Source organism: Mus musculus, chromosome 19 (assembly GCF_000001635.26).
Source record: "Mus musculus strain C57BL/6J chromosome 19, GRCm38.p6 C57BL/6J".
Classification (NCBI taxonomy): domain Eukaryota; kingdom Metazoa; phylum Chordata; class Mammalia; order Rodentia; family Muridae; genus Mus; species Mus musculus.
The window spans coordinates 9,258,002-9,330,090 of record NC_000085.6 but is presented as its reverse complement, the minus strand read 5'-3'; the positions used below and the strand labels follow the sequence as shown (position 1 = coordinate 9,330,090).

Below are 72,089 nucleotides of genomic sequence, written 5' to 3'. Positions count from 1 at the left end.
TTTCCTAGGTTTTCTAACTCCAGAGTTGTCTCCCTTTGTGCTTTTTTGTTGTTGTTTCTAGTTCCATTTTTAGATGCTGGATGGTTTTGTTCATTTCCTTTACCTGTTTGATTGTGCTTTCTTGTAACTTTTTAAGGGATTTTATGTTCCTCTTTAAGGGCTTCTAGCTATTCTGTATTTCTTTAAGCGAGTTATTTATGTCCTTCTTAATGTCCTCTATCATCATCACGCGAAGTTATTTTAGATCTGAATTCCGTTTTTCCAGTGTGTTGGGGTATCCAGGACTTGCTATGGTGGGAGAACTGGTGATGCCAAGTAACCTTGATTTTTGTTACTTCTGTTCTTACACTTGCCTCCCACCATATGGTTATTTCTTGTGCTACCTGTCCTGGCTATGTCTGACTGGAACCTGTCCTTCCTGTGATCCTGATTGTATCAGAACACCTCAGAGTCAAGCTGTCTCTGTGTTCCTGTGATTCTGTGATTCTGTGATTCTGTGATTCTGTTATCTTGAGGTCCTGGATGTGTCCGAGCTCCTGGGAGTTAAGCTGCCTTTGGGACCCTGAGATCCTGGTGTAATCAAGCTCCTGGGATCCTGGGCTTGTTAGAGTACCTGGGAGTGGAGCTGCCTCTGGGTGTTGTGGGACTGGCAGCAGAGTTTTTGCCCAAGGTCTGCACAAGGCACTGGCCATATAAAGCAGAAGGAACCTGTGCCACTGGTCTGGAGGAGATCCTGCATACATAGGTCCCACTAGTCCGAGTTACTCATGGTGTTGGGATAGATGATGTGTCCTCACCTCTGATCCTCTGAGCTATACTTTAATTTAAAAACCCAAATTTAAAAATCAATTTAGTTATCTGGGCAGTGGTAATGCACATCTTTAATTTCCCCCATGCAGAGGCAGAAGCAGAAGCAGAAGCAGGCATATCTTTGAGTTCAAGGCTAGACTTGTCTACAGAGTGTGTTCCAGGACAGCCAAGGCTACACAGAGAAACTTTGTCTCTAAAAAAAAACAAAAAATAATGTGATCATTATAAATGGCCCTCATGCAGTGTGGTGTGTAGAGTGTACATTGTTTTTATTGCCTATTTTGCCTGGTACAGATTGAAAAATGTGAAGGGCTCAATGAATTTTAAGTACAATTAAAGACTCATGACTAGAACTAGTTCAAGTGAATCAAAGTCCTGAGCTCCTTCCCTCCCCACTCCTAGTCTGGCTGCAGAGGCCACTTCAAGTACTAGGGCTTCTGTTTGTTGTTTTGTGATGCAGATGCTAGAGTTAACAGAGCAATGTGGATAATATTTTAAATGTGATATGTATAGTATGTTTGAACATATTTCATGATGTCCTCAAGATAGTAATGAAGGATGTTTACCATGCCTAGCAAAACAACCTGCCGTCTCTTCAGTTTCCTTGTTAGTGAAGATTGTGTGAGGTGTGGCCTAGTTGAGGTAGGATTTTAAGGTCATAGTTTTCTATTTCTTTTTTTTTCATTTTTATTAGGTATTTAGCTCATTTACATTTCCAATGCTATACCAAAAGTCCCCCATACCCACCCACCCCCACTCCCCTACCCACCCACTCCCCCTTTTTGGCCCTGGCATTCCCCTGTACTGGGGCATATAAAGTTTGCGTGTCCAATGAGCCTCTCTTTCCAGTGATGGCCGACTAGGCCATCTTTTGATACATATGCAGCTAGAATCAAGAGCTCCGGGATACTGGTTAGTTCATATTGATGTTCCACCTATAGGGTTGCAGTTCCCTTTAGCTCCTTGGGTACTTTCTCTAGCTCCTCCATTGGGAGCCCTGTGATCCATCCATTAGCTGACTGTGAGCATCCACTTCTGTGTTTGCTAGGCCCCGGCATAGTCTCACAAGAGACAGCTACATCTGGGTCCTTTCGATAAAATCTTGCTAGTATATGCAATGGTGTCAGCGTTTGGATGCTGATTATGGGGTGGATCCCTGGATATGGCAGTCTCTACATGGTCCATCCTTTCATCTCAGCTCCAAACGTTGTCTTTGTAACTCCTTCCATGGGAGTTTTGTTCCCAATTCTAAGGAGGGGCATAGTGTCCACACTTCAGTCTTCATTCTTCTTGAGTTTCATGTGTTTAGCAAATTGTATCTTATATCTTGGGTCTCCTAGGATTGGGGCTAATATCCACTTATCAGTGAGTACATATTGTGTGAGTTCCTTTGTGAATGTGTTACCTCACTCAGGATGATGCCCTCCAGGTCCATCCATTTGGCTAGGAATTTCATAAATTCATTCTTTTTAATAGCTGAGTAGTACTCCATTGTGTAGATGTACCACATTTTCTGTATCCATTCCTCTGTGGAGGGGCATCTGGGTTCTTTCCAGCTTCTGGCTATTATAAATAAGGCTGCTATGAACATAGTGGAGCATGTGTCCTTCTTACCAGTTGGGGCATCTTCTGGATATATGCCCAGGAGAGGTATTGCTGGATCCTCCGGTAGTACTATGTCCAATTTTCTGAGGAACCGCCAGACTGATTTCCAGAGTGGTTGTACAAGCCTGCACTCCCACCAACAATGGAGGAGTGTTCCTCTTTCTCCACATCCACGCCAGCATCTGCTGACACCTGAATTTTTGATCTTACCCATTTTGACTGGTGTGAGGTGGAATCTCAGGGTTGTTTTGATTTGCATTTCCCTGATGATTAAGGATGTTGAACATTTTTTCAGGTGCTTCTCTGCTATTCGGTATTCCTCAGGTGAGAATTCTTTGTTCAGTTCTGAGTCCCATTTTTTAATGGGGTTATTCGATTTTCTGAAGTCCACCTTCTTGAGTTCTTTATATATGTTGGATATTAGTCCCCTATCTGATTTAGGATAGGTAAAGATCCTTTCCCAATCTGTTGGTGGCCTTTTTGTCTTATTGACGGTGTCTTTTGCCTTGCAGAAACTTTGGAGTTTCATTAGGTCCCATTTGTCAATTCTCGATCTTACAGCACAAGCCATTGCTGTTCTGTTCAGGAATTTTTCCCCTGTGCCCATATCTTCAAGGCTTTTCCCCACTTTCTCCTCTATAAGTTTCAGTGTCTCTGGTTTTATGTGAAGTTCCTTGATCCACGTAGATTTGACCTTAGTACAAGGAGATAAGTATGGATCGATTCGCATTCTTCTACACGATAACAACCAGTTGTGCCAGCACCAATTGTTAAAAATGCTGTCTTTCTTCCACTGGATGGTTTTAGCTCCCTTGTCGAAGATCAAGTGACCATAGGTGTGTGGTTTCATTTCTGGATCTTCAATTCTATTCCATTGGTCTACTTGTCTGTCTCTATACCAGTACCATGCAGTTTTTATCACAATTGCTCTGTAGTAAAGCTTTAGGTCAGGCATGGTCATTCCACCAGAGGTTCTTTTATCCTTGAGAAGACTTTTTGCTATCCTAGGTTTTTTGTTATTCCAGATGAATTTGCAAATTGCTCCTTCTAATTCGTTGAAGAATTGAGTTGGAATTTTGATGGGGATTGCATTGAATCTGTAGATTGCTTTTGGCAAGATAGCCATTTTTACAATGTTGATCCTGACAATCCATGAGCATGGGAGATCTTTCCATCTTCTGAGATCTTCTTTAATTTCTTTCTTCAGAGATTTGAAGTTTTTATCATACAGATCTTTCACCTCCTTAGTTAGAGTCACGCCAAGATATTTTATATTATTTGTGACTATTGAGAAGGGTGTTTCCCTAATTTCTTTCTCAGCCTGTTTATTCTTTGTATAGAGAAAGGCCATTGACTTGTTTGAATTTATTTTATATCCAGCTACTTCACCGAAGCTGTTTATAAGGTTTAGGAGTTCTCTGGTAGAATTTTTAGGGTCACTTATATATACTATCATATCATCTGCAAAAAGTGATATTTTGACTTCCTCTTTTCCAATTTGTATCCCCTTGATCTCCTTTTGTTGTCGAATTGCTCTGGCTAATACTTCAAGTACTATGTTGAAAAGGTAGGGAGAAAGTGGGCAGCCTTGTCTAGTCCCTGATTTTAGTGGGATTGCTTCCAGCTTCTCTCCATTTACTTTCATGTTGGCTACTGGTTTGCTGTAGATTGCTTTTATCATGTTTAGGTATGGGCCTTGAATTCCTGATCTTTCCAAAACTTTTATCATGAATGGGTGTTGGATCTTGTCAAATGCTTTTTCTGCATCTAACGAGATGATCATGTGGTTTTTGTCTTTGAGTTCGTTTATATAATGGATTACATTGATGGATTTTTGTATATTAAACCATCCCTGCATCCCTGGAATAAAACCTACTTGGTCAGGATGGATGATTGCTTTAATGTGTTCTTGGATTCGGTTAGCGAGAATTTTATTGAGAATTTTTGCATCGATATTCATAAGAGAAATTGGTCTGAAGTTCTCTATCTTTGTTGGGTCTTTCTGTGGTTTAGGTATCAGAGTAATTGTGGCTTCATAAAATGAGTTGGGTAGAGTACCTTCTACTTCTATTTTGTGAAATAGTTTGTGCAGAACTGGAATTAGATCTTCTTTGAAGGTCTGATAGAACTCTGCACTAAACCCGTCTGGACCTTGGCTGTTTTTGGCTGGGAGACTATTAATAATTGCTTCTATTTCTTTAGGTGATATGGGACTATTTAGATGGTCAACTTGATCCTGATTCAACTTTGGTACCTGGTATCTGTCCAGAAATTTGTCCATTTCGTCCAGGTTTTCCAGTTTTGTTGAGTATAGCCTTCTGTAGAAGGATCTGATTGTGTTTTGGATTTCTTCAGGATCTGTTGTTATGTCTCCCTTTTCATTTCTGATTTTGTTAATTAGTATTTTGTCCCTGTGCCCTTTAGTGAGTCTAGCTAAGGGTTTATCTATCTTGTTGATTTTCTCAAAGAACCAACTCCTCGTTTGGTTAATTCTTTGAATAGTTCTTCTTGTTTCCACTTGGTTGATTTCACCCCTGAGTTTGATTATTTCCTGCTTTCTACTCCTCTTGGGTGAATTTGCTTCCTTTTTTTTCTAGAGCTTTTAGATGTGTTGTCAGGCTGCTAGTATGTGCTCTCTCCCGTTTCTTCTTGGAGGCACTTAGAGCTATGAGTTTCCCTCTTAGAAATGCTTTCATTGTGTCCCATAGGTTTGGGTACGTTGTGGCTTCATTTTCATTAAACTCTAAAAAGTCTTTAATTTCTTTCTTTATTCCTTCCTTGACCAAGGTATCATTGAGAAGAGTGTTGTTCAGTTTCCACGTGAATGTTGGCTTTCCATTATTTATGTTGTTATTGAAGATCAGTCTTAGGCCATGGTGGTCTGATAGGATACATGGGACAATTTCAATATTTTTGTATCTGTTGAGGCCTGTTTTGTGACCAATTATATGGTCAATTTTGGAGAAGATCCCGTGAGGTGCTGAGAAGAAGGTATATCCTTTTGTTTTAGGATAAAATGTTCTGTAGATATCTGTCAGTTTTCTATTTCTAAGTAGAATCTCACATCCTGCATCTTCTGTCCCTCATTTGGCAGTGCCCCATCACCATTACTAATCTGTGTTTCCACTTGTACTCAAGAAAATGACTGTCATGATAGGTAAGTGCTAATGAGTTCAAACCTCCATCAATGAATGTAATGTCTCTCCAGGTTCTGGCTGCATTATTCTAGATAATGTTTTCAAAAGTACAATTGACTCCTCTGTGTCTAAGAATGACTATCTGAAATTGGTTAGTCCAGATGAACATGGACCTTTTATTAAAAATGCTATGAAACAATTCAAGCAATGTCTTCTAGACCAGTCCAAGGAGACTCTGGCCAATGTTCAAGAGATGATGGTAACTTTTAATTTGTTTTCTTTTGTAAGCTGTAAAATCATTAATGTAGAGGCAGAAGGACAGAACTGGCTTCCAACAGTTTTTCCCTGACTTCCACACATGTGTGGGTATACATAAGCACCACACACAAATACACATACTAGTTATTATACAGTCTAAATGCATCTAAAAAAAACTGAACAAAAATACTAGCAAGAAAAATTGATTTTTTTTTAGCCTGTGACTTTTAAGGCACAACACTAAATTTAAGACATCTCCTTGTTTTGCTTCTCCAGGATGCAATATTTAACAGCGACAGTTGTCAGCAGACATCATAAACCTCCACAAGAGTTTTGGCTCACAAAACTGCAGAAAACTGACAATGGCTAAGCAATTGATACTGCAAATCATAACTTTCTTTCTTGATTCCTTATTTCTACCTGTAAAGTGCAAGAAAATTATTGAAACCTCACATTTATTTCTTTCAATTCTATTAAATGAACTGCATTGTGTTATTTCATAAAAATAACCTAAATGGGCTGTGCTGTCTCACATTTCGAGTTTTACACACACACACACATGCACACACAGAGATACCCATTAGGAAAAGCCTGGGTGAGGCTGTGAAGAAGGAAAAGCATGTTCCTCACCCATCCTGAGTCTCCCCTATGAAAAAGCACTCCATCTGCTCTCTTCCATCACCTCTGCACACACTGCATATAACCTTCCTGAGATCCTGAGGCTGGAAGATTGTATAACACACCTGCTACCACCACTATTTTCACATCTCCTCCCTCTAAACTCCCTCTACTAACTTATCATTTTCAAAAAAATCTTGATAACCCCTTGGGCATGCACATGAATACTGAGCCATAGAAATAGATTTCCTCCTTCTGTTCCCTGTATGGTGTTAGAATACTCTGCATTAGGAACTGAGGATGGCTGAATTTGAACAAAACAGTACATACCTAGGTAAACTCTTACTTTTAGGCTCCACTTCTCGTAGGTACATGGTTTGGAAAAATGTTGTATGTCATGAAATGCAAGGAAAGTCTGAATTAAACCATTTCTTATCAGATTAAGCAATCCCAAGCAAATCTTGTAGTTGCAATAAATGGGCTTCTTTTCTGTTTTATCTTTTTGTTTTTTCCTGTTTTGTTGTATTGTGTTGTTATTTTTTGTTTTGCTGAAGATGATATAAATACAAATGAGTACTGAAAAAAGTTGCAGTGCAATCTTCAACTGTGAGTTTTCATCTGCCCAACACAGACTCAGGTCAGTTCCCTCTACTGATCAGCTTCAGTCACTGGTTGGGGTAGTCATTCTACTCATCTGTCCTGTTTAATGATGTGAAGGAATTAAAACAGAAACCTTACTGCCATGTCAGAAATCACAGAGTTGGTGACTGCAGCCAGTCCTCTGACACAGGGCTCCATACCCAGGTGGCACTAGGAGAGACCTAGATTCTCAGGAGTGCAGACAGGTCTGTAAGCACAGGTAGAATCACCACTTCTGGTCAGAGGAACTCAACCTGAATCCTCAAGACACAGGGATGGAAAGGGTTAGCTTGCTACAGGAGACTTCCTGTTTCTGTCTGTGCCCAGTCTTATTCTATGCCACAGAGCTACATACAGAAATACTGCCAGGAGATAGCTGGCCTCCCACGAGTGCCTACACACCTGCAAGCACAGGAAAGACCACCACTTCTCTTCAAATTTCTGGCCCAAGAGGGACACTCCCAGAGTCATCCGGAAACAGGAACCAAGGATCATCTGGGAACAGGACATTTATGGCTTCTGTCTACACTCCAGAGCTGACCCTGTACCACAGCTCTCCATACCTAAATTCCTCCTGGAGGGAACTAGACTCCATGCAGTGTGGACACACAGGCTTGCAGGACAGACAAACCACAGTCAAAGACAGCAAGATCAGCTAACACCAGAGACAAGATGGCAAAAGGCAAATTCAAGAACATAAGCAAAAGAACCCAAGACTGATTGGCATCATCAGAACCCAGTTCTCCCAGCACAGCTAGACCTAGTTACCCCAACACACCTGAAAAACAAGACTGATTTAAAAATCACATCTCATGATGATTATAGAGGATGTTAAGAATAACATAAATAACTCCTTTAAAAATACAAGAGAACACGGTCAAAAAGTATAAGACCATAAAGAGGAAACACAAAAATCCCTTAAAGAGTTACAGGAAAACACGACAAAACAGATAAAGGAATTGAACAAAATCATCCAGGACCAAAAAATGGAAATAGAAACAACAAAGATATCACAAAGGGAGACAACACTAGAGATACAAAACCTAGGAAAGAGATCAGGAGTCATAGACGCAAGGATCACCAAGAGAATTCAAGAGATAGGAGAGAGAATCTCGGGTGCAGAAGATATTATAGAAAACATTGACAAAACAGTCAAAAAATTCAAAATGCAAAAAGCACCTAACCCAAAACATTCCAGGACACAATGAGAAGACCAAACCTAAGCATAATAGGTATAGAAGAGAGTAAAGATTTCCAACTTAGAGGACCAGTAAATATCTTCAACAAAATTATAGAAGAAAAATTCCCTAACCTAAAGAAAGAGATGCCCATGAACATACAAGAAGCCTATAGAACTCCATATAGATTCAACCAGAAGAGAAATTCCTCCCATCCCATAGCAATCAAAACACCAAAGGCACTAAACAAAGAAATAATATTAAAAGCAGTATGGAAAGAAGGTTAAGTAAATAATAAGGGCAGACTTATCAAAATTACACCAGAGTTCTTACCAGAAACCATGCAAGCTACAAGACCCTGGGAAATTCTCATACAGACTCTAAGAGAACACAAATGCCAGCCAAGACTACTATACCCAGAAAACTCACAATTACCATAGATGGAGAAACCAAGATATTCTATGACAAAACCAAATTTGCACAATATCTTTCCACAAATCCAGCCCTACAAAGGATAATAAATGGAAAACTACAACACAAGGAGGTAAACTACACCCTAGAAAAAGAAAGAAAATAATCTTCTTTCAACAAACTGAAAAGAAGATAACTACACAAACATAAAAATAACAACAAAAATAACAGGAAGCAAAATCACTATTCATAATAGACTAAAATCAGGGTCTAGACAAGGCTGCCCTCTTTCTCCCTATCTATTCAATATAGTACATGAAGTTAAAGCTAGAGCATTTAGACAACAAAAGGAGGTCAAAGGGATACTAATTCAAAAGGAAGAAATAAAAAAAAACCCCACTATTTGCAGATGATATAATAGTATACTTAATTGACCCAAAAATCTCCACTATAGAACTTCTACAGCTAATAAACATGCTCAGAAAAGGACCAGATGTAAAATCAACTCAAACAAATCAGTAGACCTCCTATACTCAAAGGATAAACAGGCTGAGAAAGAAATGAGGGAAATGACACCCTTCACAATAATCACAAACACGATAAAGAATCTTGATGTAACTCTAACCAAACAAGTGAAAGACCTGTATGACAAGGATTTCAAGTCTCTGAAGAAATCGAAGAAGAGCTCAGAAAATGGAAAGATTTCCCATGCTCATGGATTGGCAAGAAAATTTTATCAATATAGGAAAAATGGTCATTTTGCTGAAAGCAATCTACAGATTCAATGCAATCCTATCAAAATTCCAACTCAATTCTTCATAGAGTTAGAAAGAGCAATTGGCAATTTCATCTAGAATAACTGAAAACCCAGGATAGCAAAAACTATTCTCAACAATAAAAGAACTTCTGATGGAATCACCACACCAGACCTCAAGCTGTACTACAGAGCAATAGTGATAAAGATTGCATGGTACTGGTACAGTGACATACAGATAGATCAATGGGATAGAATTGAAGACACAGAAATGATCCCACAGACCTATGATCACTTGATCTTTGACAGAGGAGCTAAAACCATCCAGTGAAAAAGAAGACACCATTTTTAACAAATGGTACTGGTTCATCTGGTCATCAACATGTAGAAGAATGCAAAGTGATTCATTCTTATCTCCCTGTACAAAGCTCAAGTCCAAGAGGATCAAGGACCTTCATATAAAACCAGATATACTAACTCTAATAGAAGAGAAAGTTGTGAAAAGTCTCTAACATATGGGCACAGGGGGAAATTTGCTAAACAGAGAACCAATGGCTTGTGATCTAAGGTCAAGAATCAAAAAATGGGACCTCAAAAAATTGCAAAGCTTCTGTAAGACAAAGGACACTGACAATAGGACAAAAAGTCAACCAACAGATTGTGGAATAATCTTCACCAATCCTATATATAATAGAGTGCTAATATCCAATATAAACCAAGAACTCAAGAAGTTAGACTTCAGAGAAACAAATAACCCTATTAGAAATTGGGAACAGAGCTAAACAGAGAATTCTCAACTTAAGAAACTTGAAGGACTCAGAAACACCTAAAGAAATGTTCAACATCCTTAGTCATCAGGGAAATGCAAATCAAAACAACCCTGAGATTCCAACTCACACCAGTCAGAATGGCTCAGACCAAAAACTCAGGTGACAGCAGATTCTGGTGAGGATTTAGAGAAAGAGGAACACTCCTCCTTTGCTGGTAGGATTGCAAGCTGATACAACCACTCTGGAAATCAGTCTGTCCTTTCCTCAGAAAATTGACATAGTAATACCTGAGAAACCAACTATAGCACTCCTGGGCATATACCTAGAAGATGCTCCAACATGTGATAAGGACACATGCTCCACTATGTTCGTAGCAGTCATATTTATAATAGCCAGAAGCTTGAAGCAACCCAGAAGCAACCAACAAAGGAATGGATACAGAAATTGTGGTACATTTACACAAAGGAGTAATCAGCCATTAAAAACAATGACTTCATGAAATTCACAGGCAAATGGATGGAACTTGAGACTATCGTCCTGAGTGAGGTAACTCAGTCACAAATTAACAAACATGGTATGTATTCACTGATAAGTGGATATTAGCCCCAAAGTTGTAAATTCCCAAGGTTCGATTCACAGACCATATGAAGACTAAGAAGAAGGAAATCTACATTGTGGATGCTTCAGTGCTTTTTAGAAGAGTCAAGAAAGTACTCACAAGAGGAAATATGGAGACAAAGTGTGGAGCAGAAACTGAAGGAAAGGCCATCCCATATACAGCCACCAAACCCAGAAGTTATTATGGATGCCAACAGGTGCTTGCTGATAGAAGCCTGATATGGTTGTCTCCTGAGAGGTTCTGCCAGAGCCTGACAAATACAGAGGAAGCTTGCAGTCAACCATTGGACTGAGCTCAGGGATCCCAGGTGGTGGGGATAGAGAAGGTACTGAAGGAGCTGATAGGGTTTGCAGCCCCATGGAGGGAACAATAGTATCAACAAGCCAGACTACCTGGAAGTCCTGGGGACCAAAATATACACATGTAGTGACCCATGTCATTGGCCACATATGTGGCAGAAGATGGCCTTGTTGGACATCAGTGGGAGGAGATGCCCTTGGGCCTGAGGGTGTTCAATGCCCCAGTGTAGGGGAATGCCAGGGGAAGAGGATAGGAATTGGGGAAGGAGCACCCTCATAGATGTAGGGCAAGAGGGGATGGGATAGGGGGTTTCTAAAGGGGAGATCTGGAAAGGGAGAACATTTGAAATGTAAATAAAGAAAATATGCAAGTGAAAAGAAAAGGAAAAAACTAAAAAATAATAATTGATAATTACCACCAGCTCCTTAAAATTGCCCAGAGTTGACTTGGACTGGTCTAGCAAATGTTGTTTGAATTGGATCATAGCATTATTCCTCAAATTCAGTGTATGTATGGCTTAACCACTTGCCCAGCAGTCATAGACACAGACAGGCCAATTGTGTTTTCAATAATAATGTCTAGAATATTGTACCAAGATTTGGCAGTCATTGCTGGAGGTTTGAAATCATTAGAGCTTACCTATCATGACAATAATGTTCTTGAGTACAAGTGGAGACACAGATTAGCAAAAATTGGAGCACTGCCAAATCTGGGACAGAAAATATAGGCTACACAATTTCATTTTGAAACTGTAAACTCTGCCCCTACCATCCCAACAAAAATAATCCATGCCTCACACAACCTTCACTGACAAGGACACTGAAAAGACATGAGGTACTTTTGCTGGACATGGCAATCACATTTCATTGCTATTTTGAGAACATCATAGAATATGTTCAAGTATCCTATAAATATCACATCTAGAATAGTATCCCCTTTGCTCTGTTAATTCTAGCATCTGCATCACAAAGCAATATAAACATACAGTCTAGTACTTGAAGTGACCTTACGCAGAAAATGGTTGAAGACAGTAAGATTGCATTTCAAATTCTATAGTCTATAAATATTCTGTCTATAACGTCATATATTGTCTCCATTTTCTTTATCATCTGCACCAAAAGTATTATAAAACATAAACTATTTTACTTGAAATGACCTTGTTTACTTGGTCATGGAGAAAGAGGTCAGAAAATAGGTTCAAATGAACTAGTTGTGTCCTAAGCTAAACCGCACACTGGCTTTCATTTCCTACACATTAATTGAGAATTACCTCCTTCTTACCATTTTTTATGAAGATTTCTTGTAAATGAAGCAGAGTACAATATGATGCAAATTATGTTTATACCAACTACATTCTTAGGAGCAATGCTTATTTCTTTCATTACTTCAAGTGAACTCATGGTATATGAGCTGTCCTTCCTAACAGTAGGACTACGAAGTAAGTGATCCAAATTGAGGGGGTCAGAACAATCCTTCACACATGTTATGTGACTCACTAGCTGTATACTCATTGGTCATGTGCTGCAGTTTGAGAAGTAACTCCTTCTACAGTTAAACAGTTTCATAAATACAATTATTAGGAGACCTGTTTTGGTCTAGTATCATTTATATCTTCCCCATTTCCCCTAAAATATCTCATATCCAAATCCAAGAACTGTCACAAATTTCAAGAAAGCTGCTGTCACCATGGGACCTCCTACATGGTAATGCCACTTTCCGTGTAGCTCAAGCCCAGAGGACAAACCCACACCAAAGATGCATCTTTAACTAGCTGTACTAATGTTGAGTTTTAGGGCTATTATATTAGACAATTTGTACCAGTGTTGATGTGTCTTGGGATTCAGGTACTAAGACATTTTTTTTCTGTAGTTACAGAATCAGTGTGTTCAAAAGCAGCTCACCTTTCCACAGAATTCACAATGGGAATAGCAGCAAATGAGGATGATAGCTAGCATGAAGGCCTCCACCAGTTTCACATTGAGGCAGCCTTTGTAGGTAGGTATTCAGTACAAAATTGACATCAGGGAACTTTCTGGTGTTGAGAATTCAGGATTCCTCTATTTATTTCTTGGCCAGCCACCTTAGTGTCACCTAGAAAATAAGAGCACAAATCATAAGAGCAACATGGCATTGTACAAGAAAATCAAAAGCATGAAACAGAGCCAAGGAAGCCTATGGTTTGTACAAAAGAAGGAAACAAATTTTTGAAAAACAAGACTCTGACAATTAAAGTATGATGTGGCAACAGGCAATTTTTCCCCAAGTGCTTTGAAAAATAATGCAAATTGCAGCAGTGTTTTTTTTATTTTTTTAGAAATACATTCTCCTTCTCTTTCAGATTGAAAGACCCCCAAAGAGGGGAGACCCTCACTCAGGTCTTGGGATGATGCGACCCCCCAAGAACTCATGAGGGACTGTTCTTGCTGAAATCACATGAGGTTTATTGATAGAAACCAGCACGCTGGGGCCGACTCGTATCCCACACAGGGGTAGAGGACTTCGACCCCGAGTAGCTGGGAGAGGGGATATTTAAAGGAAAAAAACCACAGCCCAAGGGGGTAGGGAGGGCATTATTGGAAAATACTGAAACTACCAGTGAAAAATCACAAGGGGGAACTAAAAGTCATAACGAGAAACTCTGTTTCTCAAGATTGTTCTCAAGATTTTAATCTAACTTTTGTGGTCAGCCAGTTCCTGGAACAGGGTCACTGAACCAGCTAACCTGCATTCTTGACTTTACTCTGCTGGGGGGTCTGAATTTTTTCCTGGTCTTTAATCTCCCCACTTCTTCTAGTACCTAGTTCTAATCATAGAACTAGATTCCAGTATCTTCATGATATTGATTTTCTTGACTTTCTAAAGCATGATATTGTTGGAGTAACATCAAAATCTGAACAGCACTCACTCTTTCTCTAATAAAGGTAACTAGTTTATTTAACACACATGGACCTATAATTAGAAGCAGAAGCAAAATCAAAAAGGGGCCCATAAGGGAAGATATCAGAGTAGTCATCCAAGGAGATCTACTAAACCAGCTCTCTAACCATCCCTGATGCGCCTCTCTGTCTCTTTGTCTTTTGTCTAACCTTTCTCTAAGTTTACTCATGGAGTCTTTAATTACTCCTGAGTGGTCTACATAAAAACAACACTCTTCTCTGAGAGCAGCGCATAATCCTTCATCCTTTAAGAATAACAAATCTAACCCCCTCCTATTCTGCAAGACCACTTCTGAAAGGGAAGTCAACAACTCTTCAAGCTTAGAGATAGATTGTTCTAGAGCCCTTAAATCTTCATCCATGTCTGTCCTTAACTCATGAGATTACTGAGGGGCCTGTACTAGGGCAGCAGTACCTATCCCCATACTGGCAGCTACCCCAAGACCCAGAATTACTGCCAGTGTCGGGGAAATAGGTTCTCTCCGATAACGTGTTGGGCGCTTGTCAAACTCATCTTCAAACGTGTTAGCTGAATGGTAAGAGACCCTAGTTACCAGTTGTATAAGCACACAGTAATCTTTGGTGTCATCAAATACCAATGTCAACACACAGAGTGTCGGGCCTGTACTACAGGCCCACCATTTATCTAGACCAGAAAACAAGTACCTAATATTAGAAGTCTTAGTGCTCTTAAGAGTTCCATTACATAAATGTTTATAGGCAGCTGGTGGGTTTCCCAAGCAGGTCCCTATACCTGTAACCTCAGTAAGATTCCATCTATAACTAGTTCCCCAAACACAAACCTCATGGCTGGTAGTGGTATTAAATGTTCCAGACACTGCAATTCCTTCATAATATAGGGGACTTGAAGCAAGGCAAAGCCAACAAGATTCAGTCATATTGGGATTGGTTCGGTTTATCACACTGAAGGCTTCCTGTATAAGATTGAGCAGTCTTTGTCCTGCCTTAATAGGGATCGGGGAGGGGCTACCTGATATAGTGGTAAAGATCAGACCAATATCGGGGGCAGGCGTTGGCAGATGTCTGCGTGGGTCAGGCTGATAACACCAAGGTCGAGGGTCAGGCTGTAACATCTGGGGTGGCTGCACTGGGGCTGGGGATCCCTGTTCAGCTAATACCTTGTTGGGCCCCACTGCCACTGAGCCCGAGCTTTCTATTTTTACTCAATGGCATCAGACTAGGATGGCATCTCCGACCTGGAACTGGTGGGGCACTTCCGGGCTCCCAGTCTCATAGGCCTCTTTCAGTTGTTCCCAGGCTTGATGTCACACCACCTCAAGGGCCCTTAGGTGGGCAAACAAGGGTTTAGAGAGAACAGCATCAAGATCATGTACTCCACCCAACTCAGTGAGTGTTTGTGGTCCCCCACACAGGATTTCATAAGGAGTAAGTTTAAATTGTCCTGGGGTGTTTCTAACTCGGAACAGGACAAAGGGAAGGAGTGCTGTCCAGTCTTTCCCACCAGTCTCCAAGGCCAATTAGGTGAGAGTTTCTTTTAGGGTTCTATTCATCCTCTATACCTGACCTGAGCTCTGGGGTCAGTAAGCACAGTGTAATTTCTAATTAATCCCCAGCTGAGTGACCATTCCCTGACTTACCTGGGCAACAAAGGCAGGTCCATTATCAGACCCGATTACTTTGGGTAGCCCGAACCTTGGGAAGATTTACCTCTAGGATCTTCTTGGCTGCTGCATTGGCTGTCTCAGTCCTGGTAGGAAAAGCTTCTACCCAGCCTGAAAAGGTGTCTATGAACACTAATAAGTACTTGTTGCCATATCTAGCTGGCTTAATTTCTGTAAAATATACCTCCTAGTAGGCCCCAGGCTAGTCGCCCCTGAGCCTCTTCCCAGGAGTATACATGGAGTGTCCTGCATTAGTCATAGCACAGGTCTTGCAGCTTTTGATTATTTCCTCTGCCAAGTCAGAGAGCCCTATAACATAGTAGTTGGAGGACCTAACCACACCTTTTAATTTCTTGGCCTCGAAGTGGGTCAAGTAATGTAAGTTGGTGACAACATACTTGCATTCTTCTTCCTGTGGGAGGACTAGTTTTCCCTTTTCTGTTTCTACTGCCCCATACAGGGTTTCCTTTATAGTCCTAATTTGTCCATAACTTGATAGTTCTCAGGGGTGTATCTAAAGCGGGTCTCTCTGACATCATAATAATCTTTAGGCTCCTTGACTGCCAGGATCATTGCTTCTTGGGCGGCCCTTGGTGGTTAGGTCTGCCATCTGATTCCCTTTAGCCACAGCACCTCGAGTTTTCTGGTGTCCTGGACAATGTATAATGACCACCTTTTTTTGGAAAATGTATGGCTTCGAGGAGGCTCAAATTTTCCTCTATTTTTTATGTCTTTCCCTGCAGATGTCAACAGCCCTCTTTGTCTGTATATTGCTCAATGTATATGGGCAGTGGCAAAAGCATACCTGCTGTCAGTATAGATATTGATAGATTCCCCCTTTGCCATTTGTAGAGCTTGTATCAAAGCCACAAGTTTGGCCTTCTGGACCAACGTCCCTTCAGAGAGACTGCTGGCCGAAATCACTTGCTTCCTCTCTACCCCTGCTGCCCCTGCCTTCCGCTTACCTTCAACCATGAAGCTACTGCCATCCGTGTACCAGCTAGGACTCTCAGGCCAAGGCTGATCCTTCAGATCATTTCGAGTACCAGTTTCTGTGTCAGAATGTCAGTGCAGTGATAAGTAGGTGAAAAGTCATCAGTCTCAGGCAGTAGAGTAGTGGGATTGAAGACAGCAGGGGGAGCGAAGGTCACTTATTCAGTCAACAAGAGGCTGTGATAAAGTGTCAGTCAGGGGGCTGTCGGATAATGCTTTCAAGAGCATGGGGTGCCACTACAGTTATTTACTGTCCCAGAGTGAGCTTATCAGCATCCTTGATAAACAGAGCTATGGCAACAATAGCTTTCAGGCAAGAAGGCAACCCGCTGGCAACAGGGTCTAACTTCTTGGACAGGTAAACCACTGGCCTTTTCCAAGGTCCCAAAGTCTGAGTAAGGACTCCTCTGGCGACCCCTGCTCTCTCATCTGCATAAAGTGAACGTTTTGGTTAGGTCAGGCAAGGCTAAGGCTGGGGCTGTCAGTAGGACCTTTTTAATTTCTTCAAAGGCTTTCTGGTGATCTGGGGTCCACACAAACATCCCCCTTCCTTGGTTAGGGGTTACAATGGGGCAGCAAAAGTAAAAAACCCAGGAATCTAGAGCCTGCAGAAGCTAGCAGTGCCCAAGAATTCTCTTACTTGCCTTGGTGTAGTTGGGGTGGGGATCTGAGTTACAGTCTTTTTCCTGGCTTCTGTTAGCCACCGCTTCCCATCTCGAAGGGTATATTCCAAATAAATAACCTCAGTCTGACACAGCTGAGCCTTCTTAGCAGAGACTCGATATCCTAACTTGCCCAGTTCTGTGAGCAATTTCTCAGTCCCTTGTGGGCACTCAAGCTTGGTGGTCTTTATGCAAGGGAAGCCTCTGTCCATTGTCACTCATCCTTGGTCTTCTGTTGCCCAGGTTCCTCATATGTCTAGGTCTTGTCTTTTCTTTTTTTCCTATCACAGCAGCCAAAATTCTAGTCAAATTTCTCTCTTGTCTACGATCTTGTCTTCTCTTTCATCTGCCTCTCTCTTTTCTCCTTCTTGCTTCTCTTCCTCAGTCTCCTGCTTATGAAACACTTTCTCTGCCTCCTTAACCAAATCCTGTAAGGTATAATCCTGCAGTCCTTCTAGCCGCTGTAACTTTTTCTTAATATCTGATGCTGACTGCCCTAAAAAGGCCATAGCCACCCACCGCAGCTTGCTGACCCTCAGAGGTTGGGTCAAAGGGAATAAAATACCAATAAGCCTCCAATAAACGTTCAACAAACACAGACAGCAGTTCAACAGACCCCTGAAGAACCTCTCTTATCTTAGCCAAATTGGTGGGGAGTCTAGCAGCCCCTTTCAGCCCTGCCATAAGAGCCTGGTGGTAGACTGTCAGCCACGCCCTATCTGCTGTCATATTGAAGTCCCAAGCAGGTCAGTTAAGGGGAAACCCAGCATCTGTTTCATTTGGAAGATTAGTTGGCACTCCATTTGCTCTGGGGACATTTTTTTCGTGCTTCCAACAGGATCTTTTCCCTCTCCTCAGTAGTATAGAGAACCTGTAAAAGCTGCTGACAATCATCCCATGTGGGTTGGTGGGAGTACATCAGAGACTCCACCAATCCTGTCAGGCTAGCAGGATTTTCTGAAAAAGAAGGGTGATTAGTTTTCCAGTTATAAAGATCAGCAGAGGAAAATGGCCAGTACTGAAGAGGTTGAAGGTTTGGCAGGTCCACCAGAGGCCCGTAGGTACGTAGCATCAGACTCACAGTTGAGTCTGATCCGTCCAGACTCTGCACTCTCCAGCTCCATGTACTCACAGCGGGTCCACCTCCCACTGCCCCAAAGGGTTCAGGGTTCCCCAGCGGTGAGGGTTGAGGCTGTGGATAAGGGGGAGGTAGTGGACTAGGCCACTCAGGAAGCTTCTCAATCTCAGGATAGATTTTGGGATGGTCTGAAGGCTTGGCTGGAGGCTCCATTTTGGGAGAAGCCTTCACTTTTGATTTATCCTTTGGTGTTTCATAGAGAGCCAGGACTCGGGAGCCTGGCTTTTGTTCACGCACCCAGGGTTTGACCCAAGGCAGGGAGTTCTGAACCGGATCTTGCCACACTGAGATGTATGGTTGCTGATCAGGATGGGATCCGGGTCCTTCCTGAAAAACAATGGCTTTGATCTCAAAAATTATAGTTAAGTCAAAAGTACCTTCTGGGGGCCAGCTGACATCAAATGCTGTCCACTCTAAAGAGCAGAAAGTCTGCCACAGTTCTTTTTTAACTTCTATTGACAAGTTGTGTGCTCTAGCCCTAACTTCAGCCCAATGGCTCAAAGTCAGACTAAGGGGGGTCATCACAGTCTGTCCCATTGTCAAAGTCACAAATAAGACAAAACAGAGACTTAAGACACTCAGACAAATACTAACAGATGTCCACTTCCACCTGGACAGCCAAAACCACTCAAAAAATACAGACAGCCATGAGGGTGGATAACTTCTCCTATCCGGGAGAATTACCAAGTCCTCTCCAGCCTCCTTAAGGGACTGAGGTCCCCCCTGACTTCCAGGGTGGCAGTACACTGATCACACCCTTTATCTCCTCCTGAGACCCAAGCGACTGTAAAGACTGCAAAATCGAAAGTACAAAACCAGAACTCAGCCGGCACAGAAACACAAAGGCACAGACAATATCTCACCTCCAAGTGGGTCTTTGGAGACGAGGGTAGTAGCAAATACCGGACGAGCACCCACAGATGAAAGACCCCTAAGAGGGGAGACCCTCACTCAAGTCTCAGGATGCCTCGACCCCCCAAGAACTCCCGAGAAACTGTTCTTGCTGCAATCAGACGAGGTTTATTGATAGGAACCAGCACGCTGGGGCCGACTCGTATCCCACACAGGGGTAGAGGACTTCGACCCCGAGTAGCTGGGAGAGGGGATATTTAAAGGAAAAAAAAACACAACCCAAGTGGGTAGGAAGGGCGTTATTGGAAACTACCAAAAATACCAGTGAAAAATCACAAGGGGGAACTAAAAATCACAAGAGGAAACTCCCTGCTTCTCAAGATTGTTCTCAAGATTTTAATCTAACTTTTGTGGTCAGGCAGTTCCTGGAACAGGGTCACTGAACCGGCTAATCTACGTTCTTGGCTTTACTCTGTTTGCTTGGGGGTCTGAATCTTTTCTGGTTTTTCAAGATGCTTCCTCCTTCATTTCTCCTCTTCATCTTCTTGTCTTCTTCATCTTCTTCTATCACTTTTCATTCTTTTACTTTTTACACCTTCTTCATCTTTCTTCATTCATGCCATTTTCTGTGGGGCAGTGAGCATAGGGGAACAAAGGGAGTGGGAGAAAACCTGCGTCCCACCAGAGTTCTGGTGCTCTGAGTGGGAGGATGCAGAAGGACTGCTGCTCACTTTCCATGTGGCCCCGGCTGTGTGTCTGGCTGTTGGAGCCATAGAACCCCAACTCATGTGGGGGGGGGCAGTGCCAGGTCTCTGAGCCTCATGGAGGCCAGAGATAACAGGTTCTCAGTTTCAGGCATCCCAGACACCAGTGGACACTGCAGAAGAGCTGAAAACAAAGTGGGTTGCCATGGGGGTGGTTTGGACAGACCTGGGGCCATAGGGAGGAAAGGGCAGAAAGAGAGGGGGCACTCAATGGCTCCCACTTGGGTGACAATCCTTGGTCCAGTTCGTGGCTGGAATGCAGGAAGGCCTTCTGGTGGGAGGATAGATGCAGCTCATTAGAGGAAAGCTTATTCCATTGTTCAAGCCCAGTGGGCCTTGATAAGCAGAGACAGTCTGTGGTTTTAGAGCTTTATTGTAGAAAGTCAGGGAGAAAGAGAGAAGGGAGAGAGAGAGAGAGAGAGAGAGAGAGAGAGAGAGAGAGAGAGGAGCTATGGCCACCTCTGTGGAGACAGGGGGAAAGGGAGAGAGAGAAGGAGGGTTGGAGATGACAGTAAGAAAGGTGAGAGCTTAAAGAGAGAGAGGAGGGTCCAAGCAGCCCCTTTTATAGTGGACTGGGCCATCTTGTAGTTGCAGGGTAGCTGTGGGGAGGAACATACCTGGCTATAGTCAGGAAATGTGGGGGTGGAATCTAGCCAGAATGTCAGATGCTTGGGGCTTTATCTGCATGACTGATAGTCACACTCCTCTTCTGTGAAGGCTGTGGGGCGATAACTTCAACAGGAGCCAAGGGTCCAAGAGACATTATCGCACACCTTCTGTTCCATTTAGGTGGAAATCACCACCCATCGGGTTCCCAGGGTTCCAAACCTTTGCTCGACTGGAGACCAGGCTGTCTGTATGCATCCCACATTGCCCCACAATTTTCTTGTTCTTTTACTTTTATTTTCCAATTGTAAGCAGGCTTGTTTTGTTTACATCTGTTTCTGATGGTTCTAGAGGCTAGTTTCCAAGCACTGCCACACATCCTTTTCCAAGTAGACTTTCTCATTGACTTTCTTTTCTTTTAAATTCCAAAGGGGGCTTATTATATTCTAATCTGTACTGCAGAATCTTACCAAGAATCATTTCATCTGATTATCATTTATTTTTCACTCTAAATCTCTAAGCATATTTTTCCTTCCTCGTTAAAAGTGTAGGGTATCACTTCTTCTGAATTGAAAAGTACTGCCAATTATTAAAGCTTTTTTTGTTTTTTGGAGGAAGGAAGGAATACAGGGGAATGGTGAGTGACTGTGTAGCTCATGGAAATATGACTTCAAATCCTGGTAGGGTAGCACTTGCTCATGTCTTATTCTAGATCAACTATCATGTCTCACTGAGTTTCCTTTTATTCATGGTAAAGTGAGTATAGATAAAACCCTGCTGAGGTTTTATCACAATAGCAGTTACAGCATGTAAATAAGCTTTACACATTACCTATTTTCCAGTTTTGAAACTACAAACAGTAGTATGGCAGTCCCTCAAGTACAAAAAACTATTGGTACAAAATTCATCTAGATCACTAGGGTATACAATAGAATGTAACAGATGACAAACATACCCATAGTTATTACAGCATTAGCCAAAAATAGCCATACTTTAGGATCAGCTTAGATGTCTAGCAAAAGATGACTAGACAAAGAAAATATCACACACACATGCACAAACACACTAGAGCTTTATTCAGTTGTGAAGAATGGAAATATGTTAGTTACATGAAAATAAATGTGCCAGGATATTACCAGGTTAAAGAAAATTGTTGAATTCAGAGAGGTAAATATAATATTTTCTGATATCTATATCCATATAACTTGAGCTGAGGAGGAACTCTTTGTATTGAGAAAGGAGAAGGGTATTGATAGAACCAAACGACCAAAGGAAAACTATGCATCTGTGTGAAAAGGTCATAATGAAATGTATTGTTTTCTAATCACCTAAAATTAAAATTGTATAAAACAAAGCAGGTGTACTGTCTTGTTTTGTGTGTCAACTTGACACAAGCTGGAGTTATCACAGAGAAAGAAGCTTCAGGTGAGGAAAGGCTTCTATGAGATCCAGCTGCAAAGCATTTTTTCAATTAGTGATCAAGAGGGGAGGGGCCATTGTGGTTGGTGCCATCGCTGGGCTGGTAGTCTTGTGTTCTATAAGAAAGCAAGCTGAGCAAGCCAGTAAGTAACATCCCTCCATGGCTTCTGCATCAGCTCCTGCTTCTGACCTGCTTGAGTTGCAGTCCTGACTTTTGGTGATGAACAGCAAAGTAGAAGTATAATCTGAATAAATCCTTGTGGAGAGCCGTGCCGCGAGCAATCGCGTGCGTGCCATGAGCAATCGCCATTATAAGATGGCGCTGGCTTCCACTGTGCCTAACTAGTAAACAAGCCTTATGCGCAAGTGCAAGAGTGAACTCATGCCTAGTCACTGCCCATCTCATGGCGTAGTAATGGGGTGATGGGCGAGCAACGAATCAGGAGCTGTCACGCCACATGAGGTGCTGATACGTCACGCTGCGGACTATATAAGCAGTGCCATTTTCCCGGTTCGGGGTCTTCCCTCCTGATAAGTAAGCAATAAAAGCTTTGCTGCAGAAGATTCCGGTTGTCCTGAGTGTGTTCTTGCTGGCGGGGACAAAAGCTCGAGATAAACCCTTTCCTCCCCATCTTGCTTCTTGATCATGATGTTTGTGCAGGATTAGAAACCCTGACTAAGGCAGACTATTGCAAGAAACATTCAAGGAAAAAAAAATCAAGTGAGAGTTCTGATTCATGCAACAAATTATCCAGCTATCTGTTGTGGAAACCATATTTAAGGGGCATCTCCAATGGACTGCAACCTGTGTTGAATGCACATTCTGTTTGAAGAATTTTAATAATTGGCTTTGGTCCACTCCTTGTGTAGGACACATTTTATTTTGAGAGATTATACAACACTAACAATAAATGTAAATTTTCAAGGAAGTTATGTATGGAAAAAATACACTATCAACAAGAACAATGAAATCATGGATTGAAGGCACTATCCTATATAGAGAAGGTCACTTGCAAGCATCCAAATAGGTGGGAGAGGTAAAGATTTTGAACCTTATCGTAAGAAAAAAAGTGTGGATATTGACAGATGAATCATACAGTGACAAACAAAGCAAACTTATTTTCAATATAAAATAAAAAAAAACAAAAAACAAGAAACAAACAAACAAAAAATAGAAAATGTGCATATTAGCCAGATAGATGCTTTGTTTAATGTTAGAATTATTTGTGAAATTCCCTTCCCATTAGTCAGCTGAAAGAAAAGCAAAGAACAGCTCTTGACTCTAGCTGCATATGTATCAAAAGATGGCCTAGTCAGCCATCACTGGAAAGAGAGGCCCATTGGACAGGCAAACTTTATATGCCCCAGTACAGGGGAACACCAGGGCCAAAAAATGGGAATTGGTGGGTAGGGGAGTGGGGGGGGGAGGGTGGGGGGGACTTTTGGGATAGCATTGGAAATGTAATTGAGGAAAATACGTAATAAAAAAAAAGAAAAGAAAAAGCAAAGCAGAGAACAAAACTGGTCTAGGCAAGCACATTAAACGCAGGTATGGGTCTTTATATGTGTACTTTTATCTCACTGTCCATGAACAGAGTCATCTAATCTAAAGTCAAGTGACATTAATATGTGATGTTGTCATTTTGCCAAGTCCTTAGCTGGGCTGTTTCTGTTTGCCAAGTCCTTACACACTTCTCTGGGTTTGAGCTGAAACAAAACTACTTAAAATGGTCTTCACTTGGGCTCCCAACACATACACAGCAGAGGACAGCCTTGTCTGGCCTCAGTGAGAAAAGACACACCTAACTCTTGAGACTTGAGCACCTAGAGAGTGGAGAGATCTAGCAAGGATGGGGCGAGGGGTGGTACATCCTCTTGGAGATGGTGCATGGAAGAATGAGGAACTGTGGGAGGGTAGACCACAAGGGGGATAATGACTGGGCTGTAAAAAAGAACTAGAAGTAATTAAAAATAAAATAAAATAAAATGAAATAAAATAAAATAAAAGGTCCTCGTTCATGTTAAATTCTCGACATGAGGTACATGTTTCTATAAAGCAGAAACCATCATTTCTTTAACCTGACAATTTCCCAGGATATTTGATGCAGACTTTTATGTGATAAACCAAATATCAATGATTTTACTTAGATGGGATTCGTTTGAAAATTCATGAAAGCAAGTGGCTTAACATAATTATGCTGTTCATATTTCTCCCTCCCGCAAAGTGACTCTGTTCTGACTTCTCAACTATTCAGGGTCTAGAGAATTGTTCTTTCTATGTCCCTCTCTCTAAGACAAAATATTAGGGATGACAGTTATTCAAAATCACTGTACTCCTCTAGATGGTTCTGGGTTATACATTACATGAGTTTGTGTTTTAAGAGAAAAATAAAATATTTGATGAGTAACAAGCATATTTATATGACCATTGGCCCCTACTAGACTTGAGACATAGATATAGTTCTGGCACATAACAGTCCCAGCCGTACTTAATAGAAGGAAGTGATATTGTGTGTGAGACATTTTGTCCCAAATGATTCATTCGGTGTCAAAAACATACATACCTATAAAAGGAAACATCATTATTAAATGATATTTCAGATTTTCTGATTATTAATTACAAATATGTATTTGCTTCATGTTGTGTCCAGCCAGCAGATCACAACATGGGTTCTAGCCTGGAAAGGCATTTTGGAAACCTGGAAGAAAAAAGGGGCTAGGTGGCGAGATAAAGAAATGCAGCTAAGACAGTCATTCTGATCAAAGCTCAATTTTACTGTTCTGCACGCAATTATAAAGCAGGGGAAGGGGGCCCGATTCCCGCCAATTAGTCTTGGGGTCCAATAGCAGGGTGACAACGTGCACAGCTCCGAACAGCAAAGCGGCAGGTTCCAGCAGTGGGCATGGCAGAACGATTGAGCGGGAAGCTCCACCCCTGAGCAAGCAGGTTTCAGGCTGGGGGAGGGGAGACTACAACTTCATAGTATGTGGAATAAGGACAAAGCATATTTCATTACTGCATCTTGCTCTATGGTCCTATAAGTCTGCTCCATACTGACATACCAGGCATTCTAGGACTTCCTCTAACATGTCTCTGCAGATTGAACTGCTTCTTCATTAAGAACAGAATCTACAATCCATGCTATAGATGCTCACTGAAGCCAGATATTTCAAAAGAGACATCTGGAAATTGAGAATCTTCAATGACAGTAAGATGCCTGTGGTTGAAATCACAGTCATTTCCTTCACAGACCATCTCTGTGTTTATAACAATCCCAGAATCTGTATTCCTTAGATATAATGTTTGCTGTTTAGTCTACTCATATTATGTTCAGCATTGGCCATTCCTTGGCTTCTAAAGGCACAGATGTCCACCATTTTGTAAATTATTTACCCATACTAGCCCATCCACACCACACAGGAAGAACCTCCACATCTATTATGTTCTTGTTTCATTCAGAGATCCAGTCTGACAATCACACACACACACACACACACACACACACACACACACACACATCCCTAAGACTATTTCTGTTCAATAATTTAACATATGGTTGACTCTCTCATTCATCTGAATTCAAATAGGCACCAGGGCCTTTGATGAGTTTGAAAGAACTTATGAATTTTTCCTTGTGACCTGGGGTAGCATAAAGAGTGCATTTACCTCAATGTTAAGATCATGGACCAAGAAATGTATCCCACCTCAATGCATACACAGTACTTTATATTTCAGCTAATTTAATAGTGATACTTGGGGCTTTTTAAGCTTCAGAGGATTCTGTATCTTGGCTTGGTTTGGTTTGGTTTTGGTTTTGGTTTTGGTTTTGGTTTTGGTTTTGGTTTTGGTTTTGGTTTTGGTTTTGGTTTTGGTTTTGGTTTTGGTTTTCCGAGACAGGGTTTCTCTGTATAGCCCTGGCTGTCCTGGAACTCACTTTGTAGACCAGGCTGGCCTCGAACTCATAAATCCGCCCGCCTCTGCCTCCCGAGTGCTGGGATTAAAGGCCTGTGCCACCACTGCCCTGCAGCTTCAGAGGATTCTGAATAGAGATACATGTTATGTAGTATGATTCTCTATGGGACAACAGAAACCAAGACATAGATAATAGTCTCTGGGAAGATGCATGAGTGAGCTTTCTTTCTTTCTTTTTCTTTTTTTTTATTAGATATTATCTTCATTTATTAACATTTCAAATGCTATCCTGAAAGTCCCCTATACCCTCCCCCCACCCTGCTACCCAACCCACTCACTCCTGCTTCCTGGCCCTGGCATTCCCCTGTACTAGAACATATGATCTTCACAAGACCAAGGCCTCTCCTCCAATTGATGGCCAACTAGGACATCCTCTGCTACATATGCAAGTAGAGACTTAACTCTGAGGGATCCTGGTAACCCTATAAGATGAACAACAATAGGAACGAGCTTTCCTTTAAAGGACAAGTATATTTTGACTCCAAGGACCATGACAGACTTACTTGTTTGTTTGTTTGTTTGGTTTGTTGGTTCATTGGTTGGTTGGTTCATTGGTTGTTTGTTTGCTTGCTTGCTTGCTTTGACAGTGCCTCACTATGTGGCACATGGTGACTTTGAACTGAAAAGAACCTTACTATTTCTCCATCCAGTGTGTGAGGTGTCAGTTATTGGTACCTCACAGAATTTAATCCCTGATTGGTGAATAAAAATGCCTACTGCCTACAGATGGGCAGAACAGAGATAGGCAGAGATTTGATACGCAGGCTTGGTGTCTGGAGAGAGACCAAAGAAGGACAAAAAGGTGAAAAGAACAAGGATGCCATAGGTTAGGTGAGTTATAAAAACATGGCCATAAGGGCTGCTCAGTTGGAGTTAAAAGTGCCCCAGATAGAACATAACAAGTTATAACTCAGAATTATTAATACGGAAGAAGTTGTAATCCAGTGATGAGTAAATATCTACCCAGCTTTAGTTCTGATTTAGGATTATTACAAATATGAAACTTGTGTGTCTTTTGTGGGGGAACTGAATGATCTAAGGCAGAGTAGACATCTTGATTTCAGAATAAATATTTACTCCAACAAGAGTCTGATTGGCCACTATTCTTAGTTTTCTTAAACTTGATTATTGCAAAGTATTTTTACCAATGGGATATGTGTGAGAATTCTAAGTCAGACCACCTGTATTCATTTTATGGCTACACTGTTGTCTGATAAGACATAGAATGTTGTATGACTCCTTAAAAACTATAAGAATGTTCTCAGTGGCATGTGGATCCTTCTGTAAATTTGATTACATAATAGGCCATAAGTCAAGCCTAACACAAATACAAACTTAAATAAATGTGGGAAATTATATAAATACTTGGAGCTTAAACAGAGAAGTTTTCCTTTTTGAATTATTATTTTATTATTTCTATAGATATGAGTATTTTGCCTTCATATATGTCAGTGCACCATGTGAACTCCTGGTAACTATAGAGGGTAGAAAAAAATAGTCTGGAACAAGGGTTACAGACAGTTTTGGACCACCATGTAGGTGCTAGTAGTTAGACTTGGATCCTCTTCAAGAGCAACCAGAGTATATCCATAGATGCATACACATACATACATACATACATACATACATACATACATACATACATACATGAGCAAAGAACTCTCAACTGAGGAAGCTGGAAAGAACCCCGATGCCCTTAAATAGCACAACAGATGGAACTAGAAAATACTCAAGAGAATTTTGTTCCCCTTTCTAAGAAGGAATGAAGCACCCACACTTTGGTCTTCCTTCTTCTTGAGCTTCATGTGGTCTGTGAATTGTATCTTGGATAGTCCAAGCTTTTGGGCTAATATCCACTTATCAGTGAGTGCATACCTGAGTGCACTCAGGATGATATTTTCTAGTTCCATCTATTTGACTAAGAATTTCATGAATTCAAAGTTTTTAATAGCTGAGAAGTACTCCATTGTGTAAATGTACCACATTTTCTGTATCTGTTCCTTTGTTGAGGGAAATCTGGGTTCTTTCCAGCTTCTAGCTATTATAAATAAGACTGGCAGGAACATAGTGGAGCATGTGTCCTCATTACATGTTGGAGCATCTTCTGGGTATATGCCCAGGAGATTTATTGCTGGGTTCTCAGGTAGTACTGTGTTCAATTTTCTGAGGAACTGCCAAACTCATTTCCAGAGTGGTTGTACAAGCTTGCAATCCCACCAACAATGGAGGAGTGTTCCTCTTTCTCCACATCCTCGCCAGCATCTGCTGTCACCTGAATTTTTGATCTTAGCCATTCTGACTGGTGTGAGGTGAAATCTCAGGGTTGCTTTGATTTGCATTTCCCTGATGATTAAGGATGTTGAACACTTTTTTAGGTGCTTCTCAGCCATTCAATATTCCTCAGTTGAAAATTCTTTGTTTAGCTCTGTACCTCATTTTTAATAAGGTTACTTGATTCTCAGGAATCAAACTTCTTGAGTTCTTTGTATGTATTGGATATTAGCCCTCTATCCGGTGTAGGGTTGGTAAAGATCTTTTCCCAATCTGTTGGTTGCTGTTTTGCTATATTGACAGTGCCCTTTGCCTCACAGAAGCTTTGCAATTTTTTGAGGTCCCATTTGTCAATTCTTGACATTAGAGCAGAAGCCATTGGTGTTCTGCTCACGAAATTTTCCATTGTGCCCATGTGCTTTAGGCTCTTCCCCACTTTTTCTTCTGTTAGTTTTAGTGTATCTGGTTTGGAGTATAGAGGTCCTTGATCCACTTCAACTTGAGATTTGTACAAAGGAGATGAGAAAGGGTTAATTTGCATTCTTCTATATGCTGACCTCTGGTTGAACCAGCACAATTTGTTGAAAAGGCTGTCTTTTTTCCACTGGATGGTTTTACATTCTCTGTCAAAGATCAAATGACAATAGGTGTGTAGGTTTATTTCTGGGTCTTCAATTCTATTGCATTAATCTACCTGCCTGTCTTTGTACCAATACCATACATTTTTTTTAATCACTATGTCTTTGTAATACAGCTTGAGGTCAGAAATGGTGATTTCCCCAGTTCTTTTTATTGTTAAGATTACTTTTCACTCTCCTGGTTTTTTTGTTTTGTTTTGTTTTGTTTTTGTTTTTTTGTTATTCCAAATGAATTTGCAAATTGATCTTTCTAACTCTATGAAGAATTGAGTTGGAATTTTGATAGGGATTGCTTTCAGCAAGACAGCCATTTTTAAATATTAATCTTGCCAATCTATGAGCATGGGAATTCTTTCCATCTTCTGAGTTCTTTAATTTCTTTCTTCAGAGACTTAAAATTCTTTTCATATAGATCTTTTACTTGTTTGGTTAGAATAACACCAAGATATTTTATATTATTTGTGACTATTGTGAAGAGTGGCATTTCCCTAATTTTTCTCTCAGCCTGTTTATCCTTTGCGTAGAAGAAGGTTATTTATTTGAGTTAGTTTTATATCCAGGCACTTTGCTGAAATTTTTTATCAGGATTAGTAGATCTTTGGTGGAATTTTTGGGATCACTTATGTATACTATTATATCATCTGCAAATAGTGATAATCTGACTTGTTCCTTTCCAATTTGTATATCTTTGACCTCCTCTTCTCTAAGTGCTCTGGTTAGGACTTCAAGCACTATACTGAATAGGTAGGGAGAGAGTGGACAGCCTTGTCTAGTCCCTTATTTTAGTGAGATTGCTTCAAGTTTCTCTCCATTTAGTTTGATGTTGGCTACTGGTTTGCTGTCTATTGCCTTTATTATGCTTAGGTATGGGCCTTGAATTCCTGATCTTTCCAAGAATTTTACCATGAAGGGATGTTGAATTTTGCCAAATGCTTTCTCAGCATCTAATGAGATGGTCATGTGGTTTTTTTTCTTTGAGTTTGTTTGTTTAGTGGATTACATTGATGGATTTCCATATATTGAATCATCCCTGCATTTCTGGGATGAAGCCTATTTGATCATGGTGAATTATTTTGATGTGTTCTTGGATTCGGTTTGTGAGAATTTTATTGAGCATTTTTGCATTGATATTCATAAGTGAAATTGGTCAGAAGTTATCTTTCTTTGTTGGGTCTTTTTGTGGTTTAGGTATAAGCATAATTGTGGCTTCATATAACGAATTTGTTAGTGATTCTTCTGTTTCTAATTTGTAGAACAGTTCAAGGAGTATTGGCAATAGGTCTTCTTTGAAGGTCTAATAGAATTCTGCACTAAAACCCTCTGGTCCTGGTTTTGTTTGTTTGTTTGTTTTTTGTTTGTTTGTTTTTGTTTTTGTTTTTTTGTTGACAGACTTTTAATGATTGCTTATATTCCTTTAGGGGCTATGAGACTATTTAGATGGTTTATCTGATCCTGATTCAACTTTGGTACCTGGTATCTGTCTGTAATTTTTTTCATTTCATCCAGATTTTAGAGATTTGTTGAATACAGGCTTTTGTAGTAAGATCTGATGATTTTTTGAATTTCCTTAATTTATGTGGTTATGTCTCCCTTTACATTTCAGATTTTGTTAATTTGGATACTCCCTTGGGCCCCTCATTTAGTCTGGCTAGGGTTTATATATCTTGTTCAGTTTTTCAAAAAAAGAAAAAAGAAAAAAGCTCCTGGTTTTGTTGATTCTTTACATAGTTATTTCTGTTTCTACTTGGTTGATTTCAGCCCTGATATTGATTCTTTCCTGCCATCTACTCCTCTTGGGTCTATTTGCTTCTTTTTGTTCTAGAGCTTTCAGTTGTGCTGTGAAGATGCTAGAGTATACACTCTCCAGTTGCTTTTAAGAGACACTTAGACATACAAGTTTTTGTCTTAGCACTGTTTTCATTGTATCCTGTATGTTTTGATATGTTGTGCCTTCATTTTCATTAAATTCTAAAAAGTCTTTAAATTTTTTCTTTATTTTTTCCTTGACCAATTTATCATTGAGGAGAACATTGTTCATATTATATGTGTATGTGGGCTTTCTGTTGTTTTGTTGTTGTTGTTGTTGTTGTTGTTGTTATTGTTGTTATTGAACACCAGACTTAGTCTGTGGTAATCTGATAAGATGCCTTGGTTTATTTCAATCTTCTTGTATCTTTTGAGGTCTATTCTGTGACCGATTACATGGCCAGTTTTGGAGAACTAAGAAGAAGTTATATTCTTTTGTTTTATGATGAAGTGTTCTATAGATATCTGTTGAATCCATTTGGTCCATAACTTCTGTTAGTTTTACTGTGTCTCTGTTTAGTTTCTGTTTCCATGATCTGTTCATTGCTTAGATTGGTGTGTTGAAATCTCCCACTACTATTGTGTGAGATGCAATGTGTGCTTTGAGCTTTAGTAAGGTTTCTTTTATGAATGAGAATGCCCTTGCATTTGGAGCATAGATGTTCATAATTGAGAGTTCATCTTGGTAGATTTTTTTCTTTGATGAATATGAAGTATCCTTCCTTACTTTTCTGGTATCTTTTAGTTGAAAGTCTCTTTTATTCAATATTAGAATGGCTACTCTAGCTTGTTTCTTGGGATCATTTGTTGGGAAAATTGTTTTCCAGCTTTTTACTCTGAGGTAGTCTTTGTCTCTGAGGTTTGTTTCCTGTATGCAGTAAAATGCTGGGTCCTGTTTACATATCCAATCTGTTAGGCTATGTCTTTTTTTGGAGAATTGATTCCATTGATGTTAAGAGATATTAAGGAAAAGTGAGTGTGTTGCTTGCTGTTACTTTTGTTTCTAGATGTGCAATTATGTTTGTGTGGCTATCTTCTTTTGGGTTTGTTGTAAGATAAGTTTCTTTCTTTTTCTAGGGTGTAGTTTCCCTCCTTGTGTTGGAGTTTTCCATCTATTGTCCTTTGTAGAGCTGGATTTATGGAAAGATATTATCGAAATTTGATCTTGTCTTAGAATATCTTGTTTTCTCCTTCTATGGTAATATAGAGTTTTGCTGATTTTAGTAGCCTTGGGTGGCATTTGTGTTCTCTTAGGGTCTGTATGACATCTGCCCAGTATCTTCTGGCTTTCATAGTCTCTGATGAAAATTCCGGCATTATTCTGATAGTTATTTCTTTATATGCTACTTTACATTTTTCCCTTACTGTTCATAATATTCTTTCTTTGTTTTGTGCATTTAGTGTTTTCATTATTATGTGACAGGAGGAATTTCTTTTTTGGTCCAGTATATTGAAAATATTGAAGCCTTCTTGTATGTTCATGGGCATGTCTTTCTTTCAGTTAGGAAAGTTTTTTTTCTATAATTTTGTTGAAGATATTTACTAGCCCTTTAAGTTGGAAATCTTCATTCTCTTCTATATCTATTATCCTTAGATTTGGTCTTCTCATTTTGTACTGGATTTTGTTGGGGCAATGGGCTTTGCACAGACTACCTGGTCTCCAGTCAAGCTGAGGTCTTGAACCCTGGTGGGACCCAATGGATGGTAATTTCCACCTACATGGGACAGAAAGTGTTCAATCATGTCTCCTACCTTCTCTCCTTTCTCCCTGACTTTTTACAATAAAGCTCTAGAACCATAGACTGTCTCTGTTCATCAAGGCCCGCGATGCTTGAAAGATGGGTTAGGCTTTCTCCTAAAGAGCCATGTCTAATCTCCTGACAGAAGGCCTTCCTAAGCTGCAGCCACAGACCAGACCTTACTAAGAACTCTCGCCTGTGTGGAAACCACCCAGTGCCCCCACTTCCCTGTTCCTCTTCCCTTATCTCCAGGGCTGTGTGCCTCCCCAGAGCTTCTATTCTGTTTTCACCTCTTCTGCTGTATCCATCGTGGGATTCAGGAGACTGAGAACCTGGTACCTGGGGCTGCCCCTTGTACACCACCTGCCGTGTGGGGTCAGTGTCCTAACACAGCCAGATGCCCACCCAGGGCCACGTGGAAAGCATCTGGCAGTCCTCCCATGTCTGCCTGCCCAGAGCATCAGAACTCAGGTGGGACATGGGCACTCTCCCACTCCCCTCTTTCCCAGGTACCCACACCCTGCAGGATTTCCTCAATGTTTTGGATTAGGAGCTTTTTGCATTTTGCATTTTCTTTGACTGTTGTGTCAATGTTTTCTATGGTATCTTCTGCATCTGAGATTCTCTCTTCTATATCTTGTATTCTCTTGGTGAAGCTTGCATCCATGCCTCCTGATCTCTTCCCTAGGTTTTCTCTCTCCAGGATTTCCCTTTGTGATTTCCTTATTGTTTCAGGTTCTATTTTTAGATCCTGGATGGTTTTGTTCTTTCCTTTGCCTGTTTGATTGTGTTTTCTTGTAACTCTTTAGGGATTTTTGTGTTTCCTCTTTAAGGGCTTCTAGCTGCTTACCTATGTTCTTCTGTATTTCTTTAAGGGAGTTATTTATGTCCTTCTTAATGTCCTCTATCATCATCATGAGAAGTTATTTTAGATCTGAATCTTGCTTTTCCAGTGTGTTGGGGTATCCAGGACTTGCTATGGTAGGAGAATTGGATTCTGGTGATGCCAAATAACCTTGGTTTCTGTTGCTTATGTTCTTATACTTGCCTCCTGCCATCTGGTTATCTCTAGTGCTACCTGTCTTGGCTATGTCTGATTGGAACCTGTCCTTCCTGTGATCCTGGTTGTGTCAGAACTCCTCAGAATATAGCTGCCTCTGTGATCCTGTGATTCTGTGATTCTGTGATCCTATGATCCTATGATCCTGAGATCCTGAGATCCTGAGAGTCAAGCTGCCTCTGGGATCCTGAAATCCTGATGTGACCAAGCTCCTGAGATCCTGTAATCCTGGGTGTGTTAGAGCACCTGGGAGTCGAGCTTCCCCTGGGTATTGTTGGACTGGATGTAGAGCCATCTCCCAGCCCAAGGTCTGATCAGGGCACAAGCTCTGGTTTCTTAATTCTTAACAATGATCCTATAAGAATTCCCAAAATTATGTTAGTAATTATTAAGCTCTTTTTAAAAGATTACTATTAAGATCTTTCTGATATCAATACTACATTGAGAACTCTGTCAGTCTTTAAGTGTCAAGAGTTAACTGCTTCTGAGATAGCATACAGGTATCTACAAGTTAGAGTACATTCCAAGAGATTGTAAAATTATTAACCAAACGTCATAAGAAGAGAACTAACAATTTACTACAGGTGCAAGAACTGAAGATAAAATATTGACTGGGCTTATCTATACAAAACCTCATTAATACCTTACTCACAAAAATTATGAGTTTTTAGCCCTCCTTGAATCTGTAGATCTGGTGACACATGATGAACATTTAGTCAAATAATTTCTCTTAGTAGATATGCATATAACCATTCCCAGTTGTAAACTTCTTATTCAATTTATGATTTGAATTTATGTGTAAACTTGTGGTGAAGATTTTTACCATTTTTACCATGTGATCAAGTATTCTGAAAGATGTATAAGTGCTAAAGAGAGAGAGAGAGACAGAGACAGAAACAGAGAGACAGAGAGAAATTTTTAGACAGAATTCAAGAACTTGAGGCGTTGGTAGTAATAGCATTGGGAAAAGGGGGCATTGAGAGTAAGGGCATTAGTATCACACCAGAACAGGAGGAGAGAACAAGATTAGAATAGAACAGAGAGACCTCTCTTGAGGAGAACTTTTGAAGAAACTTTATAGAGAACTGAAGAACTTAGAAATAAAGGCTAAAATCACTTTTCAAAGTGTCCATTTTTCTAACTGAGACTTCAGCTAGAGGACTGGAAGTTAGAGCCACAGAAATGAGAGCTGGAGAAGTAGAACAAAGGCTACTTCACTTAATTCCCTGCTGTTTTATGATGAGGTGCTACACTGTAGTTTCTGTCCTCACAGAAACTCAGAGAGGCAGGTCAGCTACTGTAACAAAGTGACTTAGACTAAGATAGGTAAATGTTTTATTATTATATAATGACCCTAAATATCTTGCAAAACCAAGTCTTGCCCCACTGACACTCTTTCCCCTCCTCTCTTTCAAGACAAACCAAGAAGTGCCAGGGCTGGCCTCCTGCAAGTTCCCTTCCTCCATCCACCCTTTATATCTATTTTATTTCCCATTCTCAGTGAGATTAAAACATCTTTCCTTAGGTCCTCCTTGTTACTTCTTTAGGTCTGTGGATTGCAACATGGTTTTCCTATAATTTATGGCTAATATCAACTTAATAAGTTTGTACATACCATGTATGATTTTCTTGGTCTGTGTTACCTCACTCAGGATGATATTTTTTCACTTCCATTTATTTGCCTCCAATTTTAGGATATTCTTGTTTTTAATAGCTGAGTAGTGCTCCATTGTGTAAATTTACCACATCATCTTTATCCCAATCAATGCTTCCTCTTCCTCCTCTCCTCCCAGTCTCTCTTTCTCCTCCCCTCTTTTCCATCTCTCCTCTGTTTCTGCATTTGATGGACATCCAGATTGTTCCCACTTTCTGGTTATTACCTATAAAGCTGTTGTGAACATAGTTGAGCAAGTGTGCTAGTGGTTTGGTGGAACATATTTAGGGTATATGCCCAGAAGTGGTATAGCTGATTCTTTTTTTTTCCGTTTTTTATTAGATATTTTCTTCATTTACATTTCAAATGGTATCCTGAAAGTCCCCTATACCCTCCCCCTGCTTTGCTCCCCTACCCACTCACTCCCACTTCTTGGCCCTGGTGTTTCCCTGTACTGGAGTATATAAAGTTTGCAAGACCTAGGGGCCTCTCTTACCAATGATGGCCGACTAGACCATCTTCTGCTACATATGCAGCTAGAGACACGAGCTCTGGGGGTACTGGTTAGTTCATATTGCTCTTGAAATAGAACTATTCCTAATTTTCTCAGAAACTCAAATTGATTTACAAAGTACTATCCAAATTTACACTCTCACCAGCATTAAAGGAGTGTTCTCTCATGCTCCACATTTGGATGTGTGCAAGACAGAATCTCATTGTCTTTCTGATTTGCATTTCCCTGACAACTAAGAAAGTTGAATATTCCTTTAAGTGATTCTCAGGCATTATAGATTCCTCTGTTTATCTCTGTACACCATTTTTAATTGAGTAATTTGTTTTGTTGTTAATTTTGTTGCTGTTGTTGTCTAATTTCTTGATGTTTTAAAAAATATTTTTTGAATATAAAGACCCCTTTGTCAGATTTAGGGTTACTGTAAATCTTATCCCATTCTGTAGGCTTCCATTCTGTCCTATTAACAGTATACTGTGCTTTATAGAAACATTTCAGTTTTATTAGGTCCCTTTTATTAATTGTTGATATTAGTTCCTGAGCTGTGGCTATTCTGTTCAGGAAATTGTCTCCTGTGCATATGCATTGAAAGCTATTCCTCATTTTCTCTTATTATATTGGGTATATCCAGTTTTACATTGAATTCATTGACACACTTAGACTTGAGTTTTGTGCAGGGTGATAAGTATAGATCTATTTGTATTATTCTACATACAGATATCCAGTTAGACTAGCACCATTTGTTAAAGATTTGCGGTGGGGGGGTCCAGTTATAATATTGGTTTCTTTATCAAAAGTCAAGTGTTCTTAAATATGTGGGTTCAGTTACAAGTCTTTGATTCAGTTCAAATTTTTACTGCTATTGCTCTGTAGTCCGGCTTCAATTCAGGGATGGTGATACCTTCATAAATTGTTTTATTTTACAAGATTGTTTTATCTATCCTAGTTTTTTGGGGGGTGGGGGCAGGGTGTTGTTTGTTTGTTTGTTATTTTCTTTTGGTTTTGTTTTCCATATGAAGTTGAAAATTCCTCTTTCAAGGTCTGTAAAAACTTGTTTGGGGATCGAGGGGAGATTGCATTGAATCTGTAGATTGCTTTTGGTTAGATAGTAACGTTTAGTATGTTAACCCTACTATTCTATTAGCATGGGAGATCTTTCCATCTTCTGATATCTTCTTCAGTTCTTTCTTTAGAGGTTTGTAGTACTTGTTATATAGGTGTTTCACCTGCTTGGCTAGACTTACAGAATGGTACTTTACATTAATTTTAACTATTGTGAAGATTGTAAAGTTTTCCTAATTTTATTCTCAGCCCATTTATTTGTTTGTTTATTTATTTTGTATAAAGAAGAGCTTTTAAGTTTTTTAGTTAATCTTTTATCCAGTCATGTATCCAGCCACTTTACTCATTTTTTTTATCAGCTGTTGGAATTTTCTGGTAGATTTTAGTGTCACTTATGTGTACTATCATATCACCTATGAACATCGATCTATAGCTTTTTCCTTTTCAGTTTGTATCCACATCATCTATTTTAGTTGTCTTATTGTTTTAGCCAGACATTCAAGTATTATATTTATAAATTTTTTTGTCTAAAAAGGTATAATTTGCCAGAGAGAAGAAATAAACTTACACAGTATGTTGTAAAAATATAACTTTGAATTTCTACCATGACATAAAAATCCATACCAATTTAAACTAAGAAACATGTTGCTTTCTTAGTCTGAAAAGAAATACACTAATAAACAGAGAGTTCATTAGAACTAAGAGCTTCATAATTGTTACTTTATAGCATGTGGTCATTTCAGGTTAGTGAAGCCACATAGCAGGCTGTTATTTAAAAACCATTTGTGTGTGTGCGTGTGTGTGTGTGTGTGTGTGTGTGTGTGTTTGCATTAGAGTTGCATCTAATTTATATGTGCAAATACCCTAAGCAAGAGTAGAATTGGAATTATAAGCCTTCTGTTATGTATGTTTACAGAAAAATATTGTTACAGATTATATAGATTTTAAAACATACTCAATGAGAAAATTATAAATCCCTAAGTAAAAATTTATAGCATAATTTTAATAGTTTTTTCTCTTGAGAGTAGAGTGCAAAGAAATCACGAATAAAAGAGTTTTTAAGTGTAGAGAAGTAGAGCCTTAGCAATAGACATTGACAGCTTAGAGCAGAGCACATTTAAATAAGATATCTTGGGAATCATTTGTCCTTGACAGTGAGAATCTGCAAATATATGAAAATTTGTAATAACGTTTGAGTCCATAAAGGAAGAGGGTAACCCTGCATCCTTGGCATAGTACAGACTTACTGAAGGAGGTGGGAGGGGTACATAGGTCCAGAGGCGAGGCTGAGAACCAGAGCCACATGTAAGAATCAGCCAGGGTTTCCAGAATCCTAAGGAACACAGGAGAGACCAAACTGAGAAGGCACAAGCTGTCCTAGTAAAACATTATTTTTTAATTAATTAATTTTTAATTAGGTATTTTCTTCATTTACATTTCAAATGCTATCCCAAAAGTCCCCCAGACCCTCCCCCCAGGGGCCTGTATAAAAACCACAACTTCACATGGTTCATCTGGTACCAAGATTTTTGAGAGAAGACAAGAAAACAAAAAAAAATAAAAACAAAAACAAAAAACAAAAAAGCTATGTGGGAAAAACAAAATCTCATCTAGGAAAATGGTCACACTCAGAGAAGATTATAAACTGAGCTAGAAAGAGAAGTCATTAGTTGTTTGTGTTGGGTGGAGAGCCTAGAGATCTGTGAACCAGGCAGGCAGGTGTGGCAAGAGAAGGGATCTCAGTGTGTCCAGATACCAGGAGAGCCTCCTGAGGCCATGATACCACTGTTATAAAATATAATGGAGTGAGGGGATACCACTGGGAGCTCATGTTATTGTGCCTCTGGGAAATTATGCCATGACATAGACCTGGTATAAGAGGTTTGTTTGGGAAAGGGAGAAGAAGCCTGAAGAAGGCTAAAGAAGCAAATGAGTGGAAATGTAAAGAGACAGACTCACAGGATCATAGCCATGAGGGCAAAGATGAGGGTGGGGCACAGAGGAAGACCGAACGGGGAGAAAATAACACTGGGAATAGATAGAGCAAAACAAAGAATTCTTAGCCATTAGAATTGCTTGGCCATATGATCTTCAGTGTTGGTTGTCTTTTGGATTACTGGGAACAAGAGAAAATAAAAAGGCCAGCAGAGGCTGAGAGAAAAGATTGAGTAAAGTGAGAGAAGGAGTTGATGCAGAAGATATTGTTAGAAGACAGTTGAGCAAGGAGAAGCTGAGATAGACTAGAATAGTTGTTATAGTGAGAAGCTGCTAGTATTCACACCATATAAAGTTGGCTGAAGCCTATTAATATGCAACCAGTGACCATAAACCAAAAATATGAAAAACATAATGCTTAATATAATATGATATAATATAATATGTGTTATGAAGTTAAAAACCACTTAGAACAAATATGAACACAGTAAGTGAGAAATAAAAAGGAGGCAGGACATTTAGAAACATCAAAGAGAAGTAGATTTAAACAAATGAAATAAATAGAAAATAAAAGAAAAATGGCTTTACCCAGCAATGCAGCCTGCCCAATAAAATGTCAGCTTGCCAGGCAAAATATGCCTGGAGGACAACCCCCTCACCATCTGGGTGCAAACTCAGTAGGCCCTAGCTCACCCAGGATCTTGGGATCACTGGTAAGTGGAACATAACATCTGTTCCAAAAAATCCTGGAGGGTCTTGTGCCAGCAGGAACAGGAACAAAGGAAACCCACAAACCGGTAGATGGGGTTTATTCTGGCTGGCACCAGCCCTGGACCATCTTGAGCACAAACTCAGCGGAGGGTCCCAAGGTTCCCAGAGGACTCTCAACGTTGCAGTCACCCTAGCACACCCAGGATCTTGAGATCACTGGTGAGTGGAATGCAACATCTGTTCCAAAAAACCCAGAGGGTCTTGTGCTAGCAGGAACAGGGACAAAGGACAAAGGCAGGCTCTAGCACCCCAAAAATCTTGGGATCACTGAGTCCAGTATACGCAAGAGAGCATGTGGCTGCAGAAGCAACATAGCTTCTTGGACAGGGTCTCTTCAGGCCTTCATGCTCAGCCAGGAGGCAGAGCCCAGACCCCCGGACACCTTCCCTGCCAAAGGAGAGTCAGCCTCCAGGGAGAACTCTGACCCCAGGACTAAGGAGGCGGATCTGAGTTCTAGACTTCTGTCCACCTTCCCTGCAAGAGGAGAGCTTGCCTGCAGAGAGTGCTCTGACCACTGGGACTCAAGAAAGAGTTGGAATCCCAGAAGTGCTGACAGAGGCTAAAAAATCACAAACACCAGCCAGAGACAGCTAGAATATCTATCACCAGAGATTACCAGATGGTGAAAGGCAAACATAAGAATCTTACTAACAGAAACCAAGACCACTTGGAATCATCAGAACCCAGTATGCCCACCACAGGGAGTCCTGGATACCCCAACACACCCAAAAAGCAAGACTCAGATTTAAAATCATATCTCATGATGTTGATAGAGGATTTTAAGAAGGGCATTAATAACTCAGTTAAAGAAATACAGCAGAACACTGCTACACAGGTAGAAGTACTTAAAGAATAAAAAAAACAAGACAAAACAAAACAAAACACCACTGCTAAACAGAAGTCCATAAAGAGGAAACACAAAAATCCCTTAAAGTAATGCAGGAAAACACAGCCAAAAAAGTGATGGAATTAAACAAAACCATCCAAGATCTAAAAATGGAAGTAGAAACAATGAAGAAAACTAAAAGGGAGACAACTATGGAAATAGAAACCCTAGGAAAGATATCAGGAATGATAGATGCGAGAATCAGCAACAGAATACAAGAGATGGAAGAGAGATTCTCAGATGCAAAAGTATCCATAGAGAACATGGACACAACAATCAAGGAAAATACAAAATGCAAAAAGATACTAAGTCAAAACATCAAGGAAATCCAGGGCACAATAAGAAGACCAAACCTAAGGATAATAGGTATAGATGAGAATAAAGATTTTCAACTTAAAGGGCTAGTAAATATCTTCAACAAAATTATAGAAGAAAACGTCCTTAACCTAAAGAAAGAGATGCCCATGAACATACAAGAAGCCTACAGAACTCCAAATAGTTTGGACCAAAAAAGAAATGCCACCCGACACATAATAATGAGAATAACAAATGCACTAAATAAGAATAGAATAGTAAAAGCAGTAAGGGAAAAAGGTCAAGTAACATATAAAGGCAGACCTATTAGAATTACACCAGACTTCTCACAAGAGAATATGAAAGCCAGAAGATCCTGGACAGATGTTATACAGACGCTAAAAGAAAACAAATGCCAGCCCAGACTACTATAACCAGCAAAATTCACAATTACCATAGATGAGGAAACCAAAGTATTCCATGAACAAACCAAATTCACACAATATCATTCCACGAATCCAGCCCTTCAAAGGATAATAAAGGTGAAATACAAACACAAAAATGGAAATTACGCCAAAAAAAAAGAAAGAAAGTAATTCTTCAACAAACCTAAAAGAAGACAGCCTCAAGAACAGAATTTCAACTCCAATAAAAAAAAAACAGGAAGCAACAAGAACTTTTCATTAATATCTGTTAATATCAATGGACTCAATTCCCCAATAAAAAGACATAGACTAAGAGACTGCCTACATAAACAGGACCCAACATTTTGCTGCTTACAGGAAACCCACCTCAGGGAAAAAGACATACACTACCTCAGGGTAAAAGGCGGGAAAGCAATTTTACAAGCAAATGGTCTGAAGAAACAAGCTGAAGTAGCCTTTCTAATATAGAAGAAATTCGACTTCCAACACAAAGTTATCAAAAAAGAGAAGGAGGGGGCACTTATTACAAATCAAAGGTAAAATCTTCCAAGATGAACTCTCAATTCTGAATATCTATGCTCCAAATACAAGGGCAGACACATTCATTAAAGAAACTTTAGTAAAGCTCAAAGCACACATTGCACCTCACAAAATAATAGTGGGAAACTACAACATGGCATTCTCATCAATGGACAGAGACTAGAAACAGAAAATAAACAGAGACACATTGAAACTAACAGAAGTTATGAAACAAATGGATTTAAGAGATATCTACAGAACACTTTATCCTAACACAAAAGGATATACCTTCTTCTCAGCACCTCAAGGAACCTTCTCCAAAACTGACCATATAATTGGTCACAAAACAGGCCTCAACAGACACAAAAAACAATATTAAAATTATTCCATGCATCCTATCAGATCAACACAGAGTAAGGCTGATCTTCAATAACAACATAAATGATAGAAAACCAATATTCATGTGGAAGTAAAGATCAAGAGGAGTAGACGACAGAAAACTCAGGTCTGAAATCAAGCAAGTAGAAACAAAAAGAACTATTCAAATAATCAACCAAACCAGGAGCTGGTTCTTTGATAAAATCAACAAGATAGATAAACCCTTAGCCAGACTCACTGGAGGGCACAGGGACAGTATCCTAATCAAGAAAATCAGAAATGAAAAAGAAGACATAACAACAAAACCTGAGAAAATCCAAAACATCATCAGCTCCTACTACAAAATGCTATACTCAACAAAACTGGAAAACCTGGATGAAATGGACAAATTTCTAGACAGATACCAGGTACCAAAGTTAAATCAGGGTCAGATTAATGGCCTAAACAGTCCCATAATCCCTAAAGAAATAGAAGCAGTCATTAATTGTCTTCCAACCAAATAAAGTCCAGAACCATATGGGTTTAGTGCAGAGTTCTATCAGGCCTTCAAAGAAGACCTAATTCCAGTTCTTCACAAACAATTCCACAAAATAGAAACGGAAGGTACTCTACCCAATTCATTCTATGAAGCCACAATTACTCTGATACCTAAACCACATAAAGACCCAATAAAGATAGAGAACATCAGACCAATTTCCCTTATGAATATCGATGCAAGAATACTCAATAAAATCCTCGCAAACTGAATCCAAAAACACCTCAAAACGATCATCCATCATGACCAAGTAGGGTTCATCCCAGGGATGCAGGGATGGTTTAATATACAGAAATCCATCAATGTAATCCACTACATAAACAAACTCAAAAACAAAAAACACATAATCATTAGTAGCAAACATCAAACTAAATGGAAACTCGAAGCAATCACACTAAAATCAGAGACTAGGCAAGGCTGCCAATTTTCTCCTTATGTATTCAATATAGTGCTTAAAGTCCTAGCCAGAGCAATTCGACAACAAAAGGAGATCAAGGGGATACAAATTGGAAAGGAAGAAGTCAAAATATCACTATTGGCAGATGACATGATAGTATATATAAGCGACCCCAAAAATTCCACTCCTAAACCTGATAAACAGCTTCAATGAAGTAGCTGGATATAAACTTTACTCAAACAAATCAATGGCCTTTCTCTACACAAAGGATAAGCAGGATGAGAAAGAAATTAGGGAAATAACACCCTTCACAGTAGTCTCAAATATTATAAAATGCCTTGGTGTGACTCTAACAAAGGAAGTGAAAGATCTGTATGATAAGAACTTCAAGTCTCTGAAGAAAGTAATTGAAGAAGATCTCAGAAGATGGAAAGATCTCCTATGCTAATAGATTGGCAGGATTAAAATAGTCAAAATGGCTATCCTGCCGAAAGCAATCTACAGATTCAATGCAATCCCCATCAAAATTTCAACTCAATTCTTCACTGAGTTAGAAAGGGAAATTTGCAAATTCATCTGGAATAATAAAAAACCTAGGATAGCAAAAACTATTCTCAACAATAAAAGAACCTCTGGTGGAATCACCATCCTGGACCTCAAGTTGTACTACAGAGCAATTGTGATAAAAACTGCATGGTGATGGTAGAGCAACAGACAGGGAGATAAATGGAATGGAAATGAAGACCAAGAAATGAATCCACAAACCTATGGTCACTTGTTCTTTTACAAGGGAACTAAAACCATCCAGTGGAAAAAAGACAGCAATTTCAACAAATGGTGCTGTCACAACTGGCGGTTATCATGTAAAAGAATGAGAATCGATCCATTCTTATCTTCTTGTACAAAGCTCAAGTCTAAGTGGATCAAGGAACTCCACATAAAACCAGAGACACTGAAATTTATAGAGAACGTGGGGAAAAGCCTCAAAGATATGGGCACAGGGGGAAAATTCCTAAACAGAAGAGCAATGGCTTGTGGTGTAAGATCAAGAATGGACAAATGGGACCTCATAAAATTGCAAAGCTTCTGTAAGTCAAAAGAGACTATCAATAAGACAAAAAGGCAACCAACAGATTGAGAAAGGATTGTTACCAACCTTAAATCTTATAGCGGACTAATATCCAAAATATACAAAGATCTCAAGAAGCTGGACACCAGAAATTCAAATAACCCTATTAAAAAATGGGGTACAGAGCTAAACAGCGAATTCTCAACTGAAGAATACCAAAGGGCTGAGAAGCACCTGAAAAAATGTTCAACTTGGTAATTATCAGGGAAATGCAAATCAAAACAATCCTGAGATTCGACCTCACACCAGTCAGAATGGCAATGTCAAAAATTCAGGTGACAGCAGATGCTGGTGAGGATTTGGAAAAAGAGGAACACATCTCCATTGCTGGTGGGATTGCAAACTTATAAAACGACTCTGGGAGTCAGTCTGGCGGATCCTCAGAAAACTGAACATAGTCCTACTGGAAATTCCAGCAATACCTCTCCTGGGCACTTACCCAGAAAATGTTCCAACTGGTAATAAGAACACATGCTCCACTATGTCCGTAGCACCCTTATTTATAATAGCCAGAAGCTAGAAAGAAACCAGATGTCCCTCAGAGAGGAATGGATACATAAAATGTGGTACATTTACACAATGTAGTACTACTCAGCTATTAAAAAGAATGAATTTATGAAATTCTTGGGCAAATGAATGTATCTGGAGGATATCATCCTTAGTGACATAACCCAATCACAAAAGAAGTCACTTGATATGCACTCACTGATAAATGGATATTAGCCCAGAAACTTAGAATACCCTAGGTACAATTTGAAAAATACAAGAAAAACAAGAAAAAGGAAGACTAATATGTGGATACTTCATTCCTCTTTAAAATAGGGGACAAAATACCCATGGAAGGAATTACAGAGATAAAGTTTGGAGCTGAGACAAAAGGATGGACCATCCAGAGACTACCTCACCCGGTGATCCATCCCATTATCAGTCACCAAATCCAGACACTATTGCATATGCCAGCAAAATTTTGCTTAAGGGACCATGATATAGCTGTCTCGTTTGAGGCTATGCCAGTGCCTGCCAAATACTGAAGTTTATGCTCATCGTCATCTCTTGGATGGAACACAGGGCTCCTATTGGAGGAGCTAGAGAAAGTACCCAAGAAGCTGAAAGGGTCTGCAGCCCTATAGGTGGAACAGCAATATGAACTAACCAGTACCCCCAGAGTTTGTTTCTCTAGCTGCATATGTAGCAGAAGATGGCCTAATCTGCCATCATTGGGAAGAGAGGCCCCTTGGTCTTGCAAACTTTATATGCCCCAATATAGGGGAACGCCAGGGCCAATAAGTGGGAGTGGGTGGGTAGAAGAGCAGGGCTTGGGAGAGAATATAGGGAACTTTCAGGATAGCATTTGAAATGTAAATAAAGAAAATATCTAATAAAAATGTGAAGAAAAAAAAACCTTCATAGTACTAGTATAGCGACAGACAGGTAGATGAATGGACACCCAGAAAATGAACCCACATACCTATGGTCACTTGATCTTTTTTTTTTTTTTTTTGACTTTTCAAATTGTTAACTTTATTTAAATTGAACAATATTTCTTAAAACTGCATTTAGCGTCAAGATCATTGATGGAAAATCACCAGTATTTGTAAAGCAGAAACATTCATGTTAACAAAACTAGTTTTTACTTTGGAGCTTATTCTTTAAGCAAATTATGGAGAATGGAGAGAAAAGAAAGTAGGTTATTTACAGAAGATATCTACATATTTTATTTTAATATTTAAGAATACTCAGGTACAAACTTGGTGACAGAAAAGACCTCAGGACACGCTGGCATCTCAGGAGCAATCTTCAAAGGTTTAGTTTTCTCAATTTCTAGCAATGCCTAAGATGCTTCCTCATCTTCAATCTTGGGAGCCAAATAATACTTTAAGTGTCCCATGTCAGCAATTTTATACTCTACAACAAGGGGTACATCTGCAGACATACTGAGTGTTACTGTAGGAGACAGTGGAGTGGCTTTTGTGAAAAAGTTCAGGTACCTCAGAGCAAAAGTTAGGTGAACAGGCTCATTCATCTCTATGGCTACCGCCTCCTCTTCTTTATCCACATTACTTGTTTGTGACAACTTAATGTTCCCATTGCCAAGCTCTCCACTTGCAGAAAACTTCACCCCATTCTTTGCACAGGATATCACAACAGCATCTCCAATGTGGCTAAGGTCTCGGCATATACGTGCAAATTCACTCGACGGCATCTTTATTACACAGCTGTACTCCTGTTCTGGGATTCCAAGTTGCTCCACATCTAAGTCCATTAACTTCATTTCATAGTCTGAAACTTTCTCTTGATTTGGTGCTTCGAATACTAGTGCTAAGGTGTCTGCATTATCTTCAGCCCTTAATGTAATGATGTCTTCATTACCAGCACATTTTAGAATTTTGGACATGCTGGTGAGGTTCACGCCCATGGCTAGGTTGCGGTCGCAGCGGTAGGTGTCGAAGCCTTCGGAGCGCAGAGTAAGCTGCACCAAGGAGACGTGAGACGAGTCCATGCTCTGCAGGTTCACGCCGCCCGAGCTGACGTCCCAGCAGGCCTCATTGATGAGGTCTTTGAGAGCCTCCAGCACCTTCTTCAGGATGGAGCCCTGGATCAGGCGTGCCTCAAACATGGTGGCGGAGTTGTGGCGACTAGATGAGAGCTACTGTAAGAGGAACGAGGTCTGGCTGCCAAGGTCCCCCGATTCACGATGCAGAAGCGGCAGCGAAGGCCCACAGCGACAACTACCAACCCTCTGCGCCCGCAACCGTCTTGGTCACTTGATCTTTGACAAGGGAGCTAAAACCACACAGTAGAAAAAAAAGACAGCAATTTCAACAAATGGTGCTGTCACAAATGGCGGTTATCATGTAAAAGAATGAGAATTGATCCATCTTTATCTCCTTGTACAAAGCTCAAGTCTAAGTGAATCAAGGAACTCCACATAAAACCAGAGATACTGAAACTTATAGAGGAGTACTGGGGAAAAGCCTTGAAGATATGGGCACAGGAGAAACATTCCTGAACAGACCAGCAATGGCTTATTCTGTAAGATTGAGAATCAACAAATGGGACCTCATAAAGTTGCGAAGCTTCTGTAAGGCAAAAGACACTGTCAATAAGACAAAAAGGCCACTAACAAATTGTAAAAGGATCTTTACCAATCCTAAATCAGATAGGGGACTAATAGCCAATATATACAAAGAACACAAGAAGTTGATCTCCAGAAAATCAAATAACCCCATTTAAAAATGGGGTACAGAACTAAACAAAGATTTCTCAACTTAGGAATGTTGAATGGCTGAGAAGCACCTTAAAAATGTTCAACATCCTTAGTTATCAGAGAAATGCAAATCAAAACAACAGTGAGATTCCACCTCACACCAGTCAGAATGGCTAAGATAAAAAATTCAGGTGACAGCAGATGCTGGCGAGGATGTGGAGAAAGAGGAACACTCCTCCACTGTTGGTGGGATTGCAAGCTTGTACAACCACTCTGGAAATCAGTCTGGCGGTTTCTCAGAAAATTGGACATGGTACTACCAGAGGATCCCGCAATACCTCTCTTGGGCATATATCCAGAAGATGTTCCAACTAGTAAGAAAGAAACATGCTCCACTATGTTCATAGCAGCCTTATTTATAATAGCCAGAAGCTGGAAAGACCCAGATGCCCCTCAACAGAGGAATGGATACAGGAAATGTGGTACATTTACACAATGGAGTAGTATGCAGCTATTAAAAACAATGAATTCATGAAATTTTCAGGCAAATAATCAGGCATCTGGAATATATCATCCTGAATGAGGTAACCCAATCACAAAAGAACACACATAGTGTGCACTCACTGATAAGCTGTTATTAGCCCAGAGACTTAGAATATCCTAGATACAATTTGCAAAACACGTAAAACTCAAGAAGGACGACCAATGTGTGGATACTTTGCTCCTTCTTAGAATGGGCAACAAAATACCCATGGAAGGAGTTACAGAGACAAAGTTCAGAGCTGAGATGGAAGGGAGGACCATACAGAGACTGCCCCAACCACCAAACCCACACTATTGCATATGCCAGAAAGATTTTGCTGACAGGACCCTGATATAGCTCTTTCTTGTGACGCTATTCCAGTGTATTCTGGCAAATACAGAAGTGGATGCTCACAGTCATCCATTGGATGGAACACAGGACGCCTACTGAAGGAGCTAGAGAAAGTACCCAAGGAGCTACAGGGGTCTGCAACCCTATAGAAGGAACGACAATATAAATTAACGTGTAGCAGAGGATGGCCTAGTAGGCCATCAATGGGAGGAGAGGTCCTTAGTCTTTTGAAGATCATATGCCCCAGTACAGGGGAATGCCAGGGCCAGGAAGCAGGTGTAGGTGGGTTCGGGAGCAGGGTGGGAGATGATATAGGGGGCTTTTGTGATAGCATTTGAAATGTAAATGAAGAAAATATCTAATAAAAATATGCCTGGAGATATAATAGTGGCATGGATGTTTTGGAATAACCAACCATGACTGGATTTGGAGCATACTTCATAGGAGAGAATTCATATTCTTGTTTCCTATAGTAAACCTTGTCAAAACCTATGGCTAAATAATCCATCGTACCTAACAGGGACCATGTATTATTACTTTGATAATTATTCTTCTAGCAAACTGCCTTCTGAATAGTGTGTGTGTGTGTGTGTGTGTGTGTGTGTGTGTGTGTGTGTGTATGTGTGTGTGTGTGTGTGTGTGTGTATGTTTGTAGATCTTTGTCAATGAAGTTTCTTTTTGCTTTAGACAATGGTTAATGCAGAGACTCATAACTTAATAATATGTTAGTTAGTGTTCAGTCTTAGATGAGACATGTGTATCAACCTGTCCCTATTATTTTATGACAATTACAAGGCTATTGTGCTGGGTTAGTTTCACAAGCTCAGCATGAGACCATAGCACTTCAAATATCAACATGAGCACATTGGTCCCAGTACTTGGGGCACTGAGGCAGGCAGATATTCCTGAGTTTGATACCAGCCTGGTCTACAAAGTCAGTTCCAGGGAATTCAGGGCTACACAGAGAAACTCTGTCTCAAAAAAAAAAATCCCCAATAAAATAAAGGAAGAGAGAAAATGAAAAGGAGGAAATGGCAGGGCATGGTGTTGCATGCCTTTAATCCCAGCACTTGGGAGGCAGAAACAGGCAGATTTTTGAGTTCGAGGCCAGCCTGGTCTACAAAGTGAGTTCCAGGACAGCCATGGCTATACAGAGAAACCCTGTCTCAAAAAACACACACAAAAAAAAAAAAAAAAGAAAAGAAAAGAATAAAATTGGGCACAAACTAAGAAAAAAACTTAAAGGATAATTAAAAGGAAAAGGTAAACATATTTTAATGACTATGTAAGGATTTTTAAATATAAAAACATTAAAAATAATTCAGTGATGAGTAAGTATCACCTGAAAGTTCTAATCAAGAGATGAGATATGACCCCAACGACTGAATTCAGGTATCACTTTCCCTAAGCATTTTACAGACTATACAATGATGCCTAGAGAGCTGAATTTTCAGTCTGTGTGTGTACCTGTGCTGTCCTCAGTAAATGCCTCCCAGGACTGTATCTCACCCTGCAATAAGCAGGTTAAATTCAGTCTTCCTGTCTCCCACCTGTCATCCATTCTCAGGCTCCACTGGAAAGTCGGTTTCAAATGGAGGGTTTCCTTTCAATATGGTACTGAGTCCCTTTACTCTCAGCCAAATTGACTTGCAAATGGTTTGTAACCTTGTAAAGATCTGGATTTGTCCAGAGTGCAGGACTTTAGGCAGACTGCAGGACTGAGCTTGCGAGAGCAACCCACAGCTTTCAATTCTACCCTCTGGAAGCTGTGTAGCAGGAGTGACCTGTGACTGGTTTCTTTTCTGCGAGTTGTCATCTTTTTACTAGCATGCTTCAAGGGTACTGTCTTAAATAACCACACTTGGAAAACTCCTTGCCTCGCCTTCCCCTTCGCCTTCCCCTTCGCCTTCCCCTTCTCGCCTTCCCCTTCTAGCCTTCCCCTTCGCCTTCCCCTTCCCCTTCCTTTGCATTTTATTGCTTTCATCTCCTTTTTCTCTTCTTTGTCTCCTTCACAGGGTTACAAGAAATCAGCTTTTTGCCCGACATATTACCCAGAAGTGTCTTTGATAGGTTTCAATTTTACTCCCTCTACTTTGAGATAACTTACTGGTGTTTTTGGTTTGGTTTGGTATTTGTGGAAGACATTTCTTAAGTTGAAATTCTCCCAGTCAACCAAATATAAGTGTTGACATGAAGTTGGTTTCTGTGTCTTCTTGAATTCATATGGTTTTAATTTGAAAATATTTTCTGACTTTTATTAATTATATTTTTCACCTGTCTCCTCAAGTTTTAACTTCTGTGTACACACAGTGGCTTTAAGATATGCTCTTTTTCATTAAACATTCTATCTCAGTTTCTTTTGTGTTACATGTCGTGTGTCTGGGAAATCAATTTTTTGAAACATTTATGCTGGGATATAGTGTTTGTGTGGTTAGTGATTGTATTACAATCTCAGAAGAAATTTTTGCTTTTCTTTGTTTACTTGTTCAGCCATAAAGGGCAAGGATGTTAGTAGCCTGAACTTTCTAAAGCACTTTCGTACACTCCTTTAGAGCAAGGCCCTGATCAAGCTGGAGGATATGGAACATGTTTAGAACCTTAGGTATTAGACACCCCTAAGACCCCCAATTTTCTTCTCTTTCATTTTCTCCTGTGTCCTGATGTGAGACAAAGCCATGATAGCTTTACTGGGGAAAATGTGGAAATATTCAGAGTGACATGAAGAAGAGCCATTAATTGTAAATAAATATGTATTTTTTATTAGAATACAAGCTTACATATTTGAATGACTGAGAAGATGTACTGAATTTCATGGCAGAAAGGGAGAAAAACATGGTGGATTTACTTCAGCTAAGCTTATGACAACCAGAAGTTTTACTTCAGAATATGGAGCTTGTCATAAAAATTATCGTAGGTTGAATGGGGAAGATAGTAAATTGGCATGCTTGGGCAGGGAATGGCACATTGATCAGGGATAGTAATGAGACAGAGCAATTTGTACAGTGGCCACATAAGAGGTCATTGTTTGTCATCATCTTTGATAACTTTTATTTATGGCCACAGAAATGTGGAACTTACTTGCAGAGCAATGCAGGATGATGCTTGAACAAATATAGTACAGATGACTCTGTTACATATTACCATTACTTAAAATGTCATTTATTTATTCATTTATTTGTTATTTGTTTATCAAAGCCTGTTCAATGCAAAAGCTGAGATTTAGGATAACAACAGGACAAAATGCAAGCAGAGTAATTTATTGGTGCAAGACTTTGAAACTCTTACGTTGAACAGGGAAAAGTAGTTCATCAAGTAGAAGAAATCGATCCCAGGATAGTATGTTTCTACACATCCATTCAGACCACATTCCAATAGAACATGTGCCTAGAAATAAACAGAAATTAAGGTAAGAAATGTGAGAAGAGTCAGGCAGCTTCTGGAGAAGAAAAGTTAACAAACACAAGAGTCCATAAAGGAACAATGGGAAGAGAGAAGTGAAGATGGTTGCTAGGGGAAATACCATCAAATAATGCATATTAGTGGAAACTCTTTCCAAATTCAGACGAATATGCTCTAAATGGACTCAATAGTGTAGCTCAAGTCCATAGCTTTTTGTGGTCTCACTGTGATCAGGAGGGGACAGAGTGCACCCCCTGCTCCCCAGGAATAACTTTCTCTGATGATTTAGAATTGTGGCCTCTATGTTCCTTCCAATGGGATAACCAGGGCAAAATGGGTAAGAAGTATTGGAAACAGGAGGTTCACAGGCTCCTGGCAAAGCCAGCAAATTTGGCAGAGAAATGCATTCTGCCAATACTTTGATCTTACAGAGGCTGTCTCAAGCTTTTTCCCCCATCTGTGGGATTTTAATTTACCAACATTTCCCATGGTATTCAACAAAGTTAAGGTCCATTTATTGTCTAGATGTTAATTTCAGCAAAGTCCTCAGCAGATTGACAATAGAGTCAGCCATGAAACCTTCTTTTGTAGGACCCCATTTGTTAGGATGCCACAAGAGTGTTATACCTAGGCTGAAACTCTAGAAGGAGGCACCTATCCCAACTACTGTTTACAACTGATCTTAGTTCAACAATGTACTCACAAAGCAACCTATCGCTGATGTTCTGTCCTTTCCCACTGTCCATGTATTCCCCCACAGAATGTCAGGTCAACTTCCTCTGTGGCCTTCTTAGAGTGTAAAGGATAATGAACATACCAATCTTTCTGATACTATAAATCTGTCTTCATAGCTCATCTGGTCCACACATCTCTTTACTTCCAGACTTGCTTCAACAGCCACTGGAGTTACATTATATATTTCAAGTTCTGTCTTCAGTTCTTTCTCACTCTTTAATAATAAGCTTATACTTTCACAAGCAACAGCTTCACAGACCTGACTGGCAGTAGCTGGGAAGTGTAAGAAGAAAGAAAAAGTTTACTTAATCAAAATTATTGTTTTGTTTTGTTTTGCCTTGTTTTGTTTTGTTCTGTTTTGTTTTGTTTTGAAGACATGGATTTTTCTATCTATCCCTGGCTGTCTTGGAACACCCTCTGTAGAGACCCTGGCCTGGAGCCTCAACTTTGCAAAAGTTCACCTGCCTCTGAATGCCAGTGCCAGCACCACCTGGATACTTTCCACTTATAATTTTATTTGCATCTTCCTTTCTGATTGGAGACTACAGACTGGACAGAGTATATAAGATATTGTGGCTTACTCTTGGAACTGCATGGATTCCTCAAAATCACACAGCAAAAGATTAAAGAAAGATTATTGTTTGTGGAGAGCCGTGAGCAATTGCCATCATGAGCCTCTGCTGTGCCTAACTGGTAAACAAGTAATGTGCGCAGGTGCAAGAGTAAATTCGTGCCAAGTCACTGCCCATCCCGGGACGTAGTAGTGGGGTGATGAGTGAGTAGCTAATCAGGAGCTGACACATCATATGGAGGGGTATATAAGCAGCATCATTTTCCTTGTTCGGGGTTCTTCTTTCGCCTATGCAATCAATGTTCTCCCAATAAACGTGTGCAGAAGGATCCTGTTGCAGCGTCGTTCTTCCTGACCAGTTGAGCGTGTGCAAGAAATGGTGCCAAAACCCGGGACAAGAAACATCTTCAGGCACGAGCGAAGACCCCCTGCTACAGGGAGGATTCAGAACTGCATCGCGGGGAAGGAGTGGTTGATAAAGGTTCCCATAAAACAGACTGTTAAGAAGGATCCCGCGAGGATTCTGAACTCTTCAGCTGGGGAACGGTGGTAATGAAGTGTTCCCGCAACACAGACTGTTGAGAAGGATTCAACTGCGTGGATTCAGAACTCTTCAGCTGGGGAACAGGAGTACCTGTAAGTAAAAGGAAATTAATGTGAGTCTCTGAGAGGTATGCTTTCCTATGCAGTAGGTCAGGTAATTGTCGTTGGGGTTGTGTTGCTTGCTTTCTTTCTTAGCCTTGATATGCTATTGCCTTAATTTTTCATCACCCTGGACACGAGTGTATCTGCTGAGGGTAGCTCGGCAGACACATAAGATCATAAAGCAAGTGTAGATAAACTTGTGGATCAACCTTGGGGCTAAGAACCTCACGTAGATAAGTGAGTACCTCAAGGATGCTTTATCCAGGACAAGAAATATGAGCTAGCTGTTAAGGAAGGGCAATGACTTTTGCAGGAGCACCAGGGAAGCATATCAGAAATGGAGAGAAATGAAAAAGAAGGCACACGTAGAAAAATAAGTAAAAAAAAAAAAAAGTTAGAGCTCTCCTAGGGACAGAATAAAAACGGGAGACGTCCTGCTCTGGCTCCTATGGAGATATTTTTAGCATTGGATAGGATATTTGTGTCCCTTTGAGACCCCAAGTTTTATTCCCTGTCTGTCTATTGTCTGTTTTTGGTGTATGATTATTGTTTTGTGTTTTATGTTGAAAAACTTTATCTGCTGGCTGTCCATCCTTTAACTTGTTTGAAAAGCAGCCTCCATTTGCACAGTAGAAAGTGATAAAAGCACTGTGGCTGGGAGTCAGGTACAGCTGAAAAAGCCCTGCTGAGGGCCGATTGCAAATGGAGCTCTTAAAGGGGCAGGCAGCCGCATATAGACGGACCTTCTGTTCAGGGATTTGGAGAGAGATTAGATTCTCCTTGCTGGGATGTCCTATTTTCACTGATCAAGCTGAATTTGCATGGGATAGAGATATGCTGCTTGATCAAGGTTGATTTGCACAACAACAGACAGGATATCCAGAGCAGGTATTTGAGCAGGTGAATCAGATTGCCATAAGGGTGTGGAAATCATTGGCCACCAGTGTTGACAGTGTTTTAGAACTCCAGAGAGACAATGAGGTACTGAATCAGGTGAGAGAGGAGCACTCTTAATTGGTTTGGGAGAGAGGGTCTGTTTGTGTTTCCTCAGGATCATCGACAACAGCTGCAGGTCCTGGAGAGGCTGACCAGAGCAATTCAGGGCAGGTGGAGCTGTGAGGACGTGGATGTTCCTGTGGCTGGAGGTGCTCCCGCTAGTGAAAACTGAAGAGCTCTGTGTTTCTGAAACCTATGCCGTTGACGAATTTGGGCGTTTCCTCAATTCTTTACATCTAACGCCAGATTTTAAGCCTTAATGGAACTCGAATAGCATCCATCATTGTTGGCAATTTTACCTCTGCTTTTTCTTACTTTAAGGAATGGGTGGAGGTAATTTTGTTTGCTGCTGCCATCTGCTGTGGGCTTGTGTCCATGCTCTGGTTGGTCTGCAAGCTCAGAACCCAAAACAGAACAATACCATGACAAGGTCGTTATCACTCAAGCACTTGCAGCCATTGAACAAGGGGCCTCCCCTGAAATTTGGCTATCTATGCTTAAGAATTAATTGACATCTGAGTTCTCTGCTCTTGCGCTCCTCGGTTCTGTGGAAAATGAGAGAGACTCAACAATTAAAGCTTGCCTTAGGCATACTCAGCTCTTGCACCCCTAGAGGCTAGACTCATTGCACAGGGACGAGTGAGTAGGTCATTGACTCTTATGGATTGTTGGGCTAAGCACCGCATAGGAGTCGCTCAGAGGTTTGGGCACTCCTAGAAGACAAGTCGATTTGCATGAGGGTTGAGTGTCCAAGTGTCCCTCCCCTAGGAAAAACGGCACGGGAGCAGGTCAGGGTTGCTCTGGGTAAAAGCCTGTGAGCCTAAGAGCTAATCCTGTACATGGCCCCTATTTCTGCACACTAGGGATTCGACCTCTATCTTCATCCATTAAAGAGTGGCTTGCGTTTTAATAAAATAAAATGGGGGAGATGTGGAGAGCCTTGAGCAATTGCCATCATGAGCCTCTGCTGTGCCTAACTGGTAAACAAGTAATGTGCGCAGGTGCAAGAGTAAATTCGTGCCAAGTCACTGCCCATCCCAGGGCGTAGTAGTGGGGTGATGAGTGAGTAGCTAATCAGGAGCTGACACGTCACATGGAGGGGTATATAAGCAGCATCATTTTCCTTGTTCGGGGTTCTTCTTTCGCCTATGCAATCAATGCTCTCCCAATAAACGTGTGCAGAAGGATCCTGTTGCAGCGTCGTTCTTCCTGGCCAGTTGAGCGCGCGCAAGAATTGTTGGCTCTGTAGGTTTCTGTATTTTAGTTAACATCTGTGACTTCCTAAGCATCTATGGCTTCCTGACATTCCCTTTTTTCAGCATTAAATATTTCAGGTTTGACTGAATCTTCAGTAGAATATTTATGAATCTTGAAATGTTGACAAAAAGATTTTGTGTGTAATCCAATTTAACATGAATAACAGAATTAGAATTTTACAAGAGACAGAAAAAGTGAAAAGTGAGGAGACTGCTTATGTCTAGAGGGGTGACATTTTGAAACTGACAGAATTAGGTCATGGCATCAAGCACGGTTTAAGGTAAAGAGCTAAAGTTACAAGAGTTGGCCATTTTTGATTCACACAAGAGTACATCTATGAGCCTGGGAAAAGCTTTGCTTTTTCATAATGATGTGCATATTCTGGGAAGGGAGAGTGGACAAACTGATATCTATCTAATGGATTGTAAAGATCTATGATAAATAATAATACTCACCTTCATAGCAGCAAACAGCCAGAATGATCAGAAGACACAGGATCAGTCTCATGGTGCTCACTTCACTTTTAGCCTTAGCAAATGGTGAGCAAATGAACTCTCCCTAAGCCTGTGGGGACCAGAGATATTTTTACATGGTGAAGCTTACAAGTCCTGCCCTCAGGCAAGTGGCTGCACACAAAGCCTGTGACTACAAACATTACAATATTGATAACAATTTTATAAGAGAAATTATTTGCTAATTCTGTCAACAAAACATTTGAAAAAGGAAAATTAAATAAGCATCCAGTCAACATGGATTAAATTATATTTCCTTTGTATTTTAATGGTTTGACTCATTTCCATGTATGGTTAATTCCTGGTTCTTTTTTTTCTGTAGATCATGATGTAGAAGCATAGATTTCAGTGAGATCCAATGGACCTGGTGCTAACTAGATGTTTTGACCTTAAATATACTACTTTTTCTTCCTTCCTTCTTTCCTTCCTTCCTTCCTTCCTTCCTTCCTTCCTTCTTCCCTTCCTTCCTTCCTTCCTTCCTTCCTTCCTACCATGTATATGTGTATGCTACAGTGTATAAGTGTAGGTCAGAGGACAATTGTGTGAGTTCTTTCCTTCTACAGTCTGTGCCTTAGGAATTGTGCTTAAATGGTTGGACTTGGCCACAAACATGTTTCTGGACCAACTAATGTCACGAGTCCTACTTATTTATCTTGAAAAAACTTTATGAGTCACTGCAAGGGCTAACAGTCTTGAAGATATTATGATAAGACTATTGCCTGATATGTATGCCATGTTCAGTTATTTCTTTGATGCTGGGGCAGGCATTTTCTCACTATTTTATGTTCTATCACTCAGCTAATCTTTTAGAGACTTTTAAAATACTTTTTTTATCATGAAAATGAGCACAGCACTAAGAAGGACTTCTTTGAGATGTCCCCTACTGTCTGGCATGTCAAATGTTCACCCTACTCATATGTCTGTACCTGAGATCTAGCAGAAGCCTGAGAACAAGACAGCCATCACTGTTATCTCACACCATGCTTCTCTCCAAAGACTCCAGTACATTGATAGAACCTGTGACTGAATCATCTTTCCAATGTGGTTTTAGAGCAGATGAGACAAAACCTTCCCCATACAGGTGAAGGAAGTTAGATGCCTGCAGTTTCTGAACTCCATTTTGAAATCTCCAGCAAGCTGATAATGCAAAGAGGAAAAATTTAGACTAGAAGCATGAGTGCTTTCTATGTCCCCTCATTGCCCCTTTAAACACTGTTTCATAAGCATGACTTTCCTTTACACAGTTACCATTAATCACTCTCCAGAGAATGGCTGCCACCAACTGTCCAGATTAAAAAAACATGAAGTCACCTGGTGATTGCTGATGGTAGCAGGCAAAAGACCACAGGAATCTGTCAGAAATCTTGGCTCAAATAAGCCTATAAACCTGGTAAAACTCTTAGATCTGAACAATCATAGACTTATAAAGCAACAGAATATAAAATTAACACATAAAAGTCAGTAGCATTCCTATAACCACAACATATTAAGAAAATATTAGAGAAACAATTCAACCTTCAGTATCTGTTTTAAAAACTTGTAAATTAAAACTGTCAGGCATATCTGTGCCAAGGAGCTGTCAGTGTGCTATAGCCCACCACACTCCAATCCCACCAGGGAAAGCTTGGCCCCCAGGAATGCTGACACATCCAGGCTCACAGGTAAGACCACCACTACTTCCCCAATAGCTGGCCCACTGAGATCTATGAGAAGCCCAGGGAATGCAGGAACCACCAGACAGCTGGGGACATGATCCCTTCAGTTTCCATCTGTGCTAGGGAATTGACCATGGAGTGCTGACAAACCCAAGCTCACAGACTTACAGGCTCTTAGAGACAGCTTAACCTTCAGGAGTTCTGAAACACCCAGGCTCACAGGCTTATAGGCTTACAGGCTCACTGGCTCACTGGCTCACTGGCTCACTGGCTCACAGGAATGACAGGTTCCAGTAAGAGACAGCAAGGCCAGGAAACACCAGAGATAACCAGATGGCAAAAGGCAAGCACAAATATAAGCAACAAAAACTAGTGATACTTGGTATCATCAGAACCCAGTTCACCCAATACAGCAAACCCTGGATACTCCAACACACCTGAAAAGCAAGATTCTGATCTCAAATTCCCATCACATGATGATAGAGGACATTAAGAAGGACATAAATAACTCCCTTAAAGAAATACAGGAGAACACAGGTAAACAGGTAGAATCCCTGAAAGACATAAATCCCTTAAAGAAATACAGGAAAACACAGCCAAAGAGGTAAAGGAATTGAACAAAACCATCCAGGATCAAAAAATAGAAATAGAATCAATAAAAAAATCACAAAGGGAGACAAATATTGAGATAGAAAATCTACGAAAAATATCAGGAGTCATAGATAAAAGCATCATCAACAGAATAAAAGAGATAAAAGGGAGAATTTCAGGTGCAGAAGATACCATAGAAAACATTGACACAACAGTCAAAGAAAATGAAAAATGCAAAAAGGTCCTAACCCAAAACATCCAGGAAATCCAAAACACAATGAAAAGACCAAACCTAAAAATAATAGGCACAGAAGAGAGTAAAGATTCCCAATCAAAGGGCCAGTAAACATCTAATAGATAGATAGATAGATAGATAGATAGATAGATAGATAGATAGATAGAAGAAAACTTCCCTAACCTAAAGAAAGAGTTGCCCATAAACAAACAATAAGCCTACAGAATGCCAAATAGATAGGACCACAAAAGCAATTCCTCCACTCACACAATAATCAAAACACCAAATGCACAGAACAAAGAAAGAACATTAAAAGCAGTAAGGGGAAAGATCAAGTAACATATAAAGGCAGACCTATCAGAATTACACCAGGCATCTCAACAGAGACTCAAAAGCCAGAAGATTGTGGGCAGATGTCATACAAACCCTAAGAGAACAAAAACGTCAACCCAGGCTACAATACCCAGCAAAACTCAAAATTACCATAGATGGAGAAACCAAGATATTCCATAACAAAACCAATTATAACAATATTTTCCCACAAATCTACCCCTAAGAAAGAATAAAATATGGAAAACTCCAACACAAGGAGGGAAGCTACACCCAAGAAAAAGCAAGAAATTAATATTCTTACAACAAACCCAAAAGAGCCACACAAACATAATTCCACCTAAACAGACATAGACTAAAAAACTGGATATGTAAACGGGACCCAGCAATTTACTGCATACAGAAAACAAACCTCAGAGACAAAGACTACCTCAGAGTAAAAGTTTGGAAAAAAGTTTTCCAAGCAAATGGTCCAAAGAAACAATCTGGAGTAGCCATTCTAATACAGAATAAAATCTACTTTCAACCAAAAATTATCAAGAAACATGAGGAAGGACACTTCATACTCATCAAAGGAAAAATCTACCATGATGAACTCTCAATTCGGAACATCAATGCTCAAATGCAAGGGCAACACACATTTGTAAAAGAAACATTACTAAATCTCAAAGAACACATTGAACCTCACACAATAATAGTGGGAGACTTCAACACCCCACTCTCATCAATGGACAAATCATAGAAACAGAAACTAAACAAAGACAGATAAAAACAGAGTTATGGACCAAATGGATTTAACAGATATATACAGAACATTTCATCCTAAAACAAAAGAATATACCTTTTTGTCAGCACCACATGGTACCTTCTCCAAAATTGATCATATAATTGGACATAAAATAAGCCTCAACAGATACAAGAAGATTGACATTATCCCATGCATCTATCAGATCACTAGGAAATAAGGCTGGCTTTCAAAAACAACAAAATCAACAGAAAACCCACATACACATGGAGGCTAAACAATGCTCTACTCAATAAATTGGTCAGGGAAGAAATAAAGAAAGAAAGTAAAGACTTTTTTAGAATTCAATGAAAATGAAGGCACAACATACCCAAACTTATGGGACACAATAAAAGCAGTGCAAAGAGGAAAACTCATAGCTCTGAGTGCCTTCATAAAGAAATTGGAGAGAGCATACACTAGCAGCTTAACAGCACATCTGAAAGTGCTACAACAAAAGGAAGCAAATACACCCAAGAGGAGTAGATGGCAGGAAATAATCAAACTAGGTCTGAATTCAACCAAGTCAAAACAAAGAGAACTATACAAGGAATCAACAAAACTAGGAGATGGTTTCTGGGGTGGTGGGCTGAACACAGACAGCCTGGTCTCCAGTTGAACATAAGTCTTGAACCCCAGCAGACCCTATGGGTGGTGATTTCCACCTACATGGGACAGAAGGTGTTCGATAATGTCTCCTGGACCCCTGGCTCCTGTAGAAATTACCACTCCCACAGCCCCCACAGGAGACATGTGTGACTATCTGTCACACAGACAATGTCCCAAGCCCCTGGCATTCTGGCTAGACTCCACCCCTGACAGTTACCTGACTTTAACCAGGTATGCTCCTCCCAACAGTTACCTGATAGTCCAGCCCACTATAAAAGGGGCTGCTTGGCCTCTCCTTGCTCTCTTTAAGTTCTCACCTTTCTAACTCTCTAGCCCTTCTTGTCTCTCTCCATTTCCCCCCCCTCTACACGTGGCCATGGCCAGCCTCTCTCCTTCTTTCTACCTTCTCTCTTTCCCCCTGCCTTTCTACAATAAAGCTCTAAAACCATAGACTGTCTCTGGCCATCAAGGCCCGCTGTGCTTGAACGATAGGATAGGCTTTCCCCTAACAAGCTGTGTCTAACCTCCTGCCAGAAGTCCTTCCTCTGTTCTAGCCATGGACTGGACCAAGGACTCTCGCCTGCATGGGAACTACCCAGCTTCCCCTCTCTCCCCCTGCCCTCTCATCCTGGGGCTGACCGAACCACCACATGGGCCCTGTTTTCAGCTCTTCTGCGGTGTCCAGTGTGAGATGCCCAAGACTGAGAACCTGGTGCCTAGGACTGCCCCTTGTCCACCACCTGCTGAGCTGGGGTTTAGTGGCTTCACACACACTTGGGGCCACGTGGAAAGCATGCAGCAGTCCTCCCATGACTGCCCGCCCAGAGCACCAGAACTCTGGCAAGAGGCGGGTTTTCTCCCACTCCCTTCTTTCTCCACACCCACTGCCCACACTGGTTCTTTGAAAAAAAATCAACAAGATAGATAAACCCTTATCCAGACTAACCAGAGGGGACAGAAACAATATCCAAATTAACAAAACTAGGAATGAAACAACAGAAACTGAGGAAATTCAAAAAATCATCAGATCCTACTATAAAAGTCTATATTCAACAAAACTGGAAAATATGAAGAAATGGATGATTTTCTAGACAGATACCAGGTACCCAAGTTAGATCAGGATAAGATAAATCATCTAAACAGTCCCATAATGCCTAAAGAAATAGAAGCAATCATTAAAAGTCCTCTAACCAAAACAGGCTCAGGACCAAATGCTTTTAGTGCAGAATTTTATTAGACCTTCAAAGAAGACCTAATTCTAATACTTTCAAACTATTTCCCAAAATAGAAGCAGAAGGAAAACTAAACAATTCTGTCTATGAAACCACAGCTAGACTGATACCTAAACCACACAAAGAACCAACAAAGGAAGAGAATTTCATATCGACTTCCCTTATGAATATTGATGCAAAAATACTCAGTAAAATTCTCTCATACCAAAATCAAGACCACATCAAAATGATTCTTCACCATGATCATGTAGGCTTCATCCCAGAGATGCAGGGATGATTCAATATAAGGAAATCCATCAATTTAATCCACTATACAAAAAAATTCAAAAAACATGATCATCTCCTTAGATACTGAAAAAGCCTTTGACAAAATACAACACACATTCATGTTAAAAGTCTTGCTCCAGGCGTGATGGTGCACACCTTTAATCCCAGCACTTGGGAGGCAGAGGCAGGTGGATTTCTGAGTTCGAGGCCAGCCTGGTCTACAAAGTGAGTTCCAGGACAGCCAGGGCTACACAGAGAAACCCTGTCCCAAAAAACCAAAAAACCAAAAAACCAAAAAACCAAAAAACCAAAAAACCAAAAAACCAAAAAAACCCAAAAAAACCCCAAAAAACAAAAAACCAAAAAACAAAAAAACCCAAAAAACAAAAAAACAAAAAAAAAGCAAAAACAAAAAACAAAAACAAAACAAAAGTCTTGAAAAGATCAGGAATTCAAGGCCAATACCTAAACATAATAAAAGCAATATATTGCAAACCAATAGCAACCTTAAACTAAATAAAGAGAAACTTGAAGCAATCTCACTAAAGTCAGGGACTAGACAAGGCTCCCACTCTTTCCTTACCTATTCAATATAGTACTCCAATTTCTATCCAGAACAGTTAGACAACAAAAGGAGAGGTCTGAAAGAAAGACAGGGGTGAAAATGGATAGGAGCCTGAGTAAAAGAAAGTCGAGGGACAGGCCCGAAGTGGAATCCAGCTGAAAGGGAGGTCCCAAGACTTTGAACATTTCTCTAGGTTCTTCTCAGCCATTCGAGATTCCTCTGTTGTAAGTTCTCAGTTTAGTTCTATACTCCATTTTTTGATTGGGTTGTTTGGTTTGGTTGGTGGTTAGCTTTTTAAGTTCTTTATATATTTTAGATATTAGCCCTTTACTGGATATGGGGTTAGTGATACTTTCTTCCCAATCTGAAGGTTGCTGATTTGTCTTATCGACTATGCCCTTTGCTTTACAGAAGCCTTGCAGTTTCATGAGGACACATTTATCAATTCTTGATCTTAGAGCATGAGCCATTGAAGTTCTGTTTAGGAAATTCCCCCCTGTGCCAGTGAGTTCGAGGCCCTTTCCCACTTTCTCTTCTATTAGATTCAGTGTATCTGGTTTTATGTTGAGGTCCTTGAATCACTTGGACTTGAGCTTTGTGCAAGGTGGTAAATATAAATTTATTTTCGTTTTTCTACATACAGACTACCAGTTAGACCAGCATGATATATTGAAGATCATTTCTTTTTTTCCATTGTATATTTTTGGTTTCTTTGTCAAATATCAAGTGTCCATAAGTGTGTGGTTTTATTTCTGAGTCTTCAGTTCTATTCCATTGATGAACATATCTGACTCTGTGCCAATACCATGCAGTTTTTATTCACTATTGCTCTGTAGTACAGCTTGAGGTCAGGGATGGTGATTCTCCCAGCCATTCTTTTATTGTTAAGAATTGTTTTCAATCTTTTGAGTTTTATGCCTTTCCAGATGATTTGAGAATTACTCTTTTCATTACTTTGAAGAATTGTGTTGGGATTGTGATGGGGATTTCAGTGCATCTGTAGATTGCCTTTGGTAGGATGGCCATTTTTACTATGTTAGTTCTGCCAATCCATGAGCATAGGAGATCTCTCCATTTTCTAAGATCTTCTTCAATTCCTTTCTTAAGAGATTTGAAGTTATTGTCATATAGGTCTTTAACTTGTTTGGTTAGGATTATCCAAGATATTTTATATTTATATGTGGCTATTGTGAGGGGGTTGTTTCCCTAATTTCCTTCTCATCATGTTTATCATTTGTATAAATGGAGGCTACTGATTTATTTGAGTTAATTTAATGTCTGGCCACTTTGCTGAAGTTGTTTATCATCTGGAGTTCTTTGGTAGAATTTTTGGGGTTTCTTATGTATATACTATTATATATCTGCAAATAGTGATACCTTTATTTCTTCATTGCCAATTTATATCCACTTGATCACTTTTTGTTGTCTCATTGTTCTAGCTAGAACTTCGAGTACTATATTGAATATATATGATGAGAGTGGTCACCCATTTCTTGTTCCCAATTTTAGTGAGATTGCCTCAAGTATGTCTCCAATTACTGTGATATTGGCTGCTGGTTTGCAGTGAATTGCTTTTATTATGTTTAGATATGGGCCTTGAATTTCTAATCTCTCCAATACTTTTAACATGAAGAAGTGTTGTATTTTGTCAAATGCTTTTTCAGCCTCTAAGGGATGATCATGTGATTTTTTTTTCTTTGAGTGTGTTTAGTGGATTGTTAGTGGATTTTCATATATTGAACCAAACTTGAATTTCTGAAGTGAAGCCTACTTGATCATGGTGAATGATGTTTTTTATGTGTTCTTAGATTCAGTTTGCAAGAATTTTATTGATTATGTTTGCATTGATATTCATAAGCAAGATCTGAAGTTCTCCTTTTTGGTTGGGTGTTCCTGTGATATAATATGGAGTCTTGCCAGCAAGGACACACACACAGGACACACACGGGTTCTTCTGCAGCATAGCTTTAATCCATCTCAAGAGAAAGATGATTAGCTTCTGGGGGAGGAGACCTAGAACACAGGAAACTCGGTCCTTAAATAGGCCACAAGAGGGGTTGGAGACGTAATTCACCCTGACTGGCTGCTCACTATTAGCCCAGATGACACCAGATGATGCCACGGGACAGGCAGGGCACAAGGAATGGAAAAATACCCCAGCACATACGCAGACTATTTGTTTACCAGTTAGAACACCGGATATCAGCACCATCTTGTAATGGCGATTGCAAGGGAGGCTCCTCACATCTCCCCCTTTTCTTTTACTTAAAAGGCAACAGGCCACCCAGTACTGAGAGTGGAGATAGAGGTCAAATCCCCAGTGTGCAAAAATAGAGGCATTACACAAAACCTTCTCCCAGGATCATCACCCGGAGGGGTCTTGGTCCGCTCCCGTGTCGTTTTTCCTGGGGGAAGGATACTTGGACACTCAACCTTCATACAAGATGACATGTCTCCCTAGAATAGGCTCATTTTATGCCAAAGAGCCTTTCTACTGCAGTGCTTAGCCGTGCAACTCTCTCGGGCTGCTGAAGCACACTCACTCTATCCTGTGCAATAAGACTAGCCTCGTGGGGTGCAAGAGCTGAGCGGCCAGCAACCTATTGCTTAAGTATAAATAACCATATATCAGGGGAGGTACCGTGTTCTAATGCTGCAAGTGCTTGGGCTATTACCATCCTGTCCCTTTTTGTTTGGGCTTTAAGTTTACAGACCATCCAGAGCAAAAGCAACGCTCCACCGCATAGGATCACGGCAAACAAGCCTACCCCCACCCACTCCTTAAAGTAGGAAAATGCAGAGGAAATCCAGGTGGAGAAGCCCTTCGTCAGCGAAAGTTCGAGATACGTAGAATTCACTTGTAGAATAGCAACTCTCAACTCTCAAAGTGTTTGTTCAAATTCCATGGTTCAATTCTGTAACATATAGCAAGACAAAGTTTTAGATAAATTTGCTGCTCTTGTAGAATTTTCAAACTGAACAGAAGTAACACAAAGACCAGGCATCTTCTATTCACAACCCTATTGAGCCAACTGCCAAAGAATATCCACTTGTTCTTGGACTAGGTCGTTGCGTTGATTTATCAACATCAGCCCTCCTTGTATCTGTGAGTTGGCTGTGGCCTGTTTATCTAAGGCCTTTGTGACTGTCATAGAAAGCTCGTTAATAGTTTGTATTGTTTGAACAGTAGTAGATAGAGCGAGTGCCGAGGCCGTGACAGAGGCTGCAACCACTGCTGTGGCCACCAGTCCAACTATGATAGCAGAAATACCAAAATCTCTTTTCCCTCGAAACAAAGTCAAGCTATTAGGGGCATCTACAGGAACAGGAACAAATCTAGGCATACGGGTAACCAAAGCAAAAGGATATTTCTTAGCATCCCAGCATAAGGCATAAAAACATTTTTCTTGTGAGCAATCTATCTCTATCTGATTCTGATTTAAGCTTTTGTTACTTACAACCCACAAAAATGGGGGCCATACACATACCGGGATGGCGGTAAAATTTACCTCTTTCTGTTTTTTATATCTAACATTGGAGGTGGTCCATTTAAAAGAATTTGGACTCTGCTTATCAGACCGACCGGTCTTCAAGGTACCTTTCCAATCAAAGGTCAATTCTCCTTTCTCACTAGAACCTCCTCCAATCATTGCCATGGGGGCGATATCAGTACAGCTTCCATTAACCCCACAGAGCAACCATTGATCAAAAGGGTTAGTATTAGTTCGGAGGGGGTCCATAGTACAAAAATCATATCTAGCAAAAGTATCATTATACTCTCTACTAATATATGGGGAAAAGGAAAAATATTTCTCTACTGCCCAAGTATATTTTTTAGCTTGGCAACCTGTCCAAGGTAACATTACATTTTCCATGGACCCTTCCTTGCAAAAGGGTGCCATTCTTGGTTGTGAAGGCGGCTTATTTCCAGGTTTTCGGCTAGGCCACCATCCTCTAATAACTATGGCATCAGCCTTTATATCAGTCGTTACGCCCCAAGAGCTCTTTCTTAACCAGGCTGCTGATTGATAATGCAAGGATATACATTGACTCTTATCTTGTAACGAGGAAATTAACATAAAGCACAGGCTTCACTGTAGGAAGAAGGTTCTATTTTCTAGTAAAGCCTGAATCTGTTCATCTAAGGGTAAATAAGCAAGTCCCAGTTCTTTATCTGTAGTGAAAAAGCGTGGAAATATTTGTGCATTATGCATAACTGGCATAGGAAGAGGGAAAGTTGACATAATTCCCCATCTTAACTCTCCAGATATACTAGGAACCAGAATGTCCAGCATGAGGAGTATGATCCATCGATATCTTGGGATCTTGTTCCTGTGACTCATTGTCCAAGAGCTGGATCCTTCGAGTGAGGTGCTCCGGAATCCAAAAGGGATTATCTTCCTCCTGTGGAAAAACACATATAGCTCCCCTGGATCTTATTAAAATAGGATCCGGGCCATATCATTTATTATCAAGGACATTTTTCCATTTGACCATTTCATTGCGTGATTGAGGCCATTGTCTGTGCCTTTCAGCTGGTGATCTCCCAGCATTATCCAATTATAAGAAATTAAAAGTAAATATTATAAGGGATAGAGTCATCTTTGGCGTCATAGCCTTTATCCCCCCTTTTTGTTTAATTAAATAGGACTTGAGAGTGTGATGGGCATGTTCTACAATGCCTTGTCCTTGAGGATTATAAGGAAGACCAGTCAGATGAGTCACATTCATCTGATGGCAAAACTGTCATGAAGGCTTTTGACTAACAAGAACATAACATTTGTTTCTAGGGTGGGTATTTAGCCCAGTCATATATACTATTTAGATTTACAAAATAAACAGCTAGGACTTATCTGTTTAGTCTTTCTTGCCAGTGGCTAACTTAAGCTTAGGAATTTTTTCTTTGAATAGGAGCCAGGTGATGATGCATGTGCTCTAATATGTTGTATATAAAAAGGGTGTTCACGCATCAAAATACAATCTTGTATTTTCATCAAAATTTTTGATACTGAACAGTTAGTCAATTTTAATATAACATGAACAGTGACTAATTACACTTTCAATGTTTCTCTTGAAGAGAGATTGTAACTAGAATGCTTGAAAAGTCATTATAATCACTTGTGTATAATTTATTTATTGATCAAAATTTAGAGAAAGTCTTTAAATTGTCTCTGCAAATAACTATCTTTTAAAACCCAAATAAATATAAGAATCCTGAGTTTGTATCTTTTCAGGAGCTATCTGTAATCTTTATTAGTTAAAGCTTTATGTAAACCTCTATAACACAAAAGCAAATCCTGGGGGTCTTTTCCAGGCAACTTAGGACAATTTCTTAACTGCCCAAAAACAATTTTCTTAAAGAAACAGTATTTTTTCTTATAAGTTGCATAAGCAATTGCAAGCTCTGAGATATAATATTGACTATTAATATACGACTTAAAGTTTGACTGTTCAACATTTTTAAACACCATCTTCAGCACACAATTTAATTATCTGTGCTGAAACAGGATAAGCATGTGATTTAATTTACATATACTTTTCTCCCATAGAAGGGTTGTTTTTAAATACAGTAAATGGGATGTAAGCATGCATGAAGATACAAAAGCATGCATAAGCAATTTTTAACTTATCTTAGGATGAGTATCAATTTTATTTAAAATGATGGTATGTAATAGGTCAAATATCAATATTCTGCAATAACCAATTGCTGTTTGGAACAAGGAATTCTTAATTCTTAATTAGCACCACAGCAGCCTTATAATAGGATGTTAAAACTTTGAGGTGAAGAAGGATGATTTTACATTAATGTTTATTTTTGCCAAAAAATAGCTGTGGACACATTTAATAAAAATAACTAGAATATGTAACTAATATTTGATTACCACCAATTACAATTGATACCAATAGATTACAGAAGTTTCTTCTACTTTCTGTTAAAGCCTTTTTGGTTCTCACCAGTTAATTGGAATCTCACTTGATAGCACCTTAACAAAGGCTTAGGTTCTCCTGTGGTGAGTTTAAGGTGAGGTCTTAGCCAATTAACATATCCTGTAAGCTTTTGGAAATAAAATTTTGAAGTAAATTTGTACCAATTTTTCAGTATGACTGAAACCCTAATTATTAAAAAAGATATTGCCTCTGAATCTTATGAAGCAACAACTATTCTCAGAACTTTAAACTTCCCTTTAGAGACATTAGCTAATGAAATACTGTTCACTTAGGAAACAATATATACTGAAAGATTTAAGCCTTTTGCTTTTGTATTTAATGCAGATAATTAAAATTTTTACATATTGTTAAGCTATGTTAGCCATACCTAGGGGCAAAAACCTTTAATGGTCACCAGTTCACTAGAAGTAAACTCTTTACAAATGGAAAAAATTAAACTTTTAAATCTATAATAATTTTATATGAAGTAAGCAAGTTATTTTGAAATGCCTTTATAAGTTTTATAGCCTGATTGAACTTTTATAAACTTTTGAATTTAAACTTTATTTAGAACATCTGGCTAGGTCTGTAATAAGGCTCTAAGAAGTGCCACACAAGCCACTCTGAAGCTGCTCCCCTCCAAGCTCAGCCTTAACCCAAATGCAAACTTTTCTCAATCTGAACACTCTGCCAGAGTCTTGGCTCAAAGATTATTCCTATGTTGAAGTATCCTTAAAGACCTGTTTTCTTGTGTTTGTTCATGTTGTTTAGAAAGATTCTAACCTTGAGTTCCCAATTTTAAGCTAACTTTAAGTTACAAGCAAAAGGCTGCCTGCCCCTTTAAGAGCTCCGTTTGTAATAGGCTCTCCACAAGGCTTATCTAGCTGTACTTGACTCCCAGCCACAGTGCAGCTAATTTATCAGCTTGTACTTGTGCAAATTGAAACTACTTTTAAAACAAGTTTTAACCATTTATATTTTTCAACATGAAACACAGAACAATAACCATTCAAACAACATAACAAAAACAAACATGAATTGACAGACATATAGACAATTTGTTTTGGTGCACCAGAAACAGACAATAGACAGACAGGGAATAGAACTTGGTGTCTCAAAGGGACACGGATATTTCAACCAGAGCTAAGAAAATCTCCATAGGAGTCAGTTTCTTTACCAAGGCACTTAGTGCTATGAATTTTCCTCTTTGTCCCATAAGTTTGGGTATGATGTGTCAGCATTTTCAATAAATTACAGGAAGTCTTTAATTTCTTTCTTTATTCCCTGACCAAGTTGTCATTAAGTAGAGAGTTGTTCAGTTTCCACACGTTTGTGGAATTTCTATTGTGTTTGCTGTTATTGAAGACCAACCTTAGGCCACAGTGATCTGATAGAATGCATGGGGTAATTTCAATCTTCCTTGTATTGGTGGAGGGTTGTTTTGTGACTAATTATATGGTCAGTTTTGAAGAAGGTACCCTGAGGTGCTGAGAAGAAGGTGTATTCTTTTGTTTTAGGGTGAAATGTTCTGTAGATATCTGTTAAGTCCATTTGGTTCATAACCTCTATTAGTTTCACGGTTTCTGTTTAGTTTCTGTTTCAATGACCTGTCCATTGGTGAGAGTGGGTTGTTGAAGTCTCCTACTATTATTATGTGGGCTATATATGTTTTGAGCTTTAGTAAAGTTTTGTTTTGTTTTGTTTAATGTATGTGGGTGCCCTTGCATTTGCAGTGTAGATGTTCAGAACTGAGATTTTATCTTGGGGGATTTTCCCCTTGATGCATATGAAGTGACCTTCCTCATCTCACTTGATAATTTTGATTGATAGTCTATTTTATTAGATATTAAGATGGCAACTAAAGCTTGTTTTCTGGAACCATTTGCTTGGAAGACCTTTTTCTAAAAGATCCTGACAGAGAGTAAAAAATTATTTAAGCCTCTAGACCTGTGTCCAAAATAGCCCCATTGTTCCAGGATGCCAGGTGTTTGCGGTTTTTTGCCAGGTGTTTATGGTTTTTGTGTCCTTATAAACCCCTTATCCCTTGAGCTCATTGTCAATTCCTCTACCCCTGTGTGTGATATAAGTCGTCCCCAGTGCACTGGTCTTTCCTGAATAAGCCTCTTGCAGTTTGCATCAAGACCGTTTATCGTGAGTGATTTGGGGTGTCACCTCTCCTGAGTCAGAACGTGGGGGAGTCCCCACATTGTGGATCTTTCATTTTCATCCTTTTACTCTGAGATAGTGTCTGTCTTTGTTATTGAGGTGTGTTTTTTTGTATGTGTATCCAGTGTGTTAGCATCTGTCTTTTACAGGTGAGTTGAGTTGAGTAATATTAAAGACAGATGACTATTGATTCCTGATATGCTTGCTTTTGTAGGTGAATATTTGTGCTTGTGGTTCTCTCCTTTTGGCTTTGTTGTGAGATGCTTAATATCTTTTCTTTTCTTTGATGTAGGTACCTTCCTTGTGTTGGAGTTTTCCTTCTAGGGTCCTCTGTAGGGCTGAATTGGTAGAGAGATACTGATTGAATTTGGTTTGGACCTGGAATATTTTGGTTTCTTCATCTATATTGATTGAGAGTTTTGCTGGGTATAGTAGCCAGAGCTGGCATGTGTGTTCTCTTAGAGTCTGCATGACCTCTGACCACACTCTTCTGGCTTTCATCATCTCTGTTGGAAAGTCTGGAATAATTCTGATTGGTCTACCTTTGCATGTTACTTGGCCCTTTTCCCTTGCATCTTTTAATATTCTTTAATTGTTCAGTGCATTTATTGTTTTGATTATTGTGTGAGGAGAGGATTTTCTTTTCTGGTCCCATTTATTTGGTGTTCTATAGGCTTCTTGTACCTTTATGGCCATCTCCTTCTTTAGGACAGCCTGTGGGACCTTCCAACTGGAGGCTCTTCAGAAGGGCAGAGAAGCTGCTGCTCTGTTGCTGTAGCATCAATAGATCTCTTGGGAGGCCTTCAACCTGTTGGGTCTTCAGAGGAGCAGTCAAGCTGTTGTTCTGTGGAAAGATGTTCTCCAGGGGACCTACAGACTGTGGTTTCTGTTTCTCTGTGTGCAGCAAAACTCCCAGGAGGCTTTCAGTGTATTGGGTCAGTTGCCCTAAATGTCACAGAGTCCCTGGGAGGTCTACTGGGGTGTGTGTTGCCCATTGCCCTGTGTACAAAGGAGCTCCTGGAATTCCTTCAAGCTTTGGTGTCTTCAGGGAAGCAAACAAGCTTGTGGTCAGTTGCTCAGTTGCCCTGTGAGCAGCAGATCTCCTGGGATGCCTCAGGCTGTGGTGTCAGTTGCCTGACAGCTCTGAGTACAGCGAATCATCTGGGATGGCTCAGGGTATGGTGTCTTCAAGGGAGCATAGTAGCTAGCAGTCTACCCCAGCACAAAGGACCAGGCAGAAGGGGAGGGGTATTCAGCATGCAGGGACTTTGCAGGGTGATGGCTTCTGAGTCCCAAGTTCACTAGGCTCCCATCAGCAGCTCTGGGACTTTGCAAGGGTAGGGAGGTGATTATTACCAACTGCTCTGAGTACATCAGATCTTCTGGGATAGTTCAGGATATGGTGTCTTCGGGGGAGCAGACTGGCTAGCAGAAA

At 40.0% G+C, this 72,089-nt stretch overlaps 1 long non-coding RNA gene and 1 pseudogene across 1 annotated transcript; both read right to left on the bottom strand.

The window, feature by feature from the left end:
* Pcna-ps2 (proliferating cell nuclear antigen pseudogene 2) lies at positions 45,596-46,853 on the bottom strand (annotated as a pseudogene).
* Gm9750 lies at positions 53,477-57,949 on the bottom strand. The gene is made up of 3 exons (XR_001782693.1): positions 57,219-57,949; positions 56,236-56,344; positions 53,477-53,516 (listed from the first exon to the last, which is right to left on the bottom strand). It is a non-coding gene; the product is annotated as a predicted gene 9750 (long non-coding RNA).
* Between the last annotated feature and the right edge of the window lie 14,140 nt (positions 57,950-72,089).